Below are 72,089 nucleotides of genomic sequence, written 5' to 3'. Positions count from 1 at the left end.
GACAGTGTAGAGGGAGATTTACTCTGTATCTAACCCGTGCTGTACCTGCCCTGGGAGTGTTTGATGGGGACAGTGTAGAGGGAGCTTTACTCTGTACCTAACCCGTGCTGTACCTGCCCTGGGAGTGTTTGATGGGACAGTGTAGTGGGAGCTTTACTCTGTATCTAACCCGTGCTGTACCTGCCCTGGGAGTGTTTGATGGGACAGTGTAGAGGGAGATTTACTCTGTATCTAACCCGTGCTGTACCTGCCCTAAGAGTGTTTAAAGAGAGCTTTACTCTATCGATTCTGTAGCAAACCTTGACAGATTGCAAGTCTGGGGATTCAGCGCATACACAGCGCAGACGGAAACACGGAACTTGCGGGGCCTCTACCAAGGCCTAAGTCGTCGTTACGGAGACCATGATTTCAGGGCCATTATCTTTGTTTAATGTAATCCTTCACTCCTGTGTATAAGACAGTGAGTCTCACGGCCTAAAATTCATTCAAATCTCAGTAAGAATACCCAGAACAGACTTTAATTGTCTATTATTGCATCATTTTTCTAAGGTGAACCCAGATATCTGCAGACCAACATTCGTCCACATGTGAATCCCTCCTCTCCATTTAAATCAAATCACGGTAACACGTTTATTTAATCTACCGAGGTTCAGTATTGAAATATACCAGGAGATCCAGGCACGTTTTGATAAAGCTGATTAACAATGAGTTCAGTGGGGAAATTTAGCAAACAACAGGCCGATTTTAATATGATACGGCAGGATCTGTCCAAAGTGGACTGGGATCAGCTACTTGACACCTCTCTGTCTCAGTCCCAAAGTAATCCCACTGCCCTGCTCTCTCCTGTTAGCCCTGTATCAATCCCCAACCTAATCCCACTGCCCCGCTCTCTCCCCAAAGCCCTGTATCAATCCCCAAACTAATCCCACTGCCCCGCTCTCTCCCCAAAGCCCTGTATCAATCCACAACCTAATCCCACTGCCCCGCTCTCTCCCCATAGCCCTGTATCAATCCCCAACCTAATCCCACTGCCCCGCTCTCCCCCCAAAGCCCTGTATCAATCCCCAACCTAATCCCACTGCCCCGCTCTCTCCCCAAAGCCCTGTATCAATCCCCAAACTAATCCCACTGCCCCGCTCTCTCCCCAAAGCCCTGTATCAATCCACAACCTAATCCCACTGCCCCGCTCTCTCCCCATAGCCCTGTATCAATCCCCAACCTAATCCCACTGCGCCGCTCTCTCCCCATAGCCCTGTATCAATCCCCAAACTAATCCCACTGCCCCGCTCTCACCCCATAGCCCTGCATCAATCCCAAACTTATCCCACTGCCCCGCTCTCTCCCCAAAGCCCTGTATCAATCCACGAAGTAATCACACTGCCCCGCTCTCTCCCCAAAGCCCTGTATCAATCCCCAACCTAATCCCACTGCCCCGCTCTCTCCCCAAAGCCCTGTATCAATCCCCAACCTAATCCCACTGCCCCGCTCTCTCCCCAAAGCCCTGTATCAATCCCCAACCTAATCCCACTGCCCCGCTCTCTCCCCAAAGCCCTGTATCAATCCACAAAGTAATCACACTGCCCCGCTCTCTCCCCATAGCCCTGTATCAATCCCCAACCTAATCCCACTGCCCCGCTCTCTCCCCAAAGCCCTGTATCAATCCACGAAGTAATCACACTGCCCCGCTCTCTCCCCAAAGCCCTGTATCAATCCCCAACCTAATCCCACTGCCCCGCTCTCTCCCCAAAGCCCTGTATCAATTCCCAACCTAATCCCACTGCCCCGCTCTCTCCCCAAAGCCCTGTATCAATCCACAAAGTAATCACGCTGCCCCGCTCTCTCCCCATAGCCCTGTATCAATCCCCAACCTAATCCCACTGCCCCGCTCTCTCCTGTTAGCCCTGTATCAATCCCCAACCTAATCCCACTGCCCCGCTCTCTCCCCAAAGCCCTGTATCAATCCACAAAGTAATCACACTGCCCCGCTCTCACCCCATAGCCCTGCATCAATCCCAAACTTATCCCACTGCCCCGCTCTCTCCCCAAAGCCATGTATCAATCCACGAAGTAATCACACTGCCCCGCTCTCTCCCCAAAGCCCTGTATCAATCCACAAAGTAATCACACTGCCCCGCTCTCACCCCATAGCCCTGTATCAATCCCCAACCTAATCCCACTGCCCCGCTCTCTCCCCAAAGCCCTGTATCAATCCCCAACCTAATCCCACTGCCCCGCTCTCTCCCCAAAGCCCTGTATCAATCCACAAAGTAATCACACTGCCCCGCTCTCACCCCATAGCCCTGCATCAATCCCAAACTTATCCCACTGCCCCGCTCTCTCCCCAAAGCCCTGTATCAATCCACAAAGTAATCACACTGCCCCGCTCTCACCCCATAGCCCTGTATCAATCCCCAACCTAATCCCACTGCCCCGCTCTCTCCCCAAAGCCCTGTATCAATCCCCAACCTAATCCCACTGCCCCGCTCTCTCCCCAAAGCCCTGTATCAATCCACAAAGTAATCACACTGCCCCGCTCTCACCCCATAGCCCTGCATCAATCCCAAACTTATCCCACTGCCCCGCTCTCTCCCCATAGTCCTGCATCAATCCCAAAGTAATCCCACTGCCCCGCTCACTCCCCATAGCCCTGTATCAATCCCCAAACTAATCACACTGCCCCGCTCTCTCCCCATAGCCCTGTATCAATCCCCAAACTAATCCCACTGCCCCGCTCCCTCCCCATAGCCCAGTACCAATCGCAAACTGATCACACTGCCCCGATCTCTCCTGATAGCCCTGAATCAATCCCAAACTAATCCCAAAGACCCGCTTTCTCCCGATAGCCCTGCATCAATCCCATACTAATCCGAACGACCCGCTTTCTCCCAATAGCTGTGTATCAATGCCAAACTAATCACACTGCCTCGCTCTCTCCCCATAGCCCTGTATCACTCCCAAACTAATCACACTGCCCCGCTCTCAACCATAGCCCTGTATCAATCCCCAAACTAATCTCACTGCCCCGCTCTCTCCCCATAGCTCTGTATCAATCCCAAACTAATCCCACTGCCCCGCTCTCTCCCCATAGCCCAGTATCAATCGCAAACTAATCCCACTGCCCCGATCTCTCCCGATAGCCCTGTATGTATCCCAAACTAATCACACTGCCTCGCTCTCTCCCGATAGCCCTGCATCAATCCCAAACTAATCCCACTGCCACGCTCTCTCCCCATAGCCCTGTATCAATCCCCAAATTAATCACACTGCCCCGCTCTCACCCCATAGCCCTGCATCAATCCCAAACTAATCCCACTGACCTGCTCTCTCCCGATAGCCCTGTATCAATCCCAAACTATAGCCAATGCCTCGCTCTCTCCCGATAGCCCTGAATCAATCTCAAACTAATCCCACTGGCCCTATCTCTCCTGATAGCCCTGCATCAATCCCAACCTAATCCCACTGCCCCGCGGTCTCCCCGTAGCCCTGTATCAATCCCAAACTAATCCCACTGTCCCGCTCTCTCCCGATAGCCCTATATCACTCCCAAACTAATCCCAAAGCCCCGCTCTCTCCCGATAGACTTGTTTCAATCACAAACTAATCACACTGTCCAGCTCTCTCCCCATAGCCCTGTATCAATCCCAAACTATTCCCACTGCCCCGCTCTCTCCCGATAGCCCTGTATCAATCTCAAACTAATCCCACTGCCCCACTCTCTCCCCATAGCCATGCATCAATCCCCAAACTAATCCCACTGCCCCGCTCTCTCCCCATAGCCTTGGGAGTGTTTGATGGGACAGTGTAGAGGGAGCTTTACTCTGTATCTAACCCGTGCGGTACCTGCCTTGGGAGTGTTTGATGGGACAGTGTAGAGGGAGCTTTACTCTATATCTAACCCGTGCTGTACTTGCCTTGGGAGTGTTTGATGGGACAGTGTAGAGGGAGATTTACTCTGTATCTAACACGTGGGGTACCTGCCTTGGGAGTGTTTGATGGGACAGTGTAGAGGGAGCATTACTCTATATGTAACCCGTGCAGTACCTGCCTTGGGAGTGTTTGATGGGACAGTGTAGAGGGAGCTTCACTCTGTATCTAACCCGTGTTGTTCCTGCCCTGTGTTTTTTTGATGGGCTGGTTTAAAGAGAGCTTTACTCTATCGATTCTGTAGCAAACCTTGACAGATTGCAAGTCTGGGGATTCAGCGCATACACAGCGCAGACGGAAACACGGAACTTGCGGGGCCTCTACCAAGGCCTAAGTCGTCGTTACGGAGACCATGATTTCAGGGCCATTATCTTTGTTTAATGTAATCCTTCACTCCTGTGTATAAGACAGTGAGTCTCACGGCCTAAAATTCATTCAAATCTCAGTAAGAATACCCAGAACAGACTTTACTTGTCTATTATTGCATCATTTTTCTAAGGTGAACCCAGATATCTGCAGACCAACATTCGTCCACATGTGAATCCCTCCTCTCCATTTAAATCAAATCACGGTAACACGTTTATTTAATCTACCGAGGTTCAGTATTGAAATATACCAGGAGATCCAGGCACGTTTTGATAAAGCTGATTAACAATGAGTTCAGTGGGGAAATTTAGCAAACAACAGGCCGATTTTAATATGATACGGCAGGATCTGTCCAAAGTGGACTGGGATCAGCTACTTGACACCTCTCTGTCTCAGTCCCAAAGTAATCCCACTGCCCTGCTCTCTCCTGTTAGCCCTGTATCAATCCCCAACCTAATCCCACTGCCCCGCTCTCTCCCCAAAGCCCTGTATCAATCCCCAAACTAATCCCACTGCCCCGCTCTCTCCGCATAGCCCTGTATCAATCCCCAACCTAATCCCACTGCCCCGCTCTCTCCCCAAAGCCCTGTATCAATCCCCAAACTAATCCCACTGCCCCGCTCTCTCCCCAAAGCCCTGTATCAATCCCCAACCTAATCCCACTGCCCCGCTCTCTCCCCAAAGCCCTGTATCAATCCCCAAACTAATCACACTGCCCCACTCTCTCCCCATAGCCCTGTATCAATCCCCAACCTAATCCCACTGCCCCGCTCTCTCCCCAAAGCCCTGTATCAATCCCCAAACTAATCCCACTGCCCCGCTCTCTCCCCAAAGCCCTGTATCAATCCCCAACCTAATCCCACTGCCCCGCTCTCTCCCTATAGCCCTGTATCAATCCCCAAACTAATCACACTGCCCCACTCTCTCCCCATAGCCCTGTATCAATCCCCAACCTAATCCCACTGCCCCGCTCTCTCCCCAAAGCCCTGTATCAATCCCCAACCTAATCCCACTGCCCCGCTCTCTCCCCAAAGCCTTTTATCAATCCACAACCTAATCCCACTGCCCCGCTCTCTCCCCAAAGCCCTGTATCAATCCACAACCTAATCCCACTGCCCCGCTCTCTCCCCATAGCCCTGTATCAATCCCCAACCTAATCCCACTGCCCCGCTCTCTCCCCAAAGCCCTGTATCAATCCCCAACCTAATCCCACTGCTCCGCTCTCTCCCCAAAGCCCTGTATCAATCCACAACCTAATCCCACTGCCCCGCTCTCTCCCCAAAGCCCTGTATCAATCCCCAACCTAATCCCACTGCCCCGCTCTCACCCCATAGCCCTGTATCAATCCCCAACCTAATCCCACTGCCCCGCTCTCTCCCCAAAGCCCTGTATCAATCCCCAACCTAATCCCACTGCCCCGCTCTCTCCCCAAAGCCCTGTATCAATCCCCAACCTAATCCCACTGCCCCGCTCTCTCCCCAAAGCCCTGTATCAATCCCCAACCTAATCCCACTGCCCCGCTCTCACCCCATAGCCCTGCATCAATCCCCAACCTAATCCCACTGCCCCGCTCTCTCCCCAAAGCCCTGTATCAATCCCCAACCTAATCCCACTGCCCCGCTCACTCCCCAAAGCCCTGTATCAATCCCCAACCTAATCCCACTGCCCCGCTCTTTCCCCAAAGCCCTGTATCAATCCACAAAGTAATCACACTGCCCCGCTCTCTCCCCATAGCCCTGTATCAATCCCCAACCTAATCCCACTGCCCCGCTCTCTCCTGTTAGCCCTGTATCAATCCCCAACCTAATCCCACTGCCCCGCTCTCTCCCCAAAGCCCTGTATCAATCCACAAAGTAATAACACTGCCCCGCTCTCACCCCATAGCCCTGCATCAATCCCAAACTTATCCCACTGCCCCGCTCTCTCCCCAAAGCCCTGTATCAATCCACGAAGTAATCACACTGCCCCGCTCTCTCCCCAAAGCCCTGAATCAATCCACAAAGTAATCACACTGCCCCGCTCTCACCCCATAGCCCTGTGTCAATCCCCAACCTAATCCCACTGCCCCGCTCTCTCCCCAAAGCCCTGTATCAATCCCCAACCTAATCCCACTGCCCCGCTCTCTCCCCAAAGCCCTGTATCAATCCACAAAGTAATCACACTGCCCCGCTCTCACCCCATAGCCCTGCATCAATGCCAAACTTATCCCACTGCCCCGCTCTCTCCCCAAAGCCCTGTATCAATCCACAAAGTAATCACACTGCCCCGCTCTCACCCCATAGCACTGTATCAATCCCCAACCTAATCCCACTGCCCCGCTCTCTCCCCAAAGCCCTGTATCAATCCCCAACCTAATCCCACTGCCCCGCTCTCTCCCCAAAGCCCTGTATCAATCCACAAAGTAATCACACTGCCCCGCTCTCACCCCATAGCCCTGCATCAATCCCAAACTTATCCCACTGCCCCGCTCTCTCCCCATAGTCCTGCATCAATCCCAAAGTAATCCCACTGCCCTGCTCTCACCTGTTAGCCCTGTATCAATCCCCAACTCGCTGTTTCTCACTCTCCCGCTGTCTCACTCTCTCGCTCTCTCACTCTCTCGCTCTCTCAGTTGCTCTCTCGCTCGCTCGCGCTCCCTCGCTGGCTCGCTCTCTCGCTGGCTCTCTCTCTCAGTGGCTCTCTCGCTTTCTCTCGCTGGCTCGGTCTCTCCCTCGCTGTCTCTCGCTGTGTTTGATGGGACAGTGTAAAGGGAGCTTTACTCTAGATCTAACCCGTGCTGTACCTGCCCTGGGAGTGTTTGATGGGACAGTGTAGAGGGAGCTTTACTCTGTATCTAACCCGTGCTGTACCTGCCCTGGGAGTGTTTGATGGGACAGTGTAGAGGGAGCTTTACTCTGTATCTAACCCGTGCTTTACCTGCCCTGGGAGTGTTTGATGGGACAGTGTAGAGGGAGCTTTACTCTGTATCTAACCCGTGCTGTACCTGCCCTGGGAGTGTTTGATGGGACAGTGTAGAGGGAGCTTTACTCTGGATCTAACCCGTGCTTTACCTGCCCTGGAAGTGTTGATGGGACAGTGTAGAGGGAGATTTACTCTGTATCTAACCCGTGCTGTACCTGCCCTGGGAGTGTTTGATGGGAGAGTGTTGAGGGAGCTTTACTCTGGATCGAACCCATGCTGTACCTGCCCTGGGCGTGATTGATGGTACAATGGCCGCTGGAAGGTGGGGAAAGCAATCATTTTTTAGTCGTGTGGTCTACGCTTCTCTAAGGTAGAAAGTCCCAACTCTTTCAGCCTATCTTGATAACTAAGATGCTTTAGACTGGGAATTAGTCCAGTGCCTCCTCCTCCTCTGCACCCTTTCCAAAGCCTCAATATCAACCACCTCAATCTCGCCCTCTGCCTCTCGCCCTCTGCCTCTCGCCCCCTGCCTCTCTCCCTCTCGCCCTCTCCCTCTTGCCCTCTGCCTCTCGCCCTCTGCCTCTCGCCCTCTCCCTCTCTCCCTCTCTTCCTCTCGCCCTCTCCGTCTCGCCCTCTCCCTCTCGCCCTCTGCCTCTCGCCCTCTGCCTCTCTCCCTCTCTCCCTCTCCCTCTCTCCCTCTCGCCCTCTCCCTCTCACCCTCTCCCTCTCGCCCTCTCCCTCTCCCTCTCGCCCTATGCCTCTCGCCTTCTGCCTATCTCCCTCTGCCTCTCGCACTCTCCCTCTCGCCCTCTGCCTCTCGCCCTCTGCCTCTCGCCCTCTGCATCTCACCCTCTGCCTCTCGCCCTCTGCCTCTCGCCCTCTGCCTCTCGCCCCATGCCCCTCGCCCCATGCATCTCGCCCTCTGCCTTTTGCCCTCTGCCTCTCGCCCTCTGCCTCACGCCCCATGCCCCTCGCCCTCTGCCTCTCACCCTCTGCCTCTCACCCTCTGCCTCTCGCCCTCTGCCTCTCGCCCTCTGCCTCTCGCACTCTGCCTCTCTCCCTCTGCCTCTCGCCCTCTGCCTCTCGCCCTCTGCCTCTTGCCCTCTGCCTCTCGCCCCATGCCCCTCGCCCTCTGCATCTCGCCCTCTGCCTCTCGCCCTCTGCCTCTCGCCCTCTGCCTCTCGCCCTCTGCCTCTCTCCCTCTGCCTCTCGCCCTCTGCCTCTCGCCCTCTGCCTCTTGCCCTCTGCCTCTCGCCCCATGCCCCTCGCCTCTGCATCTCGCCCTCTGCCTCTCACCCTCTGCCTCTCGCCCTCTGCCTCTCGCCCCATGCCCCTCGCCCTCTGTCTCTCACCCTCTGCCTCTTGCCCTCTGCCTCTCGCCCTCTGCCTCTCACCCTCTGCCTCTCGCCCTCTGCCTCTCGCCCCATGCCCCTCGCCCTCTGTCTCTCACCCTCTGCGTCTTGCCCTCTGCCTCTCGCCCTCTGCATCTCGCCCTCTGCCTCTCGCCCTCTGGCTCTCGCCCTCTCCCTCTCGCCCTCTGCCTCTGGCCCCATGCCCCTCGCCCTCTGCCTCTCACCCTCAGCCTCTTGCCCTCTGCCTCTCGCCCTCTGCCTCTCGCCCTCTGCCTCTCGCCCTCTGCCTCCCTCCCTCTGCCTCTCGCCCTCTGCCGCTCGCCCTCTGCCTCTCGCCCCATGCCCCTCGCCCTCTGCATCTCGCCCTCTGCCTCTCGCCCTCTGGCTCTCGCCCTCTCCCTCTCGCCCCCTGCCTCTCACCCTCTGCCTCTCACCCTCTGCCTCTCGCCCTCTGCCTCTCGCCCTCTGGCTCTCGCCCTCTCCCTCTCGCCCCCTGCCTCTCACCCTCTGCCTCTCACCCTCTGCCTCTCGCCCTCTGCCTCCCTCCCTCTGCCTCTCGCCCTCTGCCGCTCGCCCTCTGCCTCTCGCCCCATGCCCCTCGCCCTCTGCATCTCGCCCTCTGCCTCTCGCCCTCTGGCTCTCGCCCTCTCCCTCTCGCCCCCTGCCTCTCACCCTCTGCCTCTCACCCTCTGCCTCTCGCCCTCTGCCTCTCGCCCCATGCCCCTCGCCCCATGCCCCTCGCCCTCTCCCTCTCGCCCTCTGCCTCTCGCCCCCTGCCTCTCACCCTCTGCCTCTCACCCTCTGCCTCTCACCCTCTGCCTCTCACCCTCTGCCTCTCGCCCTCTGCCTCTCGCCCTCTGCCTCTCACCCCATGCCTCTCGCCCTCTGCCTCTCTCCCTCTGCCTCTCGCCCCATGCCCCTCGCCCTCTGCCTCTCGCCCTCTGCCTCTCTCCCTCTGCCTCTCGCCATCTGCCTCTCGCCCTCTCTCCCTCTCCCTCTCGCCCTCTGCCTCTCGCCCTCTGCCTCTCGCCCTCTGCCTCTCGCCCTCTGCCTCTCGCCCTCTGCCTCTCGCCATCTGCCTCTCGCCCTCTCTCCCTCTCCCTCTCGCCCTCTGCCTCTCTCCCTCTGCCACTCGCCCTCTGCCTCTCGCCCTCTGCCTCTCGCCCTCTGCATCTCACCCTCTGCCTCTCGCCCTCTGCCTCTCGCCCTCTGCATCTCGCCCTCTGCCTCTCTCCCTCTGCCTCTCGCCCTCTGCCTCTCGCCCTCTGCATCTCGCCCTCTGCCTCTCGCCCTCTGCCTCTCGCCCTCTGCCTCTCGCCCTCTGCATCTCGCCCTCTGCCTCTCGCCCTCTGCCTCTCACCCTCTGCCTCTCGCCCTCTGCCTCTCTGCCTCTCCTTCTCGCCCTCTGCCGCTCGCCCTCTGCCTCGCGCCCTCTGCCTCTCGCCCTCTGCATCTCGCCCTCTGCCTCTCGCCCTCTGCCTCTCGCCCTCTGCATCTCGCCCTCTGCCTCTCTCCCTCTGCCTCTCGCCCTCTGCCTCTCGCCCTCTGCATCTCGCCCTCTGCCTCTCGCCCTCTGCATCTCGCCCTCTGCCTCTCGCCCTCTGCCTCTCGCCCTCTGCCTCTCGCCCTCTGCCTCTCGCCCTCTCCCTCTCGCCCTCTGCCTCTCGCCCTCTGTCTCTCAGCCTCTGCCTCTCCCTCAATGTAACCAAGTTTCCTGACGATATAAAGCTGCGTGGGACAGTTAGCTGTGAGGAGCCCACAAAGAGGCTGCGAAGGGCTATAGACAGGTTAAGTGAGTGGGCAATAAGGTAGCAAATGAAGTATAATGTGGAGAAATGTGAAGTTATTCACTTTGGTAGGAAGAATAGAAAAAATATATTTCTAAACGCTGAGAAACCATTAAATGTTGGTGTTCCGAGAGATATGGGTGTCCTCGGACAGGAAACACAGCCGATCCCAAATGGAACAACATTTGCTGAGATACAGAGCCCTGGATCCCGGCCAGCATTGTCTCGGGATGCTTTCGGTACTTTCTGAGAGACACCAGTCAGTGTAGAGATATCTCCCAGAGAGAGAGGGACAGAGTGACACCAGTCAGTGTACAGATATCTCCCTGAGAGAGAGGGACTGAGGGACACCAGTCAGTGTACAGATATCTCCCTGAGAGAGAGGGACAGAGTGACACCAGTCAGTGTACAGATATCTCCCTGAGAGAGAGGGACAGAGTGACACCAGTCAGTGTACAGATATTTCCCTGAGGGGACTGAGAGACACCAGTCAGTGTACAGATATCTCCCTGAGAGAGAGGGACTGAGAGACACCAGTCAGTGTACAGATATCTCCCTGAGAGAGAGGGACTGAGAGACACCAGTCAGTGTACAGATATCTCCCTGAGAGAGAGAGGGACTGAGAGACACCAGTCAGTGTACAGATATCTCCCAGAGAGAGAGGGACAGAGTGACACCAGTCAGTGTACAGATATTTCCCTGAGGGGACTGAGAGACACCAGTCAGTGTACAGATATCTCCCTGAGAGAGAGGGACTGAGAGACACCAGTCAGTGTACAGATATCTCCCTGAGAGAGAGGGGACTGAGAGACACCAGTCAGTGTACAGATATCTCCCTGAGAGAGAGGGACAGAGTGACACCAGTCAGTGTACAGATATTTCCCTGAGGGGACTGAGAGACACCAGTCAGTGTACAGATATCTCCCTGAGAGAGAGGGACTGAGAGACACCAGTCAGTGTACAGATATCTCCCTGAGAGAGAGGGACTGAGAGACACCAGTCAGTGTACAGATATCTCCCTGAGAGAGAGAGGGACTGAGAGACACCAGTCAGTGTACAGATATCTCCCAGAGAGAGAGGGACAGAGTGACACCAGTCAGTGTACAGATATTTCCCTGAGGGGACTGAGAGACACCAGTCAGTGTACAGATATCTCCCTGAGAGAGAGGGACTGAGAGACACCAGTCAGTGTACAGATATCTCCCTGAGAGAGAGGGGACTGAGAGACACCAGTCAGTGTACAGATATCTCCCTGAGGGAGAGGGGACTGAGAGACACCAGTCAGTGTACAGATATCTCCCAGAGAGAGAGGGGACTGAGAGACACCATTCAGTGTACAGATATCTCCCTGAGGGAGAGGGACATAGTGACACCAGTCAGTGTACAGATATCTCCCTGAGAGAAAGGGGACTGAGAGACACCAGTCAGTGTACAGATATCTCCCTGAGAGAGAGGGGACTGAGAGACACCAGTCAGTGTACAGATATCTCCCAGAGAGAGAGGGACTGAGAGACACCAGTCAGTGTACAGATATCTCCCTGAGAGAGAGGGGACTGAGAGACACCAGTCAGTGTACAGATATCTCCCTGAGGGAGTGGGGACTGAGAGACACCAGTCAGTGTACAGATATCTCCCTGAGAGAGAGGGGACTGAGAGATATGGGTGTCCTCGTACAGGAAACACAGCCGATCCCAAAAGGAACAACATTTGCTGAGATACGGAGCCCTGGATCCCGGCCAGCATTGTCTCGGGATGCTTTCGGTACTTTCTGAGAGACACCAGTCAGTGTACAGATATCTCCCTGAGGGAGAGGGACTGAGAGACACCAGTCAGTGTACAGATATCTCACTGAGAGAGAGGGGACTGAGAGACACCAGTCAGTGTACAGATATCTCCCTGAGAGAGAGGGGACTGAGAGACACCAGTCAGTGTACAGATATCTCCCAGAGGGCGAGGGGCTGAGAGACACCAGTCAGTGTACAGATATCTCCCTGAGGGAGAGGGACTGAGAGACACCAGTCAGTGTACAGATATCTCCCTGAGAGAGAGGGGACTGAGAGACACCAGTCAGTGTACAGATATCTCCCTGAGGGAGAGTGGACTGAGAGACACCAGTCAGTGTACAGATATCTCCCTGAGGGAGAGGGGACTGAGAGACACCAGTCAGTGTACAGATATCTCCCTGAGAGAGAGGGGACTGAGAGACACCAGTCAGTGTACAGATATCACCCTGAGATAGAGGGACTGAGAGACACCAGTCAGTGTACAGATATCTCCCTGAGGGAGAGGGACTGAGAGACACCAGTCAGTGTACAGATATCTCCCTGAGAGAGAGGGACTGAGAGACACCAGTCAGTGTACAGATATCTCCCAGAGAGAGAGGGACTGAGAGACACCAGTCAGTGTACAGATATCTCCCAGAGAGAGAGGGACTGAGAAACACCAGCCAGTGTACAGATATCTCCCTGAGAGAGAGGGGACTGAGAGACACCAGTCAGTGTACAGATATCTCCCTGAGGGAGTGGGGACTGAGAGGCACCAGTCAGTGTACAGATATCTCCCTGAGAGAGAGGGGACTGAGAGACACCAGTCAGTGTACAGATATCTCCCTGAGAGACAGGGAATGAGAGACACCAGTCAGTGTACAGATATCTCAATGAGAGAGAGGGGACTGAGAGACACCAGTCAGTGTACAGATATCTCCCTGAGCGAGAGGGACTGAGAAACACCAGTCAGTGTACAGATATCTCCCTGAGAGAGAGGGGACTGTGAGACACCAGTCAGTGTACAGATATCTCCCTGAGAGGCAGGGAATGAGAGACACCAGTCAGTGTACAGATATCTCACTGAGAGAGAGGGGACTGAGAGACACCAGTCAGTGTACAGATATCTCCCTGAGAGAGAGGGACTGAGAGACACCAGTCAGTGTACAGATATCTCCCTGAGAGACAGGGAATGAGAGACACCAGTCAGTGTACAGATATCTCACTGAGAGAGAGGGGACTGAGAGACACCAGTCAGTGTACAGATATCTCCCTGAGAGAGAGGGACTGAGTGACACCAGTCAGTGTACAGATATCTCCCTGAGAGAGAGGGACTGAGAGACACCAGTCAGTGTACAGATATCTCACTGAGAGAGAGGGGACTGAGAGACACCAGTCAGTGTACAGATATCTCCCTGAGAGAGAGGGGACTGAGAGACACCAGTCAGTGTACAGATATCTCCCAGAGGGAGAGGTATTGAGTGACACCAGTCAGTGTACAGATATCTCCCTGAGGGAGAGGGACAGAGTGACACCAGTCAGTGTACAGATTTCTCCCTGAGGGAGAGGGGACGGAGTGACACAAGTCAGTGTACAGATATCTCCCTGAGGGAGAGGTACTGAGTGAAACCAGTCAGTGTACAGATATCTCCCTGAGGGAGAGGTACTGAGAGACACCAGTCAGTGTACAGATATCTCCCTGAGGGAGAGGGACTGAGTGACACCAGTCAGTGTACAGATATCTCCCTGAGAGAGAGGGGACTGAGAGACACCAGTCAGTGTACAGATATCTCCCTGAGGGAGAGGTACTGAGTGACACCAGTCAGTGTACAGATATCTCCCTGAGGGAGAGGGGACTGAGTGACACCAGTCAGTGTACAGGTATCTCCCTGAGGGAGAGGGACTGAAAGACACCAGTCAGTGTACAGATATCTCCCTGAGGGAGAGGTACTGAGTGACACCAGTCAGAGTGCAGATATCTCCCTGAGAGAGAGGGGACTGAGAGACACCAGTCAGTGTACAGATATCTCCCTGAGAGAGAGGGACTGAGAGACACCAGTCAGTGTACAGATATCTCCCTGAGAGGGACTGAGAGACACCAGTCAGTGTACAGATATCTCCCTGAGGGAGTGGGGACTGAGAGACACCAGTCAGTGTACAGATATCTCCCTGAGAGAGAGGGGACTGAGAGATATGGGTGTCCTCGTACAGGAAACACAGCCGATCCCAAAAGGAACAACATTTGCTGAGATACGGAGCCCTGGATCCCGGCCAGCATTGTCTCGGGATGCTTTCGGTACTTTCTGAGAGACACCAGTCAGTGTACAGATATCTCCCTGAGGGAGAGGGACTGAGAGACACCAGTCAGTGTACAGATATCTCACTGAGAGAGAGGGGACTGAGAGACACCAGTCAGTGTACAGATATCTCCCTGAGAGAGAGGGGACTGAGAGACACCAGTCAGTGTACAGATATCTCCCAGAGGGCGAGGGGCTGAGAGACACCAGTCAGTGTACAGATATCTCCCTGAGGGAGAGGGACTGAGAGACACCAGTCAGTGTACAGATATCTCCCTGAGAGAGAGGGGACTGAGAGACACCAGTCAGTGTACAGATATCTCCCTGAGGGAGAGTGGACTGAGAGACACCAGTCAGTGTACAGATATCTCCCTGAGGGAGAGGGGACTGAGAGACACCAGTCAGTGTACAGATATCTCCCTGAGAGAGAGGGGACTGAGAGACACCAGTCAGTGTACAGATATCACCCTGAGAGAGAGGGACTGAGAGACACCAGTCAGTGTACAGATATCTCCCTGAGAGAGAGGGACTGAGAGACACCAGTCAGTGTACAGATATCTCCCAGAGAGAGAGGGACTGAGAGACACCAGTCAGTGTACAGATATCTCCCAGAGAGAGAGGGACTGAGAAACACCAGCCAGTGTACAGATATCTCCCTGAGAGAGAGGGGACTGAGAGACACCAGTCAGTGTACAGATATCTCCCTGAGGGAGTGGGGACTGAGAGGCACCAGTCAGTGTACAGATATCTCCCTGAGAGAGAGGGGACTGAGAGACACCAGTCAGTGTACAGATATCTCCCTGAGAGACAGGGAATGAGAGACACCAGTCAGTGTACAGATATCTCAATGAGAGAGAGGGGACTGAGAGACACCAGTCAGTGTACAGATATCTCCCTGAGCGAGAGGGACTGAGAAACACCAGTCAGTGTACAGATATCTCCCTGAGAGAGAGGGGACTGTGAGACACCAGTCAGTGTACAGATATCTCCCTGAGAGGCAGGGAATGAGAGACACCAGTCAGTGTACAGATATCTCACTGAGAGAGAGGGGACTGAGAGACACCAGTCAGTGTACAGATATCTCCCTGAGAGAGAGGGACTGAGAGACACCAGTCAGTGTACAGATATCTCCCTGAGAGACAGGGAATGAGAGACACCAGTCAGTGTACAGATATCTCACTGAGAGAGAGGGGACTGAGAGACACCAGTCAGTGTACAGATATCTCCCTGAGAGAGAGGGACTGAGTGACACCAGTCAGTGTACAGATATCTCCCTGAGAGAGAGGGACTGAGAGACACCAGTCAGTGTACAGATATCTCACTGAGAGAGAGGGGACTGAGAGACACCAGTCAGTGTACAGATATCTCCCTGAGAGAGAGGGGACTGAGAGACACCAGTCAGTGTACAGATATCTCCCTGAGAGAGAGGGGACTGAGAGACACCAGTCAGTGTACAGATATCTCCCTGAGAGAGAGGGGACTGAGAGACACCAGTCAGTGTACAGATATCTCCCTGAGAGAGAGGGGACTGAGAGACACCAGTCAGTGTACAGATATCTCCCTGAGAGAGAGGGGACTGAGAGACACCAGTCAGTGTACAGATATCTCCCAGAGGGAGAGGTATTGAGTGACACCAGTCAGTGTACAGATATCTCCCTGAGGGAGAGGGACAGAGTGACACCAGTCAGTGTACAGATATCTCCCAGAGGGAGAGGTATTGAGAGACACCAGTCAGTGTACAGATATCTCCCAGAGAGAGAGGGACTGAGAGACACCAGTCAGTGTACAGATATCTCCCAGAGAGAGAGGGACTGAGAAACACCAGCCAGTGTACAGATATCTCCCTCAGAGAGAGGGGACTGAGAGACACCAGTCAGTGTACAGATATCTCCCTGAGGGAGTGGGGACTGAGAGGCACCAGTCAGTGTACAGATATCTCCCTGAGAGAGAGGGGACTGAGAGACACCAGTCAGTGTACAGATATCTCCCTGAGAGACAGGGAATGAGAGACACCAGTCAGTGTACAGATATCTCAATGAGAGAGAGGGGACTGAGAGACACCAGTCAGTGTACAGATATCTCCCTGAGCGAGAGGGACTGAGAAACACCAGTCAGTGTACAGATATCTCCCTGAGAGAGAGGGGACTGTGAGACACCAGTCAGTGTACAGATATCTCCCTGAGAGGCAGGGAATGAGAGACACCAGTCAGTGTACAGATATCTCACTGAGAGAGAGGGGACTGAGAGACACCAGTCAGTGTACAGATATCTCCCTGAGAGAGAGGGACTGAGAGACACCAGTCAGTGTACAGATATCTCCCTGAGAGACAGGGAATGAGAGACACCAGTCAGTGTACAGATATCTCACTGAGAGAGAGGGGACTGAGAGACACCAGTCAGTGTACAGATATCTCCCTGAGAGAGAGGGACTGAGTGACACCAGTCAGTGTACAGATATCTCCCTGAGAGAGAGGGACTGAGAGACACCAGTCAGTGTACAGATATCTCACTGAGAGAGAGGGGACTGAGAGACACCAGTCAGTGTACAGATATCTCCCTGAGAGAGAGGGGACTGAGAGACACCAGTCAGTGTACAGATATCTCCCTGAGAGAGAGGGGACTGAGAGACACCAGTCAGTGTACAGATATCTCCCTGAGAGAGAGGGGACTGAGAGACACCAGTCAGTGTACAGATATCTCCCTGAGAGAGAGGGGACTGAGAGACACCAGTCAGTGTACAGATATCTCCCTGAGAGAGAGGGGACTGAGAGACACCAGTCAGTGTACAGATATCTCCCAGAGGGAGAGGTATTGAGTGACACCAGTCAGTGTACAGATATCTCCCTGAGGGAGAGGGACTGAGTGACACCAGTCAGTGTACAGATTTCTCCCTGAGGGAGAGGGGACGGAGTGACGCAAGTCAGTGTACAGATATCTCCCTGAGGGAGAGGTACTGAGTGAAACCAGTCAGTGTACAGATATCTCCCTGAGGGAGAGGTACTGAGAGACACCAGTCAGTGTACAGGTATCTCCCTGAGGGAGAGGGGACTGAGAGACACCAGTCAGTGTACAGATATCTCCCTGAGGGAGAGGGACTGAGAGACACCAGTCAGTGTACAGATATCTCCCTGAGGGAGAGGTACTGAGAGACACCAGTCAGTGTACAGATATCTCCCTGAGAGAGAGGGGACTGAGAGACACCAGTCAGTGTACAGATATCTCCCTGAGGGAGAGGGACTGAGTGACACCAGTCAGTGTACAGATATCTCCCTGAGAGAGAGGGGACTGAGAGACACCAGTCAGTGTACAGATATCTCCCTGAGGGAGAGGTACTGAGTGACACCAGTCAGTGTACAGATATCTCCCTGAGGGAGAGGGGACTGAGTGACACCAGTCAGTGTACAGGTATCTCCCTGAGGGAGAGGGACTGAAAGACACCAGTCAGTGTACAGATATCTCCCTGAGGGAGAGGTACTGAGTGACACCAGTCAGAGTGCAGATATCTCCCTGAGAGAGAGGGGACTGAGAGACACCAGTCAGTGTACAGATATCTCCCTGAGAGAGAGGGACTGAGAGACACCAGTCAGTGTACAGATATCTCCCTGAGAGGGACTGAGAGACACCAGTCAGTGTATAGATATGTCCCTGAGAGAGAGGTACTGAGTGACACCAGTCAGTGTACGGATATCTCCCTGAGAGAGAGGGACTGAGAGACACCAATCAGTGAACAGATATCTCCCTGAGGGCGAGGGACTGAGAGACACCAGTCAGTGTACAGATATCTCCCTGAGGGAGAGGGGACTGAGTGACACCATTCAGTGTACAGATATCTCCCTGAGGGAGAGGGACTGAGTGACACCAGTCAGTGTACAGATATCTCCCAGAGGGCGAGGGAGTGAGAGACACCAGTCAGTGTACAGATATCTCCCTGAGGGAGAGGGACTGAGAGACACCAGTCAGTGTACAGATATCTCCCGTGAGGGAGAGGTACTGAGTGACACCAGTCAGTGTACAGATATCTCCCTGAGCGAGAGGGACTGAGAGACACCAGTCAGTGTACAGATAACTCCCTGAGGGAGAGGGACTGAGAGACACCAGTCAGTGTACAGATACCTCACTGAGAGAGAGGGGACTGAGAGACACCAGTCAGTGTACAGATATCTCCCTGAGAGAGAGGGGACTGAGAGACACCAGTCAGTGTACAGATATCTCCCTGAGAGAGAGGGACTGAGAGACACCAGTCAGTGTACAGATATCTCCCTGAGAGAGAGGGACTGAGAGACACCAGTCAGTGTACAGATATCTCCCTGAGAGAGACGGGATTGAGAGACACCAGTCAGTGTGCAGATATCTCACTGAGAGAGAGGGGACTGAGAGACACCAGTCAGTGTACAGATATCTCCCTGAGAGAGAGGGACTGAGTGACACCAGTCAGTGTACAGATATCTCCCTTAGAGAGAGGGACTGAGTGACACCAGTCAGTGTACAGACATGTCCCTGAGAGAGAGGGACTGAGTGACACCAGTCAGTGTACAGATATCTCCCTGAGGGAGAGGGACTGAGAGACACCAGTCAGTGTACAGATATCTCCCTGAGGGAGAGGTACTGAGTGACACCAGTCAGTGTACAGATATCTCCCTGAGGGAGAGGGACAGAGAGACACCAGTCAGTGTACAGATATCTCCCTGAGAGGGAGCGACTGAGAGACACCAGTCAGTGTACAGATATCTCCCTGAGAGAGAGGTACTGAGTGACACCAGTCAGTGTACAGATATCTCCCAGGGGGAGAGGGACTGAGTGACACCAGTCAGTGTACAGATATCTCCCTGAGAGAGAGGGACTGAGAGACACCAGTCAGTGTACAGATATCTCCCTGAGGGATAGGTACTGAGAGACACCAGTCAGTGTACAGATATCTCCCTGAGGGAGAGGTACTGAGAGACACCAGTCAGTGTACAGATATCTCCCTGAGGGAGAGGGACTGAGAGACACCAGTCAGTGTACAGATATCTCCCTGAGAGAGAGGGGACTGAGAGACACCAGTCAGTGTACAGATATCTCCCTGAGGGAGAGTGGACTGAGAGACACCAGTCAGTGTACAGATATCTCCCTGAGGGAGAGGGGACTGAGAGACACCAGTCAGTGTACAGATATCACCCTGAGAGAGAGGGACTGAGAGACACCAGTCAGTGTACAGATATCTCCCTGAGGGAGAGGGACTGAGAGACACCAGTCAGTGTACAGATATCTCCCTGAGAGAGAGGGACTGAGAGACACCAGTCAGTGTACAGATATCTCCCAGAGAGAGAGGGACTGAGAGACACCAGTCAGTGTACAGATATCTCCCAGAGAGAGAGGGACTGAGAAACACCAGCCAGTGTACAGATATCTCCCTGAGAGAGAGGGGACTGAGAGACATCAGTCAGTGTACAGATATCTCCCTGAGGGAGTGGGGACTGAGAGGCACCAGTCAGTGTACAGATATCTCCCTGAGAGAGAGGGGACTGAGAGACACCAGTCAGTGTACAGATATCTCCCTGAGAGACAGGGAATGAGAGACACCAGTCAGTGTACAGATATCTCACTGAGAGAGAGGGGACTGAGAGACACCAGTCAGTGTACAGATATCTCACTGAGAGAGAGGGGACTGAGAGACACCAGTCAGTGCACAGATATCTCACTGAGAGAGAGGGGACTGAGAGACACCAGTCAGTGTACAGATATCTCCCTGAGAGAGAGGGACTGAGAGACACCAGTCAGTGTACAGATATCTCCCTGAGAGACAGGGAATGAGAGACACCAGTCAGTGTACAGATATCTCACTGAGAGAGAGGGGACTGAGAGACACCAGTCAGTGTACAGATATCTCCCTGAGAGAGAGGGACTGAGTGACACCAGTCAGTGTACAGATATCTCCCTGAGAGAGAGGGACTGAGAGAGACCAGTCAGTGTACAGATATCTCACTGAGAGAGAGGGGACTGAGAGACACCAGTCAGTGTACAGATATCTCCCTGAGAGAGAGGGGACTGAGAGACACCAGTCAGTGTACAGATATCTCCCTGAGGGAGAGGGACAGAGTGACACCAGTCAGTGTACAGATTTCTCCCTGAGGGAGAGGGGACGGAGTGACACAAGTCAGTGTACAGATATCTCCCTGAGGGAGAGGTACTGAGAGACACCAGTCAGTGTACAGATATCTCCCTGAGGGAGAGGTACTGAGTGACACCAGTCAGTGTACAGATATCTCCCTGAGCGAGAGGGACTGAGAGGCACCAGTCAGTGTACAGATAACTCCCTGAGGGAGAGGGACTGAGAGACACCAGTCAGTGTACAGATACCTCACTGAGAGAGAGGGGACTGAGAGACACCAGTCAGTGTACAGATATCTCCCTGAGAGAGAGGGGACTGAGAGACACCAGTCAATGTACAGATATCTCCCTGAGAGAGGGGACTGAGAGACACCAGTCAGTGTACAGATATCTCCCTGAGAGAGAGGGACTGAGTGACACCAGTCAGTGTACAGATATCTCCCTGAGGGAGAGGGACTGAGAGACACCAGTCAGTGTACAGATATCTCCCTGAGGGAGAGGGACTGAGAGACACCAGTCAGTGTACAGATATCTCCCTGAGAGAGAGGGACTGAGAGACAACAGTCAGTGTACAGATATCTGCCTGAGAGAGAGGGACTGAGTGACACCAGTCAGTGTACAGATATCTCCCTGAGGGAGAGGGACTGAGAGACACCAGTCAGTGTACAGATATCTCCCTGAGAGAGAGGCACTGAGTGACACCAGTCAGTGTACAGGTATCTCCCTGAGAGAGAGGGACTGATAGATACCAGTCAGTGTACAGATATCTTCCTGAGAGAGAGGTACTGAGTGACACCAGTCAGTGTACAGGTATCTCCCTGAGAGAGAGGGACTGAGAGACACCAGTCATTGTACAGATATCTCCCTGAGAGGGAGGGACTGAGAGACACCAGTCAGTGTACAGATATCTCCCTGAGGGAGAGGTACTGAGTGACACCAGTCAGTGTACAGATATCTCCCTGAGGGAGAGGGACAGAGAGACACCAGTCAGAGTACAGATATCTCCCTGAGAGGGAGCGACTGAGAGACACCAGTCAGTGTACAGATATCTCCCTGAGAGAGAGGTACTGAGTGACACCAGTCAGTGTACAGATATCTCCCAGGTGGAGAGGGACTGAGTGACACCATTCAGTGTACAGATATCTCCCTGAGAGAGAGGGACTGAGAGACACCAGTCAGTGTACAGATATCTCCCTGAGGGAGAGGTACTGAGAGACACCAGTCAGTGTACAGATATCTCCCTGAGGGAGAGGTACTGAGAGACACCAGTCAGTGTACAGATATCTCCCTGAGGGAGAGGGGACTGAGAGACACCAGTCAGTGTACAGATATCTCCCCCAGCGCCCTGTGTTACTGACTGTATCTCTACTGATGTTAATCCAGCTCGCTCACACTGTCACTCAGTAACCCTCTCCCCCAGCGCCCTGTGTTACTGACTGTATCTCTACTGATGTTAATCCAGCTCCCTCACACTGTCACTCAGTAACCCTCTCCCCCAGCGCCCTGTGTTACTGACTGTATCTCTACTGATGTTAATCCAGCTCCCTCACACTGTCACTCAGTAACCCTCTCCCCCAGCACCCTGTGTTACTGACTGTATCTCTACTGATGTTAATCAAGCTCCCTCACACTGTCACTCAGTAACCCTCTCCCCAGCGCCCTGTGTCACTGACTGTATCTCCACTGATGTTAATCCAGCTCCCTCACACTGTCACTCAGTAACCCCTCAACCCCAGCGCCCTGTGATACTGACTGTATCTCTACTGATGTTAACCCAGCTCCCCCACACTGTCACTCAGTAACCCCTCTCCCCCAGCGCCCTGTGATACTGACTGTATCTCTACTGATGTTAACCCAGCTCCCCCACACTGTCACTCAGTAACCCCTCTCCCCCAGCGTCCCGTGTTACTGACTGTATCTCTACTGATGTTACTCCAGCTCCCTCACACTGTCACTCAGTAACCCTCTCCCCCAGCGCCCTGTGTTACTGACTGTATCTCTACTGATGTTAATCCAGCTCCCTCACACTGTCACTCAGTAACCCCTCTCCCCCAGCACCCTGTGTTACTGACTGTATCTCTACTGATGTTAATCCAGCTCCCTCACACTGTCACTCAGTAAACCCTCTCCCCCAGCGCCCTGTGTTACTGACTGTATCTCTACTGATGTTAATCCAGCTCCCTCACACTGTCACTCAGTAACCCCACTCCCCAGTGCCCTTTGTTACTGACTGTATCTCTACTGATGTTAACCCAGCTCCCTCACACTGTCACTCAGTAACCCCTCTCCCCCAGCACCCTGTGTTACTGACTGTATCTCTACTGATGTTACTCCAGCTCCCTCACACTGTCACTCAGTAACCCTCTCCCCCAGCGCCCTGTGTTACTGACTGTATCTCTACTGATGTTAATCCAGCTCCCTCACACTGTCACTCAGTAAACCCTCTCCCCCAGCGCCCTGTGTTACTGACTGTATCTCTACTGATGTTAATCCAGCTACCTCACACTGTCACTCAGTAACCCTCTCCCCCAGCGCCCTGTGTTACTGACTGTATCTCTACTGAACTTAACCCAGCTCCCCCACACTGTAATTCAGTAACCCCACTCCCCCAGTGCCCTGTGTCACTGACTGTATCTCTACTGATGTTAATCCTGCTCCCTCACACAGTCACTCAGTAACCCTCTCCCTCAGCGCCCTGTGTTACTGACTGTATCTCTACTGATGTTAATCCTGCTCCCTCACACAGTCACTCAGTAACCCCACTCCCCCAGCGCCCTGTCTTACTGATTGTGCCTCTACGTTAACCCAGCTCCCTCACACTGTCACTCAGTAACCTCTCTCCCCCAGCGCCCTGCATTAATTTATGTATTTCTACTGATGTTGATCCCCTCTTATTCTTCTAAACTCCAATGAGTATAGGCTCCACAGGTTAATTGAGTGTTAATCGAAACAAGAGTTACGTAATGATGTATAAAAATTGCAGGAAGCTACTTTAGAAGAAACCACTCTTTGTTTATAGAGAAAGACACAGAAAATACTCTGATAATGTTCAATTCGATTTGGTTGAATGTTTGAAATTGAAGATTAAAAATTGTGAGTACAATGAAGTTTGCTTCCCGCTATTAATTGCAAAGTACTTAAAATAATTCAACACTCCTCGTGATAAGAGCAGGGATTAATATTGTGGGGAATGTTTGAGAGAAAAGCATCAGAAGCGAAATTGGTAAATTATAAATCATTACGTCAACATATGAGTGAACATTTCCAAGTCAGTCTGACTTGTCTTTCTTACTGGACAGCAAAACCAATGTTTATTTCTGTTAAGTCATAGCTTTTCCTGCTTTTTGTTTATAATTCAGTGACACAAATTGTGTGTATATTTGTAAATTGTAAAATAACAACAAGAAATCACATTTCTGTGACATTTTTTATGCCTTAAACAATTGAAGTTGTGGTTTGGAATCCAGCTGGTAAATGTAGTTTCTTCACCTGAAAGATTTGAGTGTTTAAAGTTAATGGAGGATATGGGATCAAATGCTGTTTGCGACATTCCTGCATTGTTGAACTGTATGATATCATTGCAGTGCCATTGTTGAATGGAGGTGCCGGTTTTGCCCAGGCCAGCACTCTGATCTGTTGCATCCTGTGTAGATCAGAAACAGGTTAAGATGTTCATAGTAAACAGCCCAAGACAATGGAGTGGGTAATCAATGTCTGGCCAACGCCAGAGTCTTGAAACACACGAGATGGTGGAATATACAAAACCAGACCAGATGAGGCAGCAGGTGTTACCACACATTCTAGTTCTGCATCTCCTGTGACTTTGGAGCAGGTTCTGTTTAACTTTAAAATGTCTCTCTCAAATAATAGGCCTGAGAGAAATTGAGAACAGGCATTCTGAGAGTTTCAAAGAGAGAAGGTGTAGAGATTTCAAGAAATATAAAATTATAAATTAATAACGGAAAGGTAGAGAGAGATACAGAACTATAGAGAGAGATCAATATACAGAGAGGCACATAGAGAGAGCGGTACACCAGTCAGTGTACAGATATCTCCCTGAGGGAGAGGTACTGAGTGACACCAGTCAGTGTGCAGATATCTCCCAGAGGGAGAGGTACTGAGAGACACCAGTCAGTGTACAGATATCTCCCTGAGAGAGAGGGACTGAGAGACACCAGTCAGTGTACAGATATCTCCCTGAGAGAGAGGTACTGAGTGACACCAGTCAGTGTACAGATATCTCCCAGGTGGAGAGGGACTGAGTGACACCATTCAGTGTACAGATATCTCCCTGAGAGAGAGGGACTGAGAGACACCAGTCAGTGTACAGATATCTCCCTGAGGGAGAGGTACTGAGAGACACCAGTCAGTGTACAGATATCTCCCTGAGGGAGAGGTACTGAGAGACACCAGTCAGTGTACAGATATCTCCCTGAGGGAGAGGGGACTGAGAGACACCAGTCAGTGTACAGATATCTCCCCCAGCGCCCTGTGTTACTGACTGTATCTCTACTGATGTTAATCCAGCTCGCTCACACTGTCACTCAGTAACCCTCTCCCCCAGCGCCCTGTGTTACTGACTGTATCTCTACTGATGTTAATCCAGCTCCCTCACACTGTCACTCAGTAACCCTCTCCCCCAGCGCCCTGTGTTACTGACTGTATCTCTACTGATGTTAATCCAGCTCCCTCACACTGTCACTCAGTAACCCTCTCCCCCAGCACCCTGTGTTACTGACTGTATCTCTACTGATGTTAATCAAGCTCCCTCACACTGTCACTCAGTAACCCTCTCCCCAGCGCCCTGTGTCACTGACTGTATCTCCACTGATGTTAATCCAGCTCCCTCACACTGTCACTCAGTAACCCCTCAACCCCAGCGCCCTGTGATACTGACTGTATCTCTACTGATGTTAACCCAGCTCCCCCACACTGTCACTCAGTAACCCCTCTCCCCCAGCGCCCTGTGATACTGACTGTATCTCTACTGATGTTAACCCAGCTCCCCCACACTGTCACTCAGTAACCCCTCTCCCCCAGCGTCCCGTGTTACTGACTGTATCTCTACTGATGTTACTCCAGCTCCCTCACACTGTCACTCAGTAACCCTCTCCCCCAGCGCCCTGTGTTACTGACTGTATCTCTACTGATGTTAATCCAGCTCCCTCACACTGTCACTCAGTAACCCCTCTCCCCCAGCACCCTGTGTTACTGACTGTATCTCTACTGATGTTAATCCAGCTCCCTCACACTGTCACTCAGTAAACCCTCTCCCCCAGCGCCCTGTGTTACTGACTGTATCTCTACTGATGTTAATCCAGCTCCCTCACACTGTCACTCAGTAACCCCACTCCCCAGTGCCCTTTGTTACTGACTGTATCTCTACTGATGTTAACCCAGCTCCCTCACACTGTCACTCAGTAACCCCTCTCCCCCAGCACCCTGTGTTACTGACTGTATCTCTACTGATGTTACTCCAGCTCCCTCACACTGTCACTCAGTAACCCTCTCCCCCAGCGCCCTGTGTTACTGACTGTATCTCTACTGATGTTAATCCAGCTCCCTCACACTGTCACTCAGTAAACCCTCTCCCCCAGCGCCCTGTGTTACTGACTGTATCTCTACTGATGTTAATCCAGCTACCTCACACTGTCACTCAGTAACCCTCTCCCCCAGCGCCCTGTGTTACTGACTGTATCTCTACTGAACTTAACCCAGCTCCCCCACACTGTAATTCAGTAACCCCACTCCCCCAGTGCCCTGTGTCACTGACTGTATCTCTACTGATGTTAATCCTGCTCCCTCACACAGTCACTCAGTAACCCTCTCCCTCAGCGCCCTGTGTTACTGACTGTATCTCTACTGATGTTAATCCTGCTCCCTCACACAGTCACTCAGTAACCCTCTCCCTCAGCGCCCTGTGTTACTGACTGTATCTCTACTGATGTTAATCCTGCTCCCTCACACAGTCACTCAGTAACCCCACTCCCCCAGCGCCCTGTCTTACTGATTGTGCCTCTACGTTAACCCAGCTCCCTCACACTGTCACTCAGTAACCTCTCTCCCCCAGCGCCCTGCATTAATTTATGTATTTCTACTGATGTTGATCCCCTCTTATTCTTCTAAACTCCAATGAGTATAGGCTCCACAGGTTAATTGAGTGTTAATCGAAACAAGAGTTACGTAATGATGTATAAAAATTGCAGGAAGCTACTTTAGAAGAAACCACTCTTTGTTTATAGAGAAAGACACAGAAAATACTCTGATAATGTTCAATTCGATTTGGTTGAATGTTTGAAATTGAAGATTAAAAATTGTGAGTACAATGAAGTTTGCTTCCCGCTATTAATTGCAAAGTACTTAAAATAATTCAACACTCCTCGTGATAAGAGCAGGGATTAATATTGTGGGGAATGTTTGAGAGAAAAGCATCAGAAGCGAAATTGGTAAATTATAAATCATTACGTCAACATATGAGTGAACATTTCCAAGTCAGTCTGACTTGTCTTTCTTACTGGACAGCAAAACCAATGTTTATTTCTGTTAAGTCATAGCTTTTCCTGCTTTTTGTTTATAATTCAGTGACACAAATTGTGTGTATATTTGTAAATTGTAAAATAACAACAAGAAATCACATTTCTGTGACATTTTTTATGCCTTAAACAATTGAAGTTGTGGTTTGGAATCCAGCTGGTAAATGTAGTTTCTTCACCTGAAAGATTTGAGTGTTTAAAGTTAATGGAGGATATGGGATCAAATGCTGTTTGCGACATTCCTGCATTGTTGAACTGTATGATATCATTGCAGTGCCATTGTTGAATGGAGGTGCCGGTTTTGCCCAGGCCAGCACTCTGATCTGTTGCATCCTGTGTAGATCAGAAACAGGTTAAGATGTTCATAGTAAACAGCCCAAGACAATGGAATGGGTAATCAATGTCTGGCCAACGCCAGAGTCTTGAAACACACGAGATGGTGGAATATACAAAACCAGACCAGATGAGGCAGCAGGTGTTACCACACATTCTAGTTCTGCATCTCCTGTGACTTTGGAGCAGGTTCTGTTTAACTTTAAAATGTCTCTCTCAAATAATAGGCCTGAGAGAAATTGAGAACAGGCATTCTGAGAGTTTCAAAGAGAGAAGGTGTAGAGATTTCAAGAAATATAAAATTATAAATTAATAACGGAAAGGTAGAGAGAGATACAGAACTATAGAGAGAGATCAATATACAGAGAGGCACATAGAGAGAGCGGTACACCAGTCAGTGTACAGATATCTCCCTGAGGGAGAGGTACTGAGTGACACCAGTCAGTGTGCAGATATCTCCCAGAGGGAGAGGTACTGAGAGACACCAGTCAGTGTACAGATATCTCCCTGAGAGAGAGGGACTGAGAGACACCAGTCAGTGTACAGATATCTCCCTGAGGGAGAGGTACTGAGTGACACCAGTCAGTGTGCAGATATCTCCCAGAGGGAGAGGTACTGAGAGACACCAGTCAGTGTACAGATATCTCCCTGAGAGAGAGGGACTGAGAGACACCAGTCAGTGTACAGATATCTCCCCGAGGGAGTGGGACAGAGAGACACGAGTCAGTGTACAGATATCTCGCTGAGCGAGAGGGACTGAGAGACACGAGTCAGTGCAGAAATATCTCCCTGGGAGAGAGGGACTGAGAGACACCAGTCAAGGTACAGATATCTCGCTGAGCGAGAGGGACTGAGAGACACGAGTCAGTGTACAGATATCTCCCTGGGTGACTGAGAGTCACCAATAAAGTGCAAAAAAGTCACATACACACACCAACATTACATGTGGACCAGGCCCGAATGAAATCAATAGGGTTTAATCCAGCAACAGCTGATAATAATAGACCTGAACCACATCTCACACAAACACCAGCTTTTGCAAACTCTCTCTATCTCTCTCTGTCTATCTCTCTCTGTCCAATTCCAATTCCAATTCAATTCAAATGCTTTATTGGCATGAAAGTTTACAGAGAGCCATATTGCCAAAGCTTACATAGCAAAAAGGTACAGTTTTCCAACATTCTGTAGGTGTCAATCGATTTGACATTTGTTGGGTACATACAATATTACTTTGAAACAATATTAATTTTAAACAGTCTTTGTACTTCATTTGGTACGTTCAATATTAATTTTAAACAGTCTTAATTTTAAACAGTCCTCAGGTTGTGACATGTTGTTACATATTTGGCCCCAAGGTATGGTCTGTCTCCTTCTCCTAGGACTAATCTCAATTTTGACAGGTCATCCAATTCCTTGAAATCTGGGGTTGTTTGTCTCTCTATGTCTGTCCCTGTCTGTCACTCTCTCGCTCTCAGACCCATTTTGAAGGGGTGCAGCCTAGGAGTGTCAATTTTTGATGATGTCAATTCCTGCCGGCTGTGTCCATTTTGATGAGCTCACCACCCACCCCTCCCCCCACAGCAGCCATTTTGATGATGTTTTCAATTCCTGGCTGTCATTGGTGTCTGAGTGAGTTTGCAGCTGCTCTCTCTCTCTATCTCTTCCCCCTCAATAACATCATGGCTGATCTGATCTTGGCCTCAACTTCACTGACCTGCCTGTTCCCCATGACCCTTGACTCCCCTATCTGTCTATCTCCGCCTTGAATATATTCACTGACTCCGCCTCCACAGCGCTCTGGGGTCGAGAATTCCACAGATTCCCCATCCTCTGGGAGAAGAAATTCCTCCTCATCTCCGCCTTAAATGGGCGACCCCTTATCCTGAAACTGTGCCCCCTCGTTCTAGATTGCCCCACGAGGGGAAACATCCTCTCAGCATCTACCCTGTCAATCCCCCTCAGAATCTGCATACATTAAGGGCTATTCAACTATGGGAGGCACATCAGGCAAGCACATTCACTCAGATGCCTTCCTTTTTCTTGCAGGCCAAGCTCTCTCAGAACAGCCGGGAGCAGCAACGCACGGGAGGAGGACGACCAGCTGATCTACACATCCTCACCAATTTGGAGGCGAGAGTGCACAGGATCGTTGTCAGCCATACGTGCCATGACCGCTGGAGTGGTCGACCCCCTTGGGGACAGCAGTGGTATGGTCATCAGCTTTCTCTCCTCTCTCACACCACTCGCCCCTCAAAACACCAGCCTTTTACACTTTCAATCCAACTTACTAACTGTCTCCAGTCCTTGCTCCCTTACTGCCCCCCTGTCCTCACGCTAAAGCCACTCTTGTAGCTACCTGCTTTCAGATAGTGAACCACCAGCTGACCAGCCTGTCCCTCAACCTGCCAGTGGCAGCGACGCCCCAGGCGAGGAGGAAGAGGAAGCCGGAGCCTCACCGCCTGCGTCTCCCGAGGAAGCCCATTCTAACACCAGCCCCTCACCCTCTTCAATTAAAACCCTGTCTCCACTTTAAGGATTTTGTTGTTTTACAATCCATCATTACACCATTTCTGGAGTTTTATGATTCCTTTTGACAACAACCTGCATGGGAGACTGCAGATGGAGCTTTACTCTGTATCTAACCCGTGCTGTACCTGCCCTGGAAGTGTTTGATGGGACAGTGTAGAGGGAGCTTTACTCTGTATCTAGCCTGTGCTGTACCTGCCCTGGGAGTGTTTGATGGGACAGTGTAGAGGGAGCTTTACTCTGTATCTAACCCGTGCTGTACCTGCCCTGGGAGTGTTTGATGGGACAGTGTAGAGGGAGCTTTACTCTGTACCTAACCCGTGCTGTACCTGCCCTGGGAGTGTTTGATGGGGCAGTGTAGAGGGAGCTTTACTCTGTATCTAACCCGTGCTGTACCTGCCCTGGGAGTGTTTGATGGGAAAGTGTAGAGGGAGCTTTACTCTGTACCAAACCCGTGCTGTACCTGCCCTGGGAGTGTTTGAGTGTTTGATGGGATAGTGTAGAGGGAGCTTTACTCTGTATCTAACCCGTGCTGTATCAGCCCTGGAAATGTTTGATGGGACAGTGTAGAGGGAGCTTTACTCTGTATCTAACCCGTGCTGTACCTGCCCTGGGAGTGTTTGCTGGGACAGTGTAGAGGGAGCTTCCCTCTGTATCTAACCCGTGCTGTACCTGCCCCGGGAGTGTTTGATGGGACAGTGTAGAGGGAGCTTTACTCTGTGTCTAACCGGTGCTGTACCTGCTCTGGGAGTGCTTGATGGTACAGTGTAGAGGGAGCTTTACTCTGTACCTAACCCGTGCTGTACCTGCCCTGGGAGTGTTTGATGGGGCAGTGTAGAGGAAGCTTTACTCTGTACCTAACCCGTGCTGTACCTGCCCTGGGAGTGTTTGATGAGGCAGTGTAGAGGGAGATTTACTCTGTATCTAACACGTGCTGCACCTGCCCTGGGAGTGTTTGATGAGACAGTGTAGAGGGAGCTTTACTCTGTATCTAACCCGTGCTGTACCTGCTCTGGGAGTGTTTGATGGGACAGTGTAGAGGGAGCTTTACGCTGTATCTAACCCGTGCTGTACCTGCTCTGGGAGTGTTTGATGAGACACTGTAGAGGGAGCTTTACCCTGTATCTAACCCATGCTGTACCTGTCCTGGGAGTGTTTGATGGGACAGTGTAGAGGGAGCTTTACTCAATACCTAACCCGTGCTGTACCTGTCCTGGGAGTGTTGATGGGGCAGTGTAGAGGGAGCTTTACTCTGTACCTAACCCGTGCTGTACCTGCCCTGGGAGTGTTTGATGGGGCAGTGTAGAGGGAGCTTTACTCTGTATCTAACCCGTGCTGTACCTGCCCTGGGAGTGTTGATGGGGCAGTGTAGAGGGAGCTTTACTCTGTACCTAACCCGTGCTGCACCTGCCCTGGGAGTGTTGGATGGGGCAGTGTAGAGGGAGCTTTACTCTGTACCTAACCTGTGCTGTACCTGCCCTGGGAGTGTTGATGGGGCAGTGTAGAGGGAGCTTTACTCTGTATCAAATCCGTGCTTAACCTGCTGTGGGAGTGTTTGATGGGACAGTGTAGAGGGAGCTTTACTCTGTACCTAACCCGTGCTGTACCTGCCCTGGGAGTGTTTGATGAGGCAGTGTAGAGGGAGCTTTACTCTGTATCTAACACGTGCTGTACCTGCCCTGGGAGTGTTTGATGGGACAGTGTAGAGGGAGCTTTACTCTGTATCTAACCCGTGCTGTACCTGCTGTGGGAGTGTTTGATGGGACAGTGTAGAGGGAGCTTTACTCTGTACCTAACCCGTGCTGAACCTGCCCTGAGAGTGTTTGATGGGGCAGTGTAGAGGGAGATTTACTCTGTATCTAACCCGTGCTGTACCTGCTCTGGGAGTGTTTGATGAGACAGTGTAGAGGGAGCTTTACTCTGTATCTAACCTGTGCTGTACCTGCCCTGAGAGTGTTTGATGGGACAGTGTAGAGGGAGCTTTACTCTGTACCTAACCCGTGCTGAACCTGCCCTGAGAGTGTTTGATGGGACAGTGTAGAGGGAGATTTACTCTGTATCTAACCCGTGCTGTACCTGCTCTGGGAGTGTTTGATGGGACAGTGTAGAGGAAGTTTTACTCTGTATCTAACCCGTGCTGTACCTTCCCTGGGAGTGTTTGATGGGACAGTGTAGAGGGAGCTTCACTCTGTATCTAACCCGTGCTGTACCTGCCCTGGGAATGTTTGATGGGACAGTGTAGATGGAGCTGTACTCTGTATCTAACCCATGCTGTACCTTCCCTGGGAGTGTTTGATGGGACAGTGCAGAGGGAGCTTTACTCTGTATCTAACCCGTGCTGTACCTGCCCTGAGAGTGTTTGATGGGGCAGTTTAGAGGGAACTTTACTCTGTATCTAACCCGTGCTGTACCTGCCCTGGGAGTGTTTGATGGGACAGTGTAGAAGGAGCTTTACTCTGTATCTAACCCGTGCTGTACCTGCCCTGGGAGTGTTTGATGGGACAGTGTAGAGGGAGATTTACTCTGTATGTAACCCGTGCTGTACCTGCCCTGGGAGTGTTTGATGGGACAGTGTGGAGGGAGCTTTACTCTGTATCTAACCCGTGCTGTACCTGCCCTGGGAGTGTTTGATGGGACAGTGTAGAGGGAGATTTACTCTGTATCTAACCCGTGCTGTACCTGCCCTGGGAGTGTTTGATGGGGACAGTGTAGAGGGAGCCTTACTCTGTACCTAACCCGTGCTGTACCTGCACTGGGAGTGTTTGATGGGACAGTGTAGAGGGAGCTTTACTCTGTATCTAACCCGTGCTGTACCTGCCCTGGGAGTGTTTGATGGGACAGTGTAGAGGGAGATTTACTCTGTATGTAACCCGTGCTGTACCTGCCCTGGGAGTGTTTGATGGGACAGTGTAGAGGGAGCTTTACTCTGTATCTAACCCGTGCTGTACCTGCCCTGGGAGTGTTTGATGGGACAGTGTAGAGGGAGATTTACTCTGTATCTAACCCGTGCTGTACCTGCCCTGGGAGTGTTTGATGGGGACAGTGTCGAGGGAGCTTTACTCTGTACCTAACCCGTGCTGTACCTGCCCTGGGAGTGTTTGATGGGACAGTGTAGTGGGAGCTTTACTCTGTATCTAACCCGTGCTGTACCTGCCCTGGGAGTGTTTGATGGGACAGTGTTGAGGGAGATTTACTCTGTATCTAACCCGTGCTGTACCTGCCCTGAGAGTGTTTAAAGAGAGCTTTACTCTATCGATTCTGTAGCAAACCTTGACAGATTGCAAGTCTGGGGATTCAGCGCATACACAGCGCAGACGGAAACACGGAACTTGCGGGGCCTCTACCAAGGCCTAAGTCGTCGTTACGGAGACCATGATTTCAGGGCCATTATCTTTGTTTAATGTAATCCTTCACTCCTGTGTATAAGACAGTGAGTCTCACGGCCTAAAATTCATTCAAATCTCAGTAAGAATACCCAGAACAGACTTTAATTGTCTATTATTGCATCATTTTTCTAAGGTGAACCCAGATATCTGCAGACCAACATTCGTCCACATGTGAATCCCTCCTCTCCATTTAAATCAAATCACGGTAACACATTTATTTAATCTACCGAGGTTCAGTATTGAAATATACCAGGAGATCCAGGCACGTTTTGATAAAGCTGATTAACAATGAGTTCAGTGGGGAAATTTAGCAAACAACAGGCCGATTTTAATATGATACGGCAGGATCTGTCCAAAGTGGACTGGGATCAGCTACTTGACACCTCTCTGTCTCTGTCCCAAAGTAATCCCACTGCCCTGCTCTCTCCTGTTAGCCCTGTATCAATCCCCAACCTAATCCCACTGCCCCGCTCTCTCCCCAAAGCCCTGTATCAATCCCCAAACTAATCCCACTGCCCCGCTCTCTCCCCAAAGCCCTGTATCAATCCACAACCTAATCCCACTGCCCCGCTCTCTCCCCATAGCCCTGTATCAATCCCCAACCTAATCCCACTGCCCCGCTCTCTCCCCAAAGCCCTGTATCAATCCCCAACCTAATCCCACTGCCCCGCTCTCTCCCCAAAGCCCTGTATCAATCCCCAAACTAATCCCACTGCCCCGCTCTCTCCCCAAAGCCCTGTATCAATCCACAACCTAATCCCACTGCCCCGCTCTCTCCCCATAGCCCTGTATCAATCCCCAACCTAATCCCACTGCGCCGCTCTCTCCCCATAGCCCTGAATCAATCCCCAAACTAATCCCACTGCCCCGCTCTCACCCCATAGCCCTGCATCAATCCCAAACTTATCCCACTGCCCCGCTCTCTCCCCAAAGCCCTGTATCAATCCACGAAGTAATCACACTGCCCCGCTCTCTCCCCAAAGCCCTGTATCAATCCCCAACCTAATCCCACTGCCCCGCTCTCTCCCCAAAGCCCTGTATCAATCCCCAACCTAATCCCACTGCCCCGCTCTCTCCCCAAAGCCCTGTATCAATCCCCAACCTAATCCCACTGCCCCGCTCTCTCCCCAAAGCCCTGTATCAATCCACAAAGTAATCACACTGCCCCGCTCTCTCCCCATAGCCCTGTATCAATCCCCAACCTAATCCCACTGCCCCGCTCTCTCCTGTTAGCCCTGTATCAATCCCCAACCTAATCCCACTGCCCCGCTCTCTCCCCAAAGCCCTGTATCAATCCACAAAGTAATCACACTGCCCTGCTCTCACCCCATAGCCCTGCATCAATCCCAAACTTATCCCACTGCCCCGCTCTCTCCCCAAAGCCATGTATCAATCCACGAAGTAATCACACTGCCCCACTCTCTCCCCAAAGCCCTGTATCAATCCACAAAGTAATCACACTGCCCCGCTCTCACCCCATAGCCCTGTATCAATCCCCAACCTAATCCCACTGCCCCGCTCTCTCCCCAAAGCCCTGTATCAATCCCCAACCTAATCCCACTGCCCCGCTCTCTCCCCAAAGCCCTGTATCAATCCACAAAGTAATCACACTGCCCCGCTCTCACCCCATAGCCCTGCATCAATCCCAAACTTATCCCACTGCCCCGCTCTCTCCCCAAAGCCCTGTATCAATCCACAAAGTAATCACACTGCCCCGCTCTCACCCCATAGCCCTGTATCAATCCCCAACCTAATCCCACTGCCCCGCTCTCTCCCCAAAGCCCTGTATCAATCCCCAACCTAATCCCACTGCCCCGCTCTCTCCCCAAAGCCCTGTATCAATCCACAAAGTAATCACACTGCCCCGCTCTCACCCCATAGCCCTGCATCAATCCCAAACTTATCCCACTGCCCCGCTCTCTCCCCATAGTCCTGCATCAATCCCAAAGTAATCCCACTGCCCTGCTCTCACCTGTTAGCCCTGTATCAATCCCCAACTCGCTGTTTCTCACTCTCCCGCTGTCTCACTCTCTCGCTCTCTCACTCTCTCGCTCTCTCAGTTGCTCTCTCGCTCGCTCGCGCTCCCTCGCTGGCTCGCTCTCTCGCTGGCTCTCTCTCTCAGTGGCTCTCTCGCTTTCTCTCGCTGGCTCGGTCTCTCTCTCGCTGTCTCTCGCTGTGTTTGATGGGGCAGTGTAAAGGGAGCTTTACTCTAGATCTAACCCGTGCTGTACCTGCCCTGGGAGTGTTTGATGGGACAGTGTAGAGGGAGCTTTAATCTGTATCTAACCCGTGCTGTACCTGCCCTGGGAGTGTTTGATGGGACAGTGTAGAGGGAGCTTTACTCTGTATCTAACCCGTGCTTTACCTGCCCTGGGAGTGTTTGATGGGACAGTGTAGAGGGAGCTTTACTCTGTATCTAACCCGTGCTGTACCTGCCCTGGGAGTGTTTGATGGGACAGTGTAGAGGGAGCTTTACTCTGGATCTAACCCGTGCTTTACCTGCCCTGGAAGTGTTGATGGGACAGTGTAGAGGGAGCTTTACTCTGTATCTAACCCGTGCTGTACCTGCCCTGGGAGTGTTTGATGGGAGAGTGTAGAGGGAGCTTTACTCTGGATCGAACCCATGCTGTACCTGCCCTGGGCGTGATTGATGGTACAATGGCCGCTGGAAGGTGGGGAAAGCAATCATTTTTTAGTCGTGTGGTCTACGCTTCTCTAAGGTAGAAAGTCCCAACTCTTTCAGCCTATCTTGATAACTAAGATGCTTTAGACTGGGAATTAGTCTAGTGCCTCCTCCTCCTCTGCACCCTTTCCAAAGCCTCAATATCAACCACCTCAATCTCGCCCTCTGCCTCTCGCCCTCTGCCTCTCGCCCTCTGCCTCTCTCCCTCTCGCCCTCTCCCTCTCGCCCTCTGCCTCTAGCCCTCTGCCTCTCGCCCTCTGCCTCTCGCCCTCTGCATCTCGCCCTCTCCCTCTCTCCCTCTCTTCCTCTCGCCCTCTCCCTCTCGCCCTCTCCCTCTCGCCCTCTGCCTCTCGCCCTCTGCCTCTCGCCCTCTGCCTCTCGCCCTCTGCCTCTAGCCCTCTGCCTCTCGCCCTCTGCCTCTCGCCCTCTGCCTCTCGCCCTCTCCCTCTCTCCCTCTCTTCCTCTCGCCCTCTCCCTCTTGCCCTCTCCCTCTCGCCCTCTGCCTCTCGCCCTCTCCCTCTCGCCCTCTGCCTCTCGCCCTCTGCCTCTCTCCCTCTCTCCCTCTCCCTCTCTCCCTCTCTCCCTCTCGCCCTCTCCCTCTCACCCTCTCCCTCTCGCCCTCTCCCTCTCTCCCTCTCTTCCTCTCGCCCTCTCCCTCTCGCCCTCTCCCTCTCGCCCTCTGCCTCTCGCCCTCTGCCTCTCGCCCTCTGCCTCTCTCCCTCTCTCCCTCTCCCTCTCTCCCTCTCTCCCTCTCACCCTCTCCCTCTCACGCTCTCCCTCTCGCCCTCTCCCTCTCGCCCTCTGCCTCTCGCCCTCTGCCTCTCGCCCTCTGCCTCTCTCCCTCTCTCCCTCTCCCTCTCTCCCTCTCTCCCTCTCGCCCTCTCTCCCTCTCCCTCTCTCCCTCTCTCCCTCTCGCCCTCTCCCTCTCGCCCTCTCCCTCTCGCCCTCTCCCTCTCGCCCTCTGCCTCTCGCCCTCTGCCTCTCGCCCTCTGCCTCTCTCCCTCTCTCCCTCTCCCTCTCTCCCTCTCTCCCTCTCGCCCTCTCCCTCTCACGCTCTCCCTCTCGCCCTCTCCCTCTCGCCCTCTCCCTCTCACGCTCTCCCTCTCGCCCTCTGCCTCTCTCCCTCTCTCCCTCTCCCTCTCTCCCTCTCTCCCTCTCGCCCTCTCCCTCTCACGCTCTCCCTCTCGCCCTCTCCCTCTCGCCCTCTCCCTCTCACGCTCTCCCTCTCACCCTCTGCCTCTCGCCCTCTCCCTCTCGCCCTCTGCCTCTCTCCCTCTGCCTATCTCCCTCTGCCTCTCGCCCTCTGCCTCTCGCCCTCTGCCTCTCGCCCCATGCCTCTCGCCCCATGCCCCTCGCCCCATGCATCTCGCCCTCTGCCTCTCGCCCTCTGCCTCTCGCCCCATGCCCCTCGCCCCATGCATCTCGCCCTCTGCCTCTCGCCCTCTGCCTCTCACCCTCTGCCTCTCGCCCCATGCCCCTTGCCCTCTGCCTCTCTCCCTCTGCCTCTCACCCTCTGCCTCTCGCCCTCTGCCTCTCGCCCTCTGCCTCTCGCACTCTGCCTCTCTCCCTCTGCCTCTCGCCCTCTGCCTCTCGCCCTCTGCCTCTTGCCCTCTGCCTCTCGCCCCATGCCCCTCGCCCTCTGCCTCTCGCCCTCTGCCTCTCGCCCTCTGCCTCTCGCCCTCTGCCTCTCGCCCTCTGCCTCTCACCCTCTGCCTCTCGCCCTCTGCCTCTCGCCCTCTGCCTCTCGCCCTCTGCCTCTTGCCCTCTGCCTCTCGCCCCATGCCCCTCGCCTCTGCTTCTCGCCCTCTGCCTCTCACCCTCTGCCTCTCGCCCACTGCCTCTCGCCCCATGCCCCTCGCCCTCTGCCTCTCACACTCTGCCTCTTGCCCTCTGCCTCTCGCCCTCTGCCTCTCGCCCTCTGCCGCTCGCCCTCTGCCTCTCGCCCCATGCCCCTCGCCCTCTGCATCTCGCCCTCTGCCTCTCGCCCTCTGGCTCTCGCCCTCTCCCTCTCGCCCTCTGCCTCTGGCCCCATGCCCCTCGCCCTCTGCCTCTCACCCTCAGCCTCTTGCCCTCTGCCTCTCGCCCTCTGCCTCTCGCCCTCTGCCTCTCGCCCTGTGCCTCTCGCCCTCTGCCTCCCTCCCTCTGCCTCTCGCCCTCTGCCGCTCGCCCTCTGCCTCTCGCCCCATGCCCCTCGCCCTCTGCATCTCGCCCTCTGCCTCTCGCCCTCTGGCTCTCGCCCGCTCCCTCTCGCCCCCTGCCTCTCACCCTCTGCCTCTCACCCTCTGCCTCTCGCCCTCTGCCTCTCGCCCTCTTCCTCTCGCCCTCTGCCTCTCGCCCCATGCCTCTCGCCCTCTGCCTCTCGCCCCATGCCCCTCGCCCTCTGCCTCTCGCCCTCTGCCTCTCTCCCTCTGCCTCTCGCCCTCTGCCTCTCTCCCTCTGCCTCTCGCCCTCTGCCTCTCGCCCTCTCCCTCTCGCCCTCTGCCTCTCGCCCTCTGCCTCTCTCCCTCTGCCTCTCGCCCTCTGCCTCTCTCCCTCTGCCTCTCGCCCTCTCCCTCTCGCCCTCTGCCTCTCGCCCTCTCCCTCTCTCCCTCTCCCTCTCGCCCTCTGCCTCTCGCCCTCTGCCTCTCGCCCTCTGCCTCTCTGCCTCTCCTTCTCGCCCTCTGCCGCTCGCCCTCTGCCTCTCGCCCTCTGCCTCTCGCCCTCTGCATCTCACCCTCTGCCTCTCGCCCTCTGCCTCTCGCCCTCTGCATCTCGCCCTCTGCCTCTCTCCCTCTGCCTCTCGCCCTCTGCCTCTCGCCCTCTGCATCTCGCCCTCTGCCTCTCGCCCTCTGCCTCTCGCCCTCTGCATCTCGCCCTCTGCCTCTCGCCCTCTGCCTCTCGCCCTCTGCCTCTCGCCCTCTGCCTCTCTGCCTCTCCTTCTCGCCCTCTGCCTCTCGCCCTCTGCCTCTCGCCCTCTGCCTCTCGCCCTCTGCATCTCGCCCTCTGCCTCTCGCCCTCTGCCTCTCGCCCTCTGCCTCTCGCCCTCTGCCTCTCGCCCTCTGCCTCTCTGCCTCTCCTTCTCGCCCTCTGCCGCTCGCCCTCTGCCTCTTGCCCTCTGCCTCTCGCCCTCTGCATCTCGCCCTCTGCCTCTCGCCCTCTGCATCTCGCCCTCTGCCTCTCGCCCTCTCCCTCTCGCCCTCTGCCTCTCGCCCTCTGCCTCTCGCCCTCTGCCTCTCGCCCTCTGCATCTCGCCCTCTGCCTCTCTCCCTCTGCCTCTCGCCCTCTGCCTCTCGCCCTCTGCATCTCGCCCTCTGCCTCTCGCCCTCTGCATCTCGCCCTCTGCCTCTCGCCCTCTCCCTCTCGCCCTCTGCCTCTCGCCCTCTGCCTCTCAGCCTCTGCCTCTCCCTCAATGTAACCAAGTTTCCTGACGATATAAATCTGCGTGGGACAGTTAGCTGTGAGGAGCCCACAAAGAGGCTGCAAAGGGCAAAAGACAGGTTAAGTGAGAGGGCAATAAGGTGGCAAATGAAGTATAATGTGGAGAAATGTGAGGTTATTCACTTTGGTAGGAAGAATAGAAAAAATATATTCCTAAATGCTGAGAAACCATTAAATGTTGGTGTTCAGAGAGATATGGGTGTCCTCGTACAGGAAACACAGCCGATCCCAAATGGAACAACATTTGCTGAGATACAGAGCCCTGGATCCCGGCCAGCATTGTCTCGGGATGCTTTCGGTACTTTCTGAGAGACACCAGTCAGTGTACAGATATCTCCCTGAGAGAGAGGGACTGAGAGACACCAGTCAGTGTACAGATATCTCCCTGAGAGAGAGGGTCTGAGAGACACCAGTCAGTGTACAGATATCTCCCAGAGAGAGAGGGACAGAGTGACACCAGTCAGTGTACAGATATCTCCCAGAGAGAGAGGGACAGAGTGACACCAGTCAGTGTACAGATATCTCCCTGAGAGAGAGGGACAGAGTGACACCAGTCAGTGTACAGATATCTCTCAGAGAGAGAGGGACAGAGTGACACCAGTCAGTGTACAGATATCTCCCTGAGAGAGAGGGACTGAGAGACACCAGTCAGTGTACAGATATCTCCCTGAGAGAGAGGGACTGAGAGACACCAGTCAGTGTACAGATATCTCCCTGAAAGAGAGGGGACTGAGAGACACCAGTCAGTGTACAGATATCTCCCTGAGAGAGAGGGACTGAGAGACACAAGTCAGTGTACAGATATCTCCCTGAGGGGGAGAGGGGACTGAGAGACACCAGTCAGTGTACAGATATCTCCCTGAGAGAGAGGGACAGAGTGACACCAGTCAGTGTACAGATATCTCCCTGAGAGAGAGGGACTGAGAGACACCAGTCAGTGTACAGATATCTCCCAGAGAGAGAGGGACAGAGTGACACCAGTCAGTGTACAGATATCTCCCTGAGAGAGAGGGACTGAGAGACACCAGTCAGTGTAAAGATATCTCCCTGAAAGAGAGGGGACTGAGAGACACCAGTCAGTGTACAGATATCTCCCTGAGAGAGAGGGACTGAGAGACACAAGTCAGTGTACAGATATCTCCCTGAGGGGGAGAGGGGACTGAGAGACACCAGTCAGTGTACAGATATCTCCCTGAGAGAGAGGGACTGAGAGACACCAGTCAGTGTACAGATATCTCCCTGAGGGAGAGGGACTGAGAGACACCAGTCAGTGTACAGATATCTCCCTGAGGGGGAGAGGGGACTGAGAGACACCATTCAGTGTACAGATATCTCCCTGAGGGGACTGAGAGACACCAGTCAGTGTACAGATATCTCCCTGAGAGAGAGGGACTGAGAGACACCAGTCAGTGTACAGATATCTCCCTGAGAGAGAGGGACTGAGAGACACCAGTCAGTGTACAGATATCTCCCTGAGAGAGAGGGGACTGAGAGACATCAGTCAGTGTACAGATATCTCCCTGAGAGAGAGGGGACTGAGAGACACCAGTCAGTGTACAGATATCTCCCTGAGAGAGGGGGACTGAGAGACACCAGTCAGTGTACAGATATCTCCCAGAGAGAGAGGGGACTGAGAGACACCATTCAGTGTACAGATATCTCCCTGAGGGAGAGGGACAGAGTGACACCAGTCAGTGTACAGATATCTCCGTGAGAGAAAGGGGACTGAGAGACACCAGTCAGTGTACAGATATCTCCCTGAGAGAGAGGGGACTGAGAGACACCAGTCAGTGTACAGATATCTCCCAGAGAGAGAGGGACTGAGAGACACCAGTCAGTGTACAGATATCTCCGTGAGAGAGAGGGGACTGAGAGACACCAGTCAGTGTACAGATATCACCCTGAGAGAAAGGGGACTGAGAGACACCAGTCAGTGTACAGATATCTCCCTGAGAGAGAGGGACTGAGAGACACCAGTCAGTGTACAGATATCTCCCTGAGAGAGAGGGGACTGAGAGACACCAGTCAGTGTACAGATATCTCCCAGAGAGAGAGGGACTGAGAGACACCAGTCAGTGTACAGATATCTCCCTGAGAGAGAGGGAACTGAGAGACACCAGTCAGTGTACAGATATCTCCCAGAGAGAGAGGGACTGAGAGACACCAGTCAGTGTACAGATATCTCCCTGAGAGAGAGGGGACTGAGAGACACCAGTCAGTGTACAGATATCTCCCAGAGAGAGAGGGACTGAGAGACACCAGTCAGTGTACAGATATCTCCCTGAGAGAGAGGGGACTGAGAGACACCAGTCAGTGTACAGATATCTCCCTGAGGGAGTGGGGACTGAGAGACACCAGTCAGAGTACAGATATCTCCCTGAGAGAGAGGGGACTGAGAGATATGGGTGTCCTCGTACAGGAAACACAGCCGATCCCAAATGGAACAACATTTGCTGAGATACGGAGCCCTGGATCCCGGCCAGCATTGTCTCGGGATGCTTTCGGTACTTTCTGAGAGACACCAGTCAGTGTACAGATATCTCCCAGAGAGAGAGGGACTGAGAGACACCAGTCAGTGTACAGATATCTCCCTGAGAGAGAGGGGACTGAGAGACACCAGTCAGTGTACAGATATCTCCCTGAGGGAGAGTGGACTGAGTGACACCAGTCAGTGTACAGATATCTCCCTGAGGGAGAGGGACTGAGAGACACCAGTCAGTGTACAGATATCTCCCTGAGAGAGAGGGGACTGAGAGACACCAGTCAGTGTACAGATATCTCCCTGAGGGAGAGTGGACTGAGAGACACCAGTCAGTGTACAGATATCTCCCTGAGAGAGAGGGGACTGAGAGACACCAGTCAGTGTACAGATATCTCCCTGAGGGAGAGTGGACTGAGAGACACCAGTCAGTGTACAGATATCTCCCTGAGGGAGAGGGGACTGAGAGACACCAGTCAGTGTACAGATAGCACCCTGAGAGAGAGGGACTGAGAGACACCAGTCAGTGTACAGATATCTCCCTGAGGGAGAGGGACTGAGAGACACCAGTCAGTGTACAGATATCTCCCTGAGAGAGAGGGACTGAGAGACACCAGTCAGTGTACAGATATCTCCCAGAGAGAGAGGGACTGAGAGACACCAGTCAGTGTACAGATATCTCCCAGAGAGAGAGGGACTGAGAAACACCAGCCAGTGTACAGATATCTCCCTGAGAGAGAGGGGACTGAGAGACACCAGTCAGTGTACAGATATCTCCCTGAGGTAGTGGGGACTGAGAGGCACCAGTCAGTGTACAGATATCTCCCTGAGAGAGAGGGGACTGAGAGACACCAGTCAGTGTACAGATATCTCCCTGAGAGACAGGGAATGAGAGACACCAGTCAGTGTACAGATATCTCACTGAGAGAGAGGGGACTGAGAGACACCAGTCAGTGTACAGATATCTCCCTGAGAGACAGGGAATGAGAGACACCAGTCAGTGTACAGATATCTCACTGAGAGAGAGGGGACTGAGAGACACCAGTCAGTGTACAGATATCTCCCTGAGAGAGAGGGACTGAGAGACACCAGTCAGTGTACAGATATCTCCCTGAGAGACAGGGAATGAGAGACACCAGTCAGTGTACAGATATCTCACTGAGAGAGAGGGGACTGAGAGACACCAGTCAGTGTACAGATATCTCCCTGAGAGAGAGGGACTGAGTGACACCAGTCAGTGTACAGATATCTCCCTGAGAGAGAGGGACTGAGAGACACCAGTCAGTGTACAGATATCTCACTGAGAGAGAGGGGACTGAGAGACACCAGTCAGTGTACAGATATCTCCCTGAGAGAGAGGGGACTGAGAGACACCAGTCAGTGTACAGATATCTCACTGAGAGAGAGGGGACTGAGAGACACCAGTCAGTGTACAGATATCTCCCTGAGAGAGAGGGACTGAGTGACACCAGTCAGTGTACAGATATCTCCCTGAGAGAGAGGGACTGAGAGACACCAGTCAGTGTACAGATATCTCCCTGAGAGAGAGGGGACTGAGAGACACCAGTCAGTGTACAGATATCTCCCAGAGGGAGAGGTACTGAGTGACACCAGTCAGTGTACAGATATCTCCCTGAGGGAGAGGGACAGAGTGACACCAGTCAGTGTACAGATATCTCCCTGAGGGAGAGGGACAGAGTGACACCAGTCAGTGTACAGATTTCTCCCTGAGGGAGAGGGGACGGAGTGACACAAGTCAGTGTACAGATATCTCCCTGAGGGAGAGGTACTGAGTGACACCAGTCAGTGTACAGATATCTCCCTGAGGGAGAGGTACTGAGTGACACCAGTCAGTGTACAGATATCTCCCTGAGGGAGAGGTACTGAGTGACACCAGTCAGTGTACAGATATCTCCCTGAGAGAGAGGGGACTGAGAGACACCAGTCAGTGTACAGATGTCTCCCTGAGGGAGAGGTACTGAGTGACACCAGTCAGTGTACAGGTATCTCCCTGAGGGAGAGGGACTGAGAGACACCAGTCAGTGTACAGATATCTCCCTGAGGGAGAGGGGACTGAGAGACACCAGTCAGTGTACAGATATCTCCCTGAGGGAGAGGGGACTGAGAGACACCAGTCAGTGTACAGATATCTCCCTGAGAGGGAGGTACTTCGTGACACCAGTCAGTGTACAGATATCTCCCTGAGAGAGAGGGACTGAGAGACACCAATCAGTGTACAGATATCTCCCTGAGGGCGAGGGACTGAGAGACACCAGTCAGTGTACAGATATCTCCCTGAGGGAGAGGGGACTGAGTGACACCATTCAGTGTACAGATATCTCCCTGAGGGAGAGGGACTGAGTGACACCAGTCAGTGTACAGATATCTCCCAGAGGGCGAGGGGCTGAGAGACACCAGTCAGTGTACAGATATCTCCCTGAGGGAGAGGGACTGAGAGACACCAGTCAGTGTACAGATATCTCCCTGAGGGAGAGGTACTGAGTGACACCAGTCAGTGTACAGATATCTCCCTGAGCGAGAGGGACTGAGAGGCACCAGTCAGTGTACAGATAACTCCCTGAGGGAGAGGGACTGAGAGACACCAGTCAGTGTACAGATACCTCACTGAGAGAGAGGGGACTGAGAGACACCAGTCAGTGTACAGATATCTCCCTGAGAGAGAGGGGACTGAGAGACACCAGTCAATGTACAGATATCTCCCTGAGAGAGGGGACTGAGAGACACCAGTCAGTGTACAGATATCTCCCTGAGAGAGAGGGACTGAGTGACACCAGTCAGTGTACAGATATCTCCCTGAGGGAGAGGGACTGAGAGACACCAGTCAGTGTACAGATATCTCCCTGAGGGAGAGGGACTGAGAGACACCAGTCAGTGTACAGATATCTCCCTGAGAGAGAGGGACTGAGAGACAACAGTCAGTGTACAGATATCTCCCTGAGAGAGAGGGACTGAGTGACACCAGTCAGTGTACAGACATCTCCCTGAGAGAGAGGGACTGAGTGACACCAGTCAGTGTACAGATATCTCCCTGAGGGAGAGGGACTGAGAGACACCAGTCAGTGTACAGATATCTCCCTGAGAGAGAGGCACTGAGTGACACCAGTCAGTGTACAGGTATCTCCCTGAGAGAGAGGGACTGATAGATACCAGTCAGTGTACAGATATCTTCCTGAGAGAGAGGTACTGAGTGACACCAGTCAGTGTACAGGTATCTCCCTGAGAGAGAGGGACTGAGAGACACCAGTCATTGTACAGATATCTCCCTGAGAGGGAGGGACTGAGAGACACCAGTCAGTGTACAGATATCTCCCTGAGGGAGAGGTACTGAGTGACACCAGTCAGTGTACAGATATCTCCCTGAGGGAGAGGGACAGAGAGACACCAGTCAGAGTACAGATATCTCCCTGAGAGGGAGCGACTGAGAGACACCAGTCAGTGTACAGATATCTCCCTGAGAGAGAGGTACTGAGTGACACCAGTCAGTGTACAGATATCTCCCAGGGGGAGAGGGACTGAGTGACACCAGTCAGTGTACAGATATCTCCCTGAGAGAGAGGGACTGAGAGACACCAGTCAGTGTACAGATATCTCCCTGAGGGAGAGGGACAGAGTGACACCAGTCAGTGTACAGATATCTCCCTGAGAGAGAGGGACTGAGAGACACCAGTCAGTGTAAAGATATCTCCCTGAAAGAGAGGGGACTGAGAGACACCAGTCAGTGTACAGATATCTCCCTGAGAGAGAGGGACTGAGAGACACAAGTCAGTGTACAGATATCTCCCTGAGGGGGAGAGGGGACTGAGAGACACCAGTCAGTGTACAGATATCTCCCTGAGAGAGAGGGACTGAGAGACACCAGTCAGTGTACAGATATCTCCCTGAGGGAGAGGGACTGAGAGACACCAGTCAGTGTACAGATATCTCCCTGAGGGGGAGAGGGGACTGAGAGACACCATTCAGTGTACAGATATCTCCCTGAGGGGACTGAGAGACACCAGTCAGTGTACAGATATCTCCCTGAGAGAGAGGGACTGAGAGACACCAGTCAGTGTACAGATATCTCCCTGAGAGAGAGGGACTGAGAGACACCAGTCAGTGTACAGATATCTCCCTGAGAGAGAGGGGACTGAGAGACATCAGTCAGTGTACAGATATCTCCCTGAGAGAGAGGGGACTGAGAGACACCAGTCAGTGTACAGATATCTCCCTGAGAGAGGGGGACTGAGAGACACCAGTCAGTGTACAGATATCTCCCAGAGAGAGAGGGGACTGAGAGACACCATTCAGTGTACAGATATCTCCCTGAGGGAGAGGGACAGAGTGACACCAGTCAGTGTACAGATATCTCCGTGAGAGAAAGGGGACTGAGAGACACCAGTCAGTGTACAGATATCTCCCTGAGAGAGAGGGGACTGAGAGACACCAGTCAGTGTACAGATATCTCCCAGAGAGAGAGGGACTGAGAGACACCAGTCAGTGTACAGATATCTCCGTGAGAGAGAGGGGACTGAGAGACACCAGTCAGTGTACAGATATCACCCTGAGAGAAAGGGGACTGAGAGACACCAGTCAGTGTACAGATATCTCCCTGAGAGAGAGGGACTGAGAGACACCAGTCAGTGTACAGATATCTCCCTGAGAGAGAGGGGACTGAGAGACACCAGTCAGTGTACAGATATCTCCCAGAGAGAGAGGGACTGAGAGACACCAGTCAGTGTACAGATATCTCCCTGAGAGAGAGGGAACTGAGAGACACCAGTCAGTGTACAGATATCTCCCAGAGAGAGAGGGACTGAGAGACACCAGTCAGTGTACAGATATCTCCCTGAGAGAGAGGGGACTGAGAGACACCAGTCAGTGTACAGATATCTCCCAGAGAGAGAGGGACTGAGAGACACCAGTCAGTGTACAGATATCTCCCTGAGAGAGAGGGGACTGAGAGACACCAGTCAGTGTACAGATATCTCCCTGAGGGAGTGGGGACTGAGAGACACCAGTCAGAGTACAGATATCTCCCTGAGAGAGAGGGGACTGAGAGATATGGGTGTCCTCGTACAGGAAACACAGCCGATCCCAAATGGAACAACATTTGCTGAGATACGGAGCCCTGGATCCCGGCCAGCATTGTCTCGGGATGCTTTCGGTACTTTCTGAGAGACACCAGTCAGTGTACAGATATCTCCCAGAGAGAGAGGGACTGAGAGACACCAGTCAGTGTACAGATATCTCCCTGAGAGAGAGGGGACTGAGAGACACCAGTCAGTGTACAGATATCTCCCTGAGGGAGAGTGGACTGAGTGACACCAGTCAGTGTACAGATATCTCCCTGAGGGAGAGGGACTGAGAGACACCAGTCAGTGTACAGATATCTCCCTGAGAGAGAGGGGACTGAGAGACACCAGTCAGTGTACAGATATCTCCCTGAGGGAGAGTGGACTGAGAGACACCAGTCAGTGTACAGATATCTCCCTGAGGGAGAGGGGACTGAGAGACACCAGTCAGTGTACAGATATCTCCCTGAGAGAGAGGGGACTGAGAGACACCAGTCAGTGTACAGATATCTCCCTGAGGGAGAGTGGACTGAGAGACACCAGTCAGTGTACAGATATCTCCCTGAGGGAGAGGGGACTGAGAGACACCAGTCAGTGTACAGATAGCACCCTGAGAGAGAGGGACTGAGAGACACCAGTCAGTGTACAGATATCTCCCTGAGGGAGAGGGACTGAGAGACACCAGTCAGTGTACAGATATCTCCCTGAGAGAGAGGGACTGAGAGACACCAGTCAGTGTACAGATATCTCCCAGAGAGAGAGGGACTGAGAGACACCAGTCAGTGTACAGATATCTCCCAGAGAGAGAGGGACTGAGAAACACCAGCCAGTGTACAGATATCTCCCTGAGAGAGAGGGGACTGAGAGACACCAGTCAGTGTACAGATATCTCCCTGAGGGAGTGGGGACTGAGAGGCACCAGTCAGTGTACAGATATCTCCCTGAGAGAGAGGGGACTGAGAGACACCAGTCAGTGTACAGATATCTCCCTGAGAGACAGGGAATGAGAGACACCAGTCAGTGTACAGATATCTCACTGAGAGAGAGGGGACTGAGAGACACCAGTCAGTGTACAGATATCTCCCTGAGAGACAGGGAATGAGAGACACCAGTCAGTGTACAGATATCTCACTGAGAGAGAGGGGACTGAGAGACACCAGTCAGTGTACAGATATCTCCCTGAGAGAGAGGGACTGAGAGACACCAGTCAGTGTACAGATATCTCCCTGAGAGACAGGGAATGAGAGACACCAGTCAGTGTACAGATATCTCACTGAGAGAGAGGGGACTGAGAGACACCAGTCAGTGTACAGATATCTCCCTGAGAGAGAGGGACTGAGTGACACCAGTCAGTGTACAGATATCTCCCTGAGAGAGAGGGACTGAGAGACACCAGTCAGTGTACAGATATCTCACTGAGAGAGAGGGGACTGAGAGACACCAGTCAGTGTACAGATATCTCCCTGAGAGAGAGGGGACTGAGAGACACCAGTCAGTGTACAGATATCTCCCAGAGGGAGAGGTACTGAGTGACACCAGTCAGTGTACAGATATCTCCCAGAGGGAGAGGTACTGAGTGACACCAGTCAGTGTACAGATATCTCCCTGAGGGAGAGGGACAGAGTGACACCAGTCAGTGTACAGATATCTCCCTGAGGGAGAGGGACAGAGTGACACCAGTCAGTGTACAGATTTCTCCCTGAGGGAGAGGGGACGGAGTGACACAAGTCAGTGTACAGATATCTCCCTGAGGGAGAGGTACTGAGTGACACCAGTCAGTGTACAGATATCTCCCTGAGGGAGAGGTACTGAGTGACACCAGTCAGTGTACAGATATCTCCCTGAGGGAGAGGTACTGAGTGACACCAGTCAGTGTACAGATATCTCCCTGAGAGAGAGGGGACTGAGAGACACCAGTCAGTGTACAGATGTCTCCCTGAGGGAGAGGTACTGAGTGACACCAGTCAGTGTACAGGTATCTCCCTGAGGGAGAGGGACTGAGAGACACCAGTCAGTGTACAGATATCTCCCTGAGGGAGAGGGGACTGAGAGACACAAGTCAGTGTACAGATATCTCCCTGAGAGAGAGGGACTGAGAGACACCAGTCAGTGTACAGATATCTCCCTGAGAGGGAGGTACTTCGTGACACCAGTCAGTGTACAGATATCTCCCTGAGAGAGAGGGACTGAGAGACACCAATCAGTGTACAGATATCTCCCTGAGGGCGAGGGACTGAGAGACACCAGTCAGTGTACAGATATCTCCCTGAGGGAGAGGGGACTGAGTGACACCATTCAGTGTACAGATATCTCCCTGAGGGAGAGGGACTGAGTGACACCAGTCAGTGTACAGATATCTCCCAGAGGGCGAGGGGCTGAGAGACACCAGTCAGTGTACAGATATCTCCCTGAGGGAGAGGGACTGAGAGACACCAGTCAGTGTACAGATATCTCCCTGAGGGAGAGGTACTGAGTGACACCAGTCAGTGTACAGATATCTCCCTGAGCGAGAGGGACTGAGAGGCACCAGTCAGTGTACAGATAACTCCCTGAGGGAGAGGGACTGAGAGACACCAGTCAGTGTACAGATACCTCACTGAGAGACAGGGAATGAGAGACACCAGTCAGTGTACAGATATCTCACTGAGAGAGAGGGGACTGAGAGACACCAGTCAGTGTACAGATATCTCCCTGAGAGACAGGGAATGAGAGACACCAGTCAGTGTACAGATATCTCACTGAGAGAGAGGGGACTGAGAGACACCAGTCAGTGTACAGATATCTCCCTGAGAGAGAGGGGACTGAGAGACACCAGTCAGTGTACAGATATCTCCCTGAGAGACAGGGAATGAGAGACACCAGTCAGTGTACAGATATCTCACTGAGAGAGAGGGGACTGAGAGACACCAGTCAGTGTACAGATATCTCCCTGAGAGAGAGGGACTGAGAGACACCAGTCAGTGTACAGATATCTCCCTGAGAGACAGGGAATGAGAGACACCAGTCAGTGTACAGATATCTCACTGAGAGAGAGGGGACTGAGAGACACCAGTCAGTGTACAGATATCTCCCTGAGAGAGAGGGACTGAGTGACACCAGTCAGTGTACAGATATCTCCCTGAGAGAGAGGGACTGAGAGACACCAGTCAGTGTACAGATATCTCACTGAGAGAGAGGGGACTGAGAGACACCAGTCAGTGTACAGATATCTCCCTGAGAGAGAGGGGACTGAGAGACACCAGTCAGTGTACAGATATCTCCCAGAGGGAGAGGTACTGAGTGACACCAGTCAGTGTACAGATATCTCCCAGAGGGAGAGGTACTGAGTGACACCAGTCAGTGTACAGATATCTCCCTGAGGGAGAGGGACAGAGTGACACCAGTCAGTGTACAGATATCTCCCTGAGGGAGAGGGACAGAGTGACACCAGTCAGTGTACAGATTTCTCCCTGAGGGAGAGGGGACGGAGTGACACAAGTCAGTGTACAGATATCTCCCTGAGGGAGAGGTACTGAGTGACACCAGTCAGTGTACAGATATCTCCCTGAGGGAGAGGTACTGAGTGACACCAGTCAGTGTACAGATATCTCCCTGAGGGAGAGGTACTGAGTGACACCAGTCAGTGTACAGATATCTCCCTGAGAGAGAGGGGACTGAGAGACACCAGTCAGTGTACAGATGTCTCCCTGAGGGAGAGGTACTGAGTGACACCAGTCAGTGTACAGGTATCTCCCTGAGGGAGAGGGACTGAGAGACACCAGTCAGTGTACAGATATCTCCCTGAGGGAGAGGGGACTGAGAGACACAAGTCAGTGTACAGATATCTCCCTGAGAGAGAGGGACTGAGAGACACCAGTCAGTGTACAGATATCTCCCTGAGAGGGAGGTACTTCGTGACACCAGTCAGTGTACAGATATCTCCCTGAGAGAGAGGGACTGAGAGACACCAATCAGTGTACAGATATCTCCCTGAGGGCGAGGGACTGAGAGACACCAGTCAGTGTACAGATATCTCCCTGAGGGAGAGGGGACTGAGTGACACCATTCAGTGTACAGATATCTCCCTGAGGGAGAGGGACTGAGTGACACCAGTCAGTGTACAGATATCTCCCAGAGGGCGAGGGGCTGAGAGACACCAGTCAGTGTACAGATATCTCCCTGAGGGAGAGGGACTGAGAGACACCAGTCAGTGTACAGATATCTCCCTGAGGGAGAGGTACTGAGTGACACCAGTCAGTGTACAGATATCTCCCTGAGCGAGAGGGACTGAGAGGCACCAGTCAGTGTACAGATAACTCCCTGAGGGAGAGGGACTGAGAGACACCAGTCAGTGTACAGATACCTCACTGAGAGAGAGGGGACTGAGAGACACCAGTCAGTGTACAGATATCTCCCTGAGAGAGAGGGGACTGAGAGACACCAGTCAATGTACAGATATCTCCCTGAGAGAGGGGACTGAGAGACACCAGTCAGTGTACAGATATCTCCCTGAGAGAGAGGGACTGAGTGACACCAGTCAGTGTACAGATATCTCCCTGAGGGAGAGGGACTGAGAGACACCAGTCAGTGTACAGATATCTCCCTGAGGGAGAGGGACTGAGAGACACCAGTCAGTGTACAGATATCTCCCTGAGAGAGAGGGACTGAGAGACAACAGTCAGTGTACAGATATCTCCCTGAGAGAGAGGGACTGAGTGACACCAGTCAGTGTACAGACATCTCCCTGAGAGAGAGGGACTGAGTGACACCAGTCAGTGTACAGATATCTCCCTGAGGGAGAGGGACTGAGAGACACCAGTCAGTGTACAGATATCTCCCTGAGAGAGAGGCACTGAGTGACACCAGTCAGTGTACAGGTATCTCCCTGAGAGAGAGGGACTGATAGATACCAGTCAGTGTACAGATATCTTCCTGAGAGAGAGGTACTGAGTGACACCAGTCAGTGTACAGGTATCTCCCTGAGAGAGAGGGACTGAGAGACACCAGTCATTGTACAGATATCTCCCTGAGAGGGAGGGACTGAGAGACACCAGTCAGTGTACAGATATCTCCCTGAGGGAGAGGTACTGAGTGACACCAGTCAGTGTACAGATATCTCCCTGAGGGAGAGGGACAGAGAGACACCAGTCAGAGTACAGATATCTCCCTGAGAGGGAGCGACTGAGAGACACCAGTCAGTGTACAGATATCTCCCTGAGAGAGAGGTACTGAGTGACACCAGTCAGTGTACAGATATCTCCCAGGGGGAGAGGGACTGAGTGACACCAGTCAGTGTACAGATATCTCCCTGAGAGAGAGGGACTGAGAGACACCAGTCAGTGTACAGATATCTCCCTGAGGGAGAGGTACTGAGAGACACCAGTCAGTGTACAGATATCTCCCTGAGGGAGAGGGACTGAGAGACACCAGTCAGTGTACAGATATCTCCCTGAGGGAGAGGGGACTGAGAGACACCAGTCAGTGTACAGATATCTCCCAGAGAGAGAGGGACTGAGAGACACCAGTCAGTGTACAGATATCTCCCTGAGGGAGAGGGGACTGAGTGACACCAGTCAGTGTACAGATATCTCCCTGAGAGAGAGGGACTGAGAGACACCAGTCAGTGTACAGATATCTCCCTGAGAGGGAGGGACTGAGTGACACCAGTCAGTGTACAGATATCTCCCTGAGGGAGAGGTACTGAGAGACACCAGTCAGTGTAAAGATATCTCCCTGAGAGAGAGGGGACTGAGAGACACCAGTCAGTGTACAGATATCTCCCTGATGGAGAGGTACTGAGTGACACCAGTCAGTGTACAGATATCTCCCTGAGAGAGAGGGGACTGAGAGACACCAGTCAGTGTGCAGATATCTCCCTGAGGGTGAGGGACTGAGAGACACCAGTCAGTGTACAGATATCTCCCTGAGGGAGAGGTACTGAGAGACACCAGTCAGTGTACAGAAATCTCCCAGAGGGAGAGGGAAAGATAGACACCAGTCAGTGTACAGATATCTCCCTGAGAGAGAGGGACTGAGAGACATCAGTCAGTGTACAGATATCTCCTCGAGGGAGTGGGACAGAGAGACACCAGTCAGTGTACAGATATCTCCCTGAGGGAGAGGTACTGACTGACACCAGGCAGTGTGCAGATATCTCCCAGAGGGAGAAGTACTGAGAGACACCAGTCAGTGTGCAGATACCTCCCTGAGGGAGAGGTACTGAGAGACACCAGTCAGTGTACAGATATCTCCCTGAGGGAGAGGTACTGAGACACACCAGTCAGTGCACAGATATCTCCCTGAGGGAGTGGGGCTGAGAGACACCACTCAGTGTGCAGATATTTCCCTGAGGGAGACGGATAAAGAGATACCAGTCAGTGCACAAATATCTCCCTGGGAGAGAGGGACTGAGAGACACCAGTCAAGGTACAGATATCTCCCTGAGGGAGAGGGACTGAGAGACACCAGTCAGTGTACAGATATCTCCCTGAGAGCGAGAGGGACTCAGAGACACCAGTCAGTGTACAGATATCTCCCTGAGAGAGAGAGGGACTCAGAGACACCAGTCAGTGTACAAATATCTCCCTGAGAGAGAGGTACTGAGAGACACCAGTCAGTGCACAGATATCTCCCCCAGCGCCCTGTGTTACTGACTGTATCTCTACTGATGTTAATCCAGCTCGCTCACACTGTCACTCAGTAACCCTCTACCCCAGCGCCCTGTGTTACTGACTGTATATCTACTGATGTTAATCCAGCTCCCTCACACTGTCACTCAGTAACCCTCTCCCCCAGCGCCCTGTGTTACTGACTGTATCTCTACTGATGTTAATCCAGCTCCCTCACACTGTCACTCAGTAACCCTCTCCCCCAGCACCCTGTGTTACTGACTGTATCTCTACTGATGTTAATCCAGCTCCCTCACACTGTCACTCAGTAACCCTCTCCCCAGCGCCCTGTGTCACTGACTGTATCTCTACTGATGTTAATCCAGCTCCCTCACACTGTCACTCAGTAACCCCTCAACCCCAGCGCCCTGTGATACTGACTGTATCTCTACTGATGTTAACCCAGCTCCCCCACACTGTCACTCAGTAACCCCTCTCCCCCAGCGCCCTGTGATACTGACTGTATCTCTACTGATGTTAACCCAGCTCCCCCACACTGTCACTCAGTAACCCCTCTCCCCCAGCGTCCTGTGTTACTGACTGTATCTCTACTGATGTTACTCCAGCTCCCTCACACTGTCACTCAGTAACCCTCTCCCCCAGTGACCTGTGTTACTGACTGTATCTCTACTGATGTTACTCCAGCTCCCTCACACTGTCACTCAGTAACCCTCTCCCCCAGCGCCCTGTGTTACTGACTGTATCTCCACTGATGTTAATCCAGCTCCCTCACACTGTCACTCAGTAACCCTCTCCCCCAGCGCCCTGTGTTACTGACTGTATCTCCACTGATGTTAATCCAGCTCCCTCACACTGTCACTCAGTAACCCCTCTCCCCCAGCGCCCTGTCTTACTGACTGTATCTCTACTGATGTTAATCCAGCTCCCTCACACTGTCACTCAGTAACCTCTCTCCCCCAGCGTCCTGTGTTACTGACTGTATCTCTACTGATGTTAATCCAGCTCCCTCACACTGTCACTCAGTAACCCTCACCCCCAGCGCCCTGTGTTACTGACTGTATCTCTACTGATGTTAATCCAGCTCCCTCACACTGTCACTCAGTAACCCCTCTCCCCCAGCGCCCTGTGTTACTGACTGTATCTCTACTGATGTTAATCCAGCTCCCTCACACTGTCACTCAGTAACCCTCTCCCCCAGCGCCCTGTGTTACTGACTGTATCTCTACTGATGTTAATCCAGCTCCCTCACACTGTCACTCAGTAAACCCTCTCCCCCAGCGCCCTGTGTTACTGACTGTATCTCTACTGATGTTAATCCAGCTCCCTCACACTGTCACTCAGTAACCTCTCTCCCCCAGCGCCCTGTGTTACTGACTGTATCTCTACTGATGTTAATCCAGCTACCTCACACTGTCACTCAGTAACCTCTCTCCCCCAGTGCCCTGTGTCACTGACTGTATCTCTACTGATGTTAATCCAGCTACCTCACACTGTCACTCAGTAACCCTCTCCCCCAGCGCCCTGTGTTACTGACTGTATCTCTACTGAACTTAACCCAGCTCCCCCACACTGTAATTCAGTAACCCCACTCCCCCAGTGCCCTGTGTCACTGACTGCATCTCTACTGATGTTAGGCCTGCTCCCTCACACTGTCACTCAGTAACCCCACTCCCCCAGCGCCCTGTCTTACTGACTATGCCTCTACGTTAACCCAGCTCCCTCACACTGTCACTCAGTAACCTCTCTCCCCCAGCGCCCTGCATTAATTTATGTATTTCTACTGATGTTGATCCCCTCTCATTCTTCTAAACTCCAATGAGTATAGGCTCCACAGGTTAATTGAGTGTTAATCGAAACAAGAGTTACGTAATGATGTATAAAAATTGCAGGAAGCTACTTTAGAAGAAACCACTCTTTGTTTATAGAGAAAGACACAGAAAATACTCTGATAATGTTCAATTCGATTTGGTTGAATGTTTGAAATTGAAGATTAAAAATTGTGAGTACAATGAAGTTTGCTTCCCGCTATTAATTGCAAAGTACTTAAAATAATTCAACACTCCTCGTGATAAGAGCAGCGATTAATATTGTGGGGAATGTTTGAGAGAAAAGCATCAGAAGCGAAATTGGTAAATTATAAATCATTACGTCAACATATGAGTGGACATTTCCAAGTCAGTCTGACTTGTCTTTCTTACTGGACAGCAAAACCAATGTTTATTTCTGTTAAGTCATAGCTTTTCCTGCTTTTTGTTTATAATTCAGTGACACAAATTGTGTGTATATTTGTAAATTGTAAAATAACAACAAGAAATCACATTTCTGTGACATTTTTTATGCCTTAAACAATTGAAGTTGTGGTTTGGAATCTAGCTGGTAAATGTAGTTTCTTCACCTGAAAGATTTGAGTGTTTAAAGTTAATGGAGGATATGGGATCAAATGCTGTTTGCGACATTCCTGCATTGTTGAACTGTATGATATCATTGCAGTGCCATTGTTGAATGGAGGTGCCGGTTTTGCCCAGGCCAGCACTCTGATCTGTTGCATCCTGTGTAGATCAGAAACAGGTTAAGATGTTCATAGTAAACAGCCCAAGACAATGGAATGGGTAATCAATGTCTGGCCAACGCCAGAGTCTTGAAACACACGAGATGGTGGAATATACAAAACCAGACCAGATGAGGCAGCAGGTGTTACCACACATTCTAGTTCTGCATCTCCTGTGACTTTGGAGCAGGTTCTGTTTAACTTTAAAATGTCTCTCTCAAATAATAGGCCTGAGAGAAATTGAGAACAGGCATTCTGAGAGTTTCAAAGAGAGAAGGTGTGGAGATTTCAAGAAATATAAAATTAAAATTAATAACGGAAAGGTAGAGAGAGATACAGAACTATAGAGAGAGATCAATATACAGAGAGGCACATAGAGAGAGCGGTACACCAGTCAGTGTACAGATATCTCCCTGAGGGAGAGGTACTGAGTGACACCAGTCAGTGTGCAGATATCTCCCAGAGGGAGAGGTACTGAGAGACACCAGTCAGTGTACAGATATCTCCCTGAGAGAGAGGGACTGAGAGACACCAGTCAGTGTACAGATATCTCCCTGAGGGAGAGGTACTGAGTGACACCAGTCAGTGTGCAGATATCTCCCAGAGGGAGAGGTACTGAGAGACACCAGTCAGTGTACAGATATCTCCCTGAGAGAGAGGGACTGAGAGACACCAGTCAGTGTACAGATATCTCCCCGAGGGAGTGGGACAGAGAGACACGAGTCAGTGTACAGATATCTCGCTGAGCGAGAGGGACTGAGAGACACGAGTCAGTGCAGAAATATCTCCCTGGGAGAGAGGGACTGAGAGACACCAGTCAAGGTACAGATATCTCGCTGAGCGAGAGGGACTGAGAGACACGAGTCAGTGTACAGATATCTCCCTGGGTGACTGAGAGTCACCAATAAAGTGCAAAAAAGTCACATACACACACCAACATTACATGTGGACCAGGCCCGAATGAAATCAATAGGGTTTAATCCAGCAACAGCTGATAATAATAGACCTGAACCACATCTCACACAAACACCAGCTTTTGCAAACTCTCTCTATCTCTCTCTGTCTATCTCTCTCTGTCCAATTCCAATTCCAATTCAATTCAAATGCTTTATTGGCATGAAAGTTTACAGAGAACCATATTGCCAAAGCTTACATAGCAAAAAGGTACAGTTTTCCAACATTCTGTAGGTGTCAATCGATTTGACATTTGTTGGGTACAAACAATATTACTTTGAAACAATATTAATTTTAAACAGTCTTTGTACTTCATTTGGTACGTTCAATATTAATTTTAAACAGTCTTAATTTTAAACAGTCCTCAGGTTGTGACATGTTGTTACATATTTGGCCCCAAGGTATGGTCTGTCTCCTTCTCCTAGGACTAATCTCAATTTTGACAGGTCATCCAATTCCTTGAAATCTGGGGTTGTTTGTCTCTCTATGTCTGTCCCTGTCTGTCACTCTCTCGCTCTCAGACCCATTTTGAAGGGGTGCAGCCTAGGAGTGTCAATTTTTGATGATGTCAATTCCTGCCGGCTGTGTCCATTTTGATGAGCTCACCACCCACCCCTCCCCCCACAGCAGCCATTTTGATGATGTTTTCAATTCCTGGCTGTCATTGGTGTCTGAGTGAGTTTGCAGCTGCTCTCTCTCTCTATCTCTTCCCCCTCAATAACATCATGGCTGATCTGATCTTGGCCTCAACTTCACTGACCTGCCTGTTCCCCATGACCCTTGACTCCCCTATCTGTCTATCTCCGCCTTGAATATATTCACTGACTCCGCCTCCACAGCGCTCTGGGGTCGAGAATTCCACAGATTCCCCATCCTCTGGGAGAAGAAATTCCTCCTCATCTCCGCCTTAAATGGGCGACCCCTTATCCTGAAACTGTGCCCCCTCGTTCTAGATTGCCCCACGAGGGGAAACATCCTCTCAGCATCTACCCTGTCAATCCCCCTCAGAATCTGCATACATTAAGGGCTATTCAACTATGGGAGGCACATCAGGCAAGCACATTCACTCAGATGCCTTCCTTTATCTTGCAGGCCAAGCTCTCTCAGAACAGCCGGGAGCAGCAACGCACGGGAGGAGGACGACCAGCTGATCTACACATCCTCACCAATTTGGAGGCGAGAGTGCACAGGATCGTTGTCAGCCATACGTGCCATGACCGCTGGAGTGGTCGACCCCCTTGGGGACAGCAGTGGTATGGTCATCAGCTTTCTCTCCTCTCTCACACCACTCGCCCCTCAAAACACCAGCCTTTTACACTTTCAATCCAACTTACTAACTGTCTCCAGTCCTTGCTCCCTTACTGCCCCCCTGTCCTCACGCTAACGCCACTCTTGTAACTACCTGCTTTCAGATAGTGAACCACCAGCTGACCAGCCTGTCCCTCAACCTGCCAGTGGCAGCGACGCCCCAGGCGAGGAGGAAGAGGAAGCCGGAGCCTCACCGCCTGCGTCTCCCGAGGAAGCCCATTCTAACACCAGCCCCTCACCCTCTTCAATTAAAACCCTGTCTCCACTTTAAGGATTTTGTTCTTTTACAATCCATCATTACACCATTTCTGGAGTTTTATGATTCCTTTTGACAACAACCTGCATGGGAGACTGTAGATGGAGCTTTACTCTGTATCTAACCCGTGCTGTACCTGCCCTGGAAGTGTTTGATGGGACAGTGTAGAGGGAGCTTTACTCTGTATCTAACCCGTGCTGTACCTGCCCTGGGAGTGTTTGATGGGACAGTGCAGAGGGAGCGTTACTCTGTATCTAACCCGTGCTGTACCTGCCCTGGGAGTGTTTGATGGGACAGTGCAGAGGGAGCTTTACTCTGTATCTAACCTGTGCTGTACCTGCCCTGGGAGTGTTTGATGGGACAGTGCAGAGGGAGCTTTACTCTGTATCTAACCTGTGCTGTACCTGCTCTGGGAGTGTTTGATGGGACAGTGTAGAGGGAGATTTACTCTGTATCTAACCCGTGCTGTACCTGCCCTGGGAGTGTTTGATGGGGACAGTGTAGAAGGAGCTTTACTCTGTATCTAACCCGTGCTGTACCTGCCCTGGGAGTGTTTGATGGGACAGTGTAGAGGGAGCTTTACTCTGTATCTAACCCGTGCTGTACCTGCCCTGGGAGTGTTGATGGGGCAGTGTAGAGGGAGCTTTACTCTGTACCTAACCCGTGCTGTACCTGCCCTGGGAGTGTTTGATGGGGCAGTGTAGAGGGAGCTTTACTCTGTATCTGACCCGTGCTGTACCTGTCCTGGGAGTGTTTGATGGGACAGTGTAGAGGGAGCTTTACTCAATACCTAACCCGTGCTGTACCTGTCCTGGGAGTGTTGATGGGGCAGTGTAGAGGGAGCTTTACTCTGTACCTAACCCGTGCTGTACCTGCCCTGGGAGTGTTTGATGGGGCAGTGTAGAGGGAGCTTTACTCTGTATCTAACCCGTGCTGTACCTGCCCTGGGAGTGTTGATGGGGCAGTGTAGAGGGAGCTTTACTCTGTACCTAACCCGTGCTGCACCTGCCCTGGGAGTGTTGGATGGGGCAGTGTAGAGGGAGCTTTACTCTGTACCTAACCTGTGCTGTACCTGCCCTGGGAGTGTTGATGGGGCAGTGTAGAGGGAGCTTTACTCTGTATCTAATCCGTGCTGTACCTGCTGTGGGAGTGTTTGATGGGACAGTGTAGAGGGAGCTTTACTCTGTACCTAACCCGTGCTGTACCTGCCCTGGGAGTGTTTGATGAGGCAGTGTAGAGGGAGCTTTACTCTGTATCTAACACGTGCTGTACCTGCCCTGGGAGTGTTTGATGGGACAGTGTAGAGGGAGCTTTACTCTGTATCTAACCCGTGCTGTACCTGCTGTGGGAGTATTTGATGGGACAGTGTAGAGGGAGCTTTACTCTGTACCTAACCCGTGCTGAACCTGCCCTGAGAGTGTTTGATGGGGCAGTGTAGAGGGAGATTTACTCTGTATCTAACCCGTGCTGTACCTGCTCTGGGAGTGTTTGATGAGACAGTGTAGATGGAGCTTTACTCTGTATCTAACCTGTGCTGTACCTGCCCTGAGAGTGTTTGATGGGACAGTGTAGAGGGAGCTTTACTCTGTACCTAACCCGTGCTGAACCTGCCCTGAGAGTGTTTGATGGGACATTGTAGAGGGAGCTTTACTCTGTATCTAACCCGTGCTGTACCTGCCCTGGGAGTGTTTGTTGGGACAGTGTAGAGGGAGCTTTACTCTGTATCTAACCCTGTGCTGTACCTTCCCTGGGAGTGTTTGATGGGACAATGTAGAGGGAGCTTTACTCTGTATCTAACCCGTGCTGTACCTGCCCTGGGAATGTTTGATGGGACAGTGTAGATGGAGCTTTACTCTGTATCTAACCCGTGCTGTACCTTCCCTGGGAGTGTTTGATGGCACAGTGCAGAGGGAGCTTTACTCTGTATCTAACCCGTGCTGTACCTGCCCTGAGAGTGTTTGATGGGGCAGTTTAGAGGGAACTTTACTCTGTATCTAACCCGTGCTGTACCTGCCCTGGGAGTGTTTGATGGGACAGTGTAGAGGGAGCTTTACTCTGTATCTAGCCCGTGCTGTACCTGCCCCGGGAGTGTTTGATGGGACAATGTAGATGGAGCTTTACTCTGTATCTAACCCGTGCTGTACCTGCCCTGGGAGTGTTTGATGGGACAGTGTAGAAGGAGCTTTACTCTGTATCTAACCCGTGCTGTACCTGCCCTGGGAGTGTTTGATGGGACAGTGTAGAGGGAGATTTACTCTGTATGTAACCCGTGCTGTACCTGCCCTGGGAGTGTTTGATGGGACAGTGTAGAGGCAGCTTTACTCTGTATCTAACCCGTGCTGTACCTGCCCTGGGAGTGTTTGATGGGACAGTGTAGAGGGAGATTTACTCTGTATCTAACCCGTGCTGTACCTGCCCTGGGAGTGTTTGATGGGGACAGTGTAGAGGGAGCTTTACTCTGTACCTAACCCGTGCTGTACCTGCCCTGGGAGTGTTTGATGGGACAGTGTAGAGGGAGCTTTACTCTGTATCTAACCCGTGCTGTACCTGCCCTGGGAGTGTTTGATGGGACAGTGTAGAGGGAGATTTACTCTGTATGTAACCCGTGCTGTACCTGCCCTGGGAGTGTTTGATGGGACAGTGTAGAGGGAGCTTTACTCTGTATCTAACCCGTGCTGTACCTGCCCTGGGAGTGTTTGATGGGACAGTGTAGAGGGAGATTTACTCTGTATCTAACCCGTGCTGTACCTGCCCTGGGAGTGTTTGATGGGGACAGTGTAGAGGGAGCTTTACTCTGTACCTAACCCGTGCTGTACCTGCCCTGGGAGTGTTTGATGGGACAGTGTAGTGGGAGCTTTACTCTGTATCTAACCCGTGCTGTACCTGCCCTGGGAGTGTTTGATGGGACAGTGTAGAGGGAGATTTACTCTGTATCTAACCCGTGCTGTACCTGCCCTGAGAGTGTTTGATGGGACAGTGTAGAGGGAGCTTTACTCTGTATCTAACCCGTGCTGTACCTGCTGTGGGAGTGTTTGATGGGACAGTGTAGAGGGAGCTTTACTCTGTACCTAACCCGTGCTGAACCTGCCCTGAGAGTGTTTGATGGGGCAGTGTAGAGGGAGATTTACTCTGTCTCTAACCCGTGCTGTACCTGCTCTGGGAGTGTTTGATGAGACAGTGTAGATGGAGCTTTACTCTGTATCTAACCTGTGCTGTACCTGCCCTGAGAGTGTTTGATGGGACAGTGTAGAGGGAGCTTTACTCTGTACCTAACCCGTGCTGAACCTGCCCTGAGAGTGTTTGATGGGACATTGTAGAGGGAGCTTTACTCTGTATCTAACCCGTGCTGTACCTGCCCTGGGAGTGTTTGTTGGGACAGTGTAGAGGGAGCTTTACTCTGTATCTAACCCTGTGCTGTACCTTCCCTGGGAGTGTTTGATGGGACAATGTAGAGGGAGCTTTACTCTGTATCTAACCCGTGCTGTACCTGCCCTGGGAATGTTTGATGGGACAGTGTAGATGGAGCTTTACTCTGTATCTAACCCGTGCTGTACCTTCCCTGGGAGTGTTTGATGGGACAGTGCAGAGGGAGCTTTACTCTGTATCTAACCCGTGCTGTACCTGCCCTGAGAGTGTTTGATGGGGCAGTTTAGAGGGAACTTTACTCTGTATCTAACCCGTGCTGTACCTGCCCTGGGAGTGTTTGATGGGACAGTGTAGAGGGAGCTTTACTCTGTATCTAGCCCGTGCTGTACCTGCCCCGGGAGTGTTTGATGGGACAATGTAGATGGAGCTTTACTCTGCATCTAACCCGTGCTGTACCTGCCCTGGGAGTGTTTGATGGGACAGTGTAGAAGGAGCTTTACTCTGTATCTAACCCGTGCTGTACCTGCCCTGGGAGTGTTTGATGGGACAGTGTAGAGGGAGATTTACTCTGTATGTAACCCGTGCTGTACCTGCCCTGGGAGTGTTTGATGGGACAGTGTAGAGGCAGCTTTACTCTGTATCTAACCCGTGCTGTACCTGCCCTGGGAGTGTTTGATGGGACAGTGTAGAGGGAGATTTACTCTGTATCTAACCCGTGCTGTACCTGCCCTGGGAGTGTTTGATGGGGACAGTGTAGAGGGAGCTTTACTCTGTACCTAACCCGTGCTGTACCTGCCCTGGGAGTGTTTGATGGGACAGTGTAGAGGGAGCTTTACTCTGTATCTAACCCGTGCTGTACCTGCCCTGGGAGTGTTTGATGGGACAGTGTAGAGGGAGATTTACTCTGTATGTAACCCGTGCTGTACCTGCCCTGGGAGTGTTTGATGGGACAGTGTAGAGGGAGCTTTACTCTGTATCTAACCCGTGCTGTACCTGCCCTGGGAGTGTTTGATGGGACAGTGTAGAGGGAGATTTACTCTGTATCTAACCCGTGCTGTACCTGCCCTGGGAGTGTTTGATGGGGACAGTGTAGAGGGAGCTTTACTCTGTACCTAACCCGTGCTGTACCTGCCCTGGGAGTGTTTGATGGGACAGTGTAGTGGGAGCTTTACTCTGTATCTAACCCGTGCTGTACCTGCCCTGGGAGTGTTTGATGGGACAGTGTAGAGGGAGATTTACTCTGTATCTAACCCGTGCTGTACCTGCCCTGAGAGTGTTTAAAGAGAGCTTTACTCTATCGATTCTGTAGCAAACCTTGACAGATTGCAAGTCTGGGGATTCAGCGCATACACAGCGCAGACGGAAACACGGAACTTGCGGGGCCTCTACCAAGGCCTAAGTCGTCGTTACGGAGACCATGATTTCAGGGCCATTATCTTTGTTTAATGTAATCCTTCACTCCTGTGTATAAGACAGTGAGTCTCACGGCCTAAAATTCATTCAAATCTCAGTAAGAATACCCAGAACAGACTTTAATTGTCTATTATTGCATCATTTTACTAAGGTGAACCCAGATATCTGCAGACCAACATTCGTCCACATGTGAATCCCTCCTCTCCATTTAAATCAAATCACGGTAACACGTTTATTTAATCTACCGAGGTTCAGTATTGAAATATACCAGGAGATCCAGGCACGTTTTGATAAAGCTGATTAACAATGAGTTCAGTGGGGAAATTTAGCAAACAACAGGCTGATTTTAATATGATACGGCAGGATCTGTCCAAAGTGGACTGGGATCAGCTACTTGACACCTCTCTGTCTCAGTCCCAAAGTAATCCCACTGCCCTGCTCTCTCCTGTTAGCCCTGTATCAATCCCCAACCTAATCCCACTGCCCCGCTCTCTCCCCAAAGCCCTGTATCAATCCCCAAACTAATCCCACTGCCCCGCTCTCTCCCCAAAGCCCTGTATCAATCCACAACCTAATCCCACTGCCCCGCTCTCTCCCCATAGCCCTGTATCAATCCCCAAACTAATCCCACTGCCCCGCTCTCTCCCCAAAGCCCTGTATCAATCCCCAAACTAATCCCACTGCCCCGCTCTCTCCCCAAAGCCCTGTATCAATCCACAACCTAATCCCACTGCCCCGCTCTCTCCCCATAGCCCTGTATCAATCCCCAACCTAATCCCACTGCGCCGCTCTCTCCCCATAGCCCTGTATCAATCCCCAAACTAATCCCACTGCCCCGCTCTCACCCCATAGCCCTGCATCAATCCCAAACTTATCCCACTGCCCCGCTCTCTCCCCAAAGCCCTGTATCAATCCACGAAGTAATCACACTGCCCCGCTCTCTCCCCAAAGCCCTGTATCAATCCCCAACCTAATCCCACTGCCCCGCTCTCTCCCCAAAGCCCTGTATCAATCCCCAACCTAATCCCACTGCCCCGCTCTCTCCCCAAAGCCCTGTATCAATCCCCAACCTAATCCCACTGCCCCGCTCTCTCCCCAAAGCCCTGTATCAATCCACAAAGTAATCACACTGCCCCGCTCTCTCCCCATAGCCCTGTATCAATCCCCAACCTAATCCCACTGCCCCGCTCTCTCCTGTTAGCCCTGTATCAATCCCCAACCTAATCCCACTGCCCCGCTCTCTCCCCAAAGCCCTGTATCAATCCACAAAGTAATCACACTGCCCCGCTCTCACCCCATAGCCCTGCATCAATCCCAAACTTATCCCACTGCCCCGCTCTCTCCCCAAAGCCATGTATCAATCCACGAAGTAATCACACTGCCCCGCTCTCTCCCCAAAGCCCTGTATCAATCCACAAAGTAATCACACTGCCCCGCTCTCACCCCATAGCCCTGTATCAATCCCCAACCTAATCCCACTGCCCCGCTCTCTCCCCAAAGCCCTGTATCAATCCCCAACCTAATCCCACTGCCCCGCTCTCTCCCCAAAGCCCTGTATCAATCCACAAAGTAATCACACTGCCCCGCTCTCACCCCATAGCCCTGCATCAATCCCAAACTTATCCCACTGCCCCGCTCTCTCCCCAAAGCCCTGTATCAATCCACAAAGTAATCACACTGCCCCGCTCTCACCCCATAGCCCTGTATCAATCCCCAACCTAATCCCACTGCCCCGCTCTCTCCCCAAAGCCCTGTATCAATCCCCAACCTAATCCCACTGCCCCGCTCTCTCCCCAAAGCCCTGTATCAATCCACAAAGTAATCACACTGCCCCGCTCTCACCCCATAGCCCTGCATCAATCCCAAACTTATCCCACTGCCCCGCTCTCTCCCCATAGTCCTGCATCAATCCCAAAGTAATCCCACTGCCCTGCTCTCACCTGTTAGCCCTGTATCAATCCCCAACTCGCTGTTTCTCACTCTCCCGCTGTCTCACTCTCTCGCTCTCTCACTCTCTCGCTCTCTCAGTTGCTCTCTCGCTCGCTCGCGCTCCCTCGCTCTCTCGCTGGCTCTCTCTCTCAGTGGCTCTCTCGCTTTCTCTCGCTGGCTCGGTCTCTCTCTCGCTGTCTCTCGCTGTGTTTGATGGGGCAGTGTAAAGGGAGCTTTACTCTAGATCTAACCCGTGCTGTACCTGCCCTGGGAGTGTTTGATGGGACAGTGTAGAGGGAGCTTTAATCTGTATCTAACCCGTGCTGTACCTGCCCTGGGAGTGTTTGATGGGACAGTGTAGAGGGAGCTTTACTCTGTATCTAACCCGTGCTTTACCTGCCCTGGGAGTGTTTGATGGGACAGTGTAGAGGGAGCTTTACTCTGTATCTAACCCGTGCTGTACCTGCCCTGGGAGTGTTTGATGGGACAGTGTAGAGGGAGCTTTACTCTGGATCTAACCCGTGCTTTACCTGCCCTGGAAGTGTTGATGGGACAGTGTAGAGGGAGCTTTACTCTGTATCTAACCCGTGCTGTACCTGCCCTGGGAGTGTTTGATGGGAGAGTGTAGAGGGAGCTTTACTCTGGATCGAACCCATGCTGTACCTGCCCTGGGCGTGATTGATGGTACAATGGCCGCTGGAAGGTGGGGAAAGCAATCATTTTTTAGTCGTGTGGTCTACGCTTCTCTAAGGTAGAAAGTCCCAACTCTTTCAGCCTATCTTGATAACTAAGATGCTTTAGACTGGGAATTAGTCTAGTGCCTCCTCCTCCTCTGCACCCTTTCCAAAGCCTCAATATCAACCACCTCAATCTCGCCCTCTGCCTCTCGCCCTCTGCCTCTCGCCCTCTGCCTCTCTCCCTCTCGCCCTCTCCCTCTCGCCCTCTGCCTCTAGCCCTCTGCCTCTCGCCCTCTGCCTCTCGCCCTCTGCCTCTCGCCCTCTCCCTCTCTCCCTCTCTTCCTCTCGCCCTCTCCCTCTCGCCCTCTCCCTCTCGCCCTCTGCCTCTCGCCCTCTGCCTCTCGCCCTCTGCCTCTCGCCCTCTGCCTCTCGCCCTCTCCCTCTCTCCCTCTCTTCCTCTCGCCCTCTCCCTCTCTCCCTCTCCCTCTCGCCCTCTGCCTCTCGCCCTCTGCCTCTCGCCCTCTGCCTCTCTCCCTCTCTCCCTCTCCCTCTCTCCCTCTCTCCCTCTCGCCCTCTCCCTCTCACCCTCTCCCTCTCGCCCTCTCCCTCTCGCCCTATGTATCTCGCCCTCTGCCTCTCGTCCTCTGCCTCTCGCCCTCTGCCTCACGCCCCATGCCCCTTGCCCTCTGCCTCTCACCCTCTGCCTCTCACCCTCTGCCTCTCGCCCTCTGCCTCTCGCCCTCTGCCTCTCGCCCTCTCCCTCTCTCCCTCTCTTCCTCTCGCCCTCTCCCTCTCGCCCTCTGCCTCTCGCCCTCTGCCTCTCGCCCTCTGCCTCTCTCCCTCTCTCCCTCTCTCCCTCTCGCCCTCTCCCTCTCGCCCTCTCCCTCTCGCCCTCTGCCTCTCTCCCTCTCCCTCTCGCCCTCTGCCTCTCGCCCTCTCCCTCTCGCCCTCTCCCTCTCGCCCTCTGCCTCTCGCCCTCTGCCTCTCGCCCTCTGCCTCTCGCCCTCTGCCTCTCTCCCTCTCTCCCTCTCTCCCTCTCCCTCTCACCCTCTCCCTCTCGCCCTCTGCCTCTCACCCTCTCCCTCTCGCCCTCTCCCTCTCACCCTCTCCCTCTCTCCCTCTCCCTCTCGCCCTCTCCCTCTCGCCCTCTGCCTCTCACCCTCTCCCTCTCTCCCTCTGCCTATCTCCCTCTGCCTCTCGCCCTCTGCCTCTCGCCCTCTGCCTCTCGCCCTCTGCCTCTCGCCCTCTGCCTCTCGCCCCATGCCCCTCGCCCCATGCATCTCGCCCTCTGCCTCTCGCCCTCTGCCTCTCTCCCTCTGCCTCTCGCCCCATGCCCCTCGCCCTCTGCCTCTCGCCCTCTGCCTCTCTCCCTCTGCCTCTCTCCCTCTGCCTCTCGCCCTCTGCCTCTCTCCCTCTGCCTCTCGCCCTCTGCCTCTCGCCCTCTGCCTCTCGCCCTCTGCCTCTCGCCCTCTGCCTCTCTCCCTCTGCCTCTCGCCCTCTGCCTCTCTCCCTCTGCCTCTCTCCCTCTGCCTCTCGCCCTCTGCCTCTCGCCCTCTGCCCCTCGCCCTCTGCCTCTCGCCCTCTGCCTCTCTCCCTCTGCCTCTCGCCCTCTGCCTCTCTCCCTCTGCCTCTCGCCCTCTGCCTCTCGCCCTCTGCCTCTCTCCCTCTGCCTCTCGCCATCTGCCCCTCGCCCTCTGCCTCTCGCCCTCTGCCTCTCTCCCTCTGCCTCTCGCCCTCTGCCTCTCGCCCTCTGCCCCTCGCCCTCTGCCTCTCGCCCTCTGCCTCTCTCCCTCTGCCTCTCGCCCTCTGCCTCTCTCCCTCTGCCTCTCGCCCTCTGCCTCTCGCCCTCTGCCTCTCGCCCTCTGCCTCTCGCCCTCTCCCTCTCTCCCTCTCCCTCTCGCCCTCTGCCTCTCGCCCTCTGCCTCTCGCCCTCTGCCTCTCTGCCTCTCCTTCTCGCCCTCTGCCTCTCGCCCTCTGCCTCTCGCCATCTGCCTCTCTGCCTCTCCTTCTCGCCCTCTGCCGCTCGCCCTCTGCCTCTCGCCCTCTGTCTCTCGCCCTCTGCCTCTCGCCATCTGCCTCTCTGCCTCTCCTTCTCGCCCTCTGCCTCTCGCCCTCTGCCTCTCTGCCTCTCCTTCTCGCCCTCTGCCGCTCGCCCTCTGCCTCTCGCCCTCTGCCTCTCGCCCTCTGCATCTCACCCTCTGCCTCTCGCCCTCTGCATCTCACCCTCTGCCTCTCGCCCTCTGCATCTCGCCCTCTGCCTCTCTCCCTCTGCCTCTCGCCCTCTGCCTCTCGCCCTCTGCATCTCGCCCTCTGCCTCTCGCCCTCTGCCTCTCGCCCTCTGCATCTCGCCCTCTGCCTCTCGCCCTCTGCCTCTCGCCCTCTGCCTCTCGCCCTCTGCCTCTCTGCCTCTCCTTCTCGCCCTCTGCCGCTCGCCCTCTGCCTCTCGCCCTCTGCCTCTCGCCCTCTGCATCTCGCCCTCTGCCTCTCGCCCTCTGCCTCTCGCCCTCTGCATCTCACCCTCTGCCTCTCTCCCTCTGCCTCTCGCCCTCTGCCTCTCGCCCTCTGCATCTCGCCCTCTGCCTCTCGCCCTCTGTCTCTCGCCCTCTGCATCTCGCCCTCTGCCTCTCGCCCTCTCCCTCTCGCCCTCTGCCTCTCGCCCTCTGCCTCTCAGCCTCTGCCTCTCCCTCAATGTAACCAAGTTTCCTGACGATATAAATCTGCATGGGACAGTTAGCTGTGAGGAGCCCACAAAGAGGCTGTAAAGGGCTATAGACAGGTTAAGTGAGAGGGCAATAAGGTGGCAAATGAAGTATAATGTGGAGAAATGTGAGCTTATTCACTTTGGTAGGAAGAATAGAAAAAATATATTCCTAAATGCTGAGAAACCATTAAATGTTGGTGTTCAGAGAGATATGGGTGTCCTCGTACAGGAAACACAGCCGATCCCAAATGGAACAACATTTGCTGAGATACAGAGCCCTGGATCCCGGCCAGCATTGTCTCGGGATGCTTTCGGTACTTTCTGAGAGACACCAGTCAGTGTACAGATATCTCCCAGAGAGAGAGGGACAGAGAGACACCAGTCAGTGTACAGATATCTCCCTGAGAGAGAGGGACAGAGTGACACCAGTCAGTGTACAGATATCTCCCAGAGAGAGAGGGACAGAGTGACACCAGTCAGTGTACAGATATCTCCCTGAAAGAGAGGGGACTGAGAGACACCAGTCAGTGTACAGATATCTCCCAGAGAGAGAGGGACAGAGTGACACCAGTCAGTGTACAGATATCTCCCTGAGAGAGAGGGACTGAGAGACACCAGTCAGTGTACAGATATCTCCCAGAGAGAGAGGGACAGAGTGACACCAGTCAGTGTACAGATATCTCCCTGAGAGAGAGGGACTGAGAGACACCAGTCAGTGTACAGATATCTCCCTGAGAGAGAGGGACTGAGAGACACCAGTCAGTGTACAGATATCTCCCAGAGAGAGGGGACTGAGAGACACCAGTCAATGTACAGATATCTCCCAGAGAGAGAGGGACAGAGTGGCACCAGTCAGTGTACAGATATCTCCCTGAAAGAGAGGGGACTGAGAGACACCAGTCAGTGTACAGATATCTCCCAGAGAGAGAGGGACTGAGAGACACCAGTCAGTGTACAGATATCTCCCTGAAAGAGAGGGGACTGAGAGACACCAGTCAGTGTACAGATATCTCCCTGAGAGACAGGGAATGAGAGACACCAGTCAGTGTACAGATATCTCACTGAGGGGGAGAGGGGACTGAGAGACACCAGTCAGTGTACAGATATCTCCCTGAGAGAGAGGACTGAGAGACACCAGTCAGTGTACAGATATCTCCCTGAGGGAGAGGGACTGAGAGACACCAGTCAGTGTACAGATATCTCCCTGAGAGAGAGGGACTGAGAGACACCAGTCAGTGTACAGATATCTCCCTGAGAGAGAGGGGACTGAGAGACACCAGTCAGTGTACAGATATCTCCCTGAGAGAGAGGGACTGAGAGATACCAGTCAGTGTACAGATATCTCCCTGAGGGGACTGAGAGACACCAGTCAGTGTACAGATATCTCCCTGAGAGAGAGGGACTGAGAGACACCAATCAGTGTACAGATATCTCCCAGAGAGAGAGGGGACTGAGAGACACCATTCAGTGTACAGATATCTCCCTGAGGGAGAGGGACAGAGTGACACCAGTCAGTGTACAGATATCTCCGTGAGAGAAAGGGGACTGAGAGACACCAGTCAGTGTACAGATATCTCCCTGAGAGAGAGGGGACTGAGAGACACCAGTCAGTGTACAGATATCTCCCAGAGAGAGAGGGACTGAGAGACACCAGTCAGTGTACAGATATCTCCGTGAGAGAGAGGGGACTGAGAGACACCAGTCAGTGTACAGATATCTCCCTGAGAGAAAGGGGACTGAGAGACACCAGTCAGTGTACAGATATCTCCCTGAGAGAGAGGGACTGAGAGACACCAGTCAGTGTACAGATATCTCCCTGAGAGAGAGGGGACTGAGAGACACCAGTCAGTGTACAGATATCTCCCAGAGAGAGAGGGACTGAGAGACACCAGTCAGTGTACAGATATCTCCCTGAGAGAGAGGGGACTGAGAGACACCAGTCAGTGTACAGATATCTCCCAGAGAGAGAGGGACTGAGAGACACCAGTCAGTGTACTGATATCTCCCTGAGAGAGAGGGGACTGAGAGACACCAGTCAGTGTACAGATATCTCCCTGAGAGAGAGGGGACTGAGAGACACCAGTCAGTGTACAGATATCTCCCAGAGAGAGAGGGACTGAGAGACACCAGTCAGTGTACTGATATCTCCCTGAGAGAGAGGGGACTGAGAGACACCAGTCAGTGTACAGATATCTCCCAGAGAGAGAGGGACTGAGAGACACCAGTCAGTGTACAGATATCTCCCTGAGAGAGAGGGGACTGAGAGACACCAGTCAGTGTACAGATACCTCCCTGAGGGAGAGGGACTGAGAGACACCAGTCAGTGTACAGATATCTCCCTGAGGGAGAGGGGACTGAGTGACACCATTCAGTGTACAGATATCTCCCTGAGGGAGAGGGACTGAGTGACACCAGTCAGTGTACAGATATCTCCCAGAGGGCGAGGGGCTGAGAGACACCAGTCAGTGTACAGATATCTCCCTGAGGGAGAGGGACTGAGAGACACCAGTCAGTGTACAGATATCTCCCTGAGGGAGAGGTACTGAGTGACACCAGTCAGTGTACAGATATCTCCCTGAGCGAGAGGGACTGAGAGGCACCAGTCAGTGTACAGATAACTCCCTGAGGGAGAGGGACTGAGAGACACCAGTCAGTGTACAGATACCTCACTGAGAGAGAGGGGACTGAGAGACACCAGTCAGTGTACAGATATCTCCCTGAGAGAGAGGGGACTGAGAGACACCAGTCAATGTACAGATATCTCCCTGAGAGAGGGGACTGAGAGACACCAGTCAGTGTACAGATATCTCCCTGAGAGAGAGGGACTGAGTGACACCAGTCAGTGTACAGATATCTCCCTGAGGGAGAGGGACTGAGAGACACCAGTCAGTGTACAGATATCTCCCTGAGGGAGAGGGACTGAGAGACACCAGTCAGTGTACAGATATCTCCCTGAGAGAGACGGACTGAGAGACAACAGTCAGTGTACAGATATCTCCCTGAGAGAGAGGGACTGAGTGACACCAGTCAGTGTACAGACATCTCCCTGAGAGAGAGGGACTGAGTGACACCAGTCAGTGTACAGATATCTCCCTGAGAGAGAGGCACTGAGTGACACCAGTCAGTGTACAGGTATCTCCCTGAGAGAGAGGGACTGATAGATACCAGTCAGTGTACAGATATCTTCCTGAGAGAGAGGTACTGAGTGACACCAGTCAGTGTACAGGTATCTCCCTGAGAGTGAGGGACTGAGAGACACCAGTCATTGTACAGATATCTCCCTGAGAGGGAGGGACTGAGAGACACCAGTCAGTGTACAGATATCTCCCTGAGGGAGAGGTACTGAGTGACACCAGTCAGTGTACAGATATCTCCCTGAGGGAGAGGGACAGAGAGACACCAGTCAGAGTACAGATATCT

The sequence above is a fragment of the Somniosus microcephalus genome, unplaced genomic scaffold (assembly GCF_052327205.1).
Source record: "Somniosus microcephalus isolate GS21.2 unplaced genomic scaffold, FLI_Smic_1.0 unresolved_chr7, whole genome shotgun sequence".
Classification (NCBI taxonomy): domain Eukaryota; kingdom Metazoa; phylum Chordata; class Chondrichthyes; order Squaliformes; family Somniosidae; genus Somniosus; species Somniosus microcephalus.
This window is presented reverse-complemented; position numbering follows the sequence as displayed.